The 72,089-nt window shown below is 37.2% G+C and overlaps 1 protein-coding gene across 1 annotated transcript; it reads right to left on the bottom strand.

The window, feature by feature from the left end:
• Nucleotides 1-24,506: 24,506 nt before the first annotated feature.
• Nucleotides 24,507-53,336, bottom strand: pipox (pipecolic acid oxidase). Its single transcript, NM_001326390.1, has 8 exons — nucleotides 53,143-53,336; nucleotides 51,958-52,106; nucleotides 45,993-46,206; nucleotides 41,647-41,829; nucleotides 39,194-39,346; nucleotides 35,509-35,658; nucleotides 30,468-30,543; nucleotides 24,507-25,376 (listed from the first exon to the last, which is right to left on the bottom strand). The coding sequence occupies exons 1-8, from the start codon at nucleotides 53,248-53,250 to the stop codon at nucleotides 25,246-25,248; spliced, it is 1,164 nt and encodes a 387-aa protein (NP_001313319.1). The 5' UTR covers nucleotides 53,251-53,336; the 3' UTR covers nucleotides 24,507-25,245.
• Between the last annotated feature and the right edge of the window lie 18,753 nt (nucleotides 53,337-72,089).

Here is a 72,089-nt window from a genome sequence, read left to right on the forward strand (position 1 = left end):
TTTATTAAACAAAAAACTAAATTAAAAAAACAAGTAATCTGCCTGTGACCTAATATGGCACAGTATAAATGATTGTATTGGACAAATGCAGTAAATGGGCTGTAAAAATATTATATGAATATTTATAGGAATATCATATAAATAGGAAATTATTGTGTTAGAAATCCAGATGGAGTTTTAAAAAAAGAACTTTTATAAGAAAGCAAATGTAATAATAAACAAGAATGTGTAAAAAGGTTACAGTATACAGTACAGTACAATATATAGAGTACAAGGTAGATAACATTTAACACGGTGTTATTATTAATATTACATTCGTTGCTATTTTTGTACAGTTGAATACAAAATTATTAGCTCTTTTTTGATTGTTTTGGTAACACGATAATTACACAATATGAATCATTTATTAAGCATTAGCAAATAGTTCATTCATTATCTGTTAAATATTAACTCCACATTAATATACAGAATGTTATTCAGGAAGTTAGATACAAGTGCTGCATTCTTGACTATTGATTGTGTTTTCATACTTCCATGTCTTTGGACTGTGGGGCAAAAGGGAGCACCCAGAGGAAACCCACGCGAAAGCAGGGAGAACAAACAAACTCCACACAGAAACGTCAACTGACTCAGCCGAGGCTTAAACCAGCGACTTTTTTGCTGTGAGGCGACAGCACTGCCTACTGCCCCACTGCCTATTTTCAGTTTTACACCGAGATAACTTTAATCCTGTTTTAAATCTGCCACTATGCTGACACACAGGCATTTGTAGCTCCGCAATCTTTTGAAAAGAGAACAAACTCATTTGAGTTTAAAGCGACAGTCACCAAAATGTCACATTTTGGATCAAAGCCTAAAAAGGGGCTGATTCGAAGTTTTTTGAACAATTATATGTGTGGTATTTTGAGCTGAAACTTCACATACACATTCAGAGGGACATCTGAGACTTATTATACATCATGTATAAAAGGCCATATTATGTCCCTGAACAACAAAAGAATGAAAGTCCTAAACTAGCTTTGGCAACTGTTTTATTAATAATGCTTGCATTTTTATTAGTTAATTTTTCTGTCCTTTGTAGCGGTGTAAAAACAGCAGCTGTCAGTCTCCTCCCACTTGTGCGCTACAGGCGTGATGAACGTGAAAACTAACTCAAAGAGCCACAGACCCTCCAGCAGACCCCAGGCACTGCTTTATGTGTGTGTTCCAATTATGGCATGCAAACACGTCTCACTGACTGTATTTCACTGCTTTCCGTTTCTAGGTCAAATACTGCCTCTTTTAACAGCAGAACATGTCTTAAAATAGCTCTTTTCCTGTCGTCATCAGACTTTTGGAGGTATGAAGCATGTTTGACCTGGTGCGGTGTGTTATTTATGGTTTTGAGATCTGTTTGAGTTCTGCTTTACACTGTCCTGCTTGTTATTCTCTCAGTGTGTGCAGAAACAATAGCCCCAGATACAAAATGAGCCACGAGAGGATGTTTTTTTTTTCTCCTTAGGCGATGTGTAATGTGTCTTTAAGGCATAGAATGAGACAAAGTGTTGTCCTTTAGACGGAAGCAGCATTGGCAGTGTAGGAATATACCATACACACACACACACACACACACATACATACACAAAGATAAATGTAAAATCATGAACAAGGTTTAAAAAGATGATGGAATAAAACAAAACAAAAAGTCAGTAATTAATGAACAGCAAACTAATTTTATCTACAGTAGTAGAAAGAGTAATATTGTGCGGCAAAATCTTAATGAAAGCAGATTTTCAATTTATTAGTCTAAAGACTGAAACAAATTAAGCATTTTAGAAAATATATATTTTATGTTAGGTGCACTCCTTGAAACTATTTTTTGGCCTGCATCTTGTATTGAATAATATGCTGACACAGCTCTGATAAATGGTAATAAGGAAATAAAACAATAATGATAACCTATGGATAAAAGGTCAATCGAGGCTATGATGACACTATTTTTGCATATTTTCAGTACGATAAACTTTTATATCTAAATGTAAATCTAAATGTAACTCTAAAACTGTTTATTCATTCATTTATTTAAACTTATTTACATTTCCAATTTCAGTCCATTTATCTGCCATGTATCTTTAAAAAGAGACCATTTCATTCATTCATTCATTCATTTTCTTGTCGGCTTAGTCCCTTTATTAATCCGGGGTTGCGACTGCGGAATGAACCGCCAGCTTATTCAGCACGTTTTTTACGCAGCGGATGCCCTTCCAGCCGCAACCCATCTCTGGGAAACATCCTCACACACACATTCACAGTCACACTTATACACTACGGACAATTTAGCCTACCCAATTCACCTGTACCGCATGTCTTTGGACTGTGGGGGAAACCAATAGTATCTGGATGCAGCCTTTATGATGCAAGCTGAGACTGCATCACTCAGCGATGCAATGTCAGACACAATGCACTCAAATGGAGCTAGTGACGTCACTGTGACGGGTAGTGTTAGGGGTGGGGTTAGGTGAGCCCATTAAAAAGCATTGGATGCAGCCCAGATTGCACTGCACCAGGGGCCTCATGTATCAACGCTGCGTACGCACAAAAACTTTGCGTACGCCAGGTTTCACGCTCAGAATCGCTCACGTTTGGATTTACTAACAATGAACTGAACGTGGGAATGTGCGCAGGTTCACGGCAGCTTTCTGGCTGGCGTACGCACATTTTTTGTGCGTGTCTGTTTTATTTCCATTGGCGACTCCTAGAGGCAGTTGTGTTAAATTCTTCTCTACAAAGTGTCTGATCCTTGCAATGGCAGCTGTATGAGACGGGTTCATATAGTAGGTATGTAAGATTTCCATACCATACAGTTGACCAGCTAAACATTAAAGCACAATTTGCAGCGGTCGCCTGTTTTCCCAATGTAATCTGAGCGATCTACCGCACACACATTGCTATAAAGACACTATCTGAAGATGAATTTGTATGCGTGAATCAGAAACATTTCCATTCAATAAATGTGCAAATAAAATATGATGCACAAACTTATTGATGATTCCTACTTGTCTTTCTCTTGATAAATAGTGGGCAAAATCTGATATGTAGCGGGGAAAAAAAAGAAAGAATTCATTAGACGCTGGATTCGAGCCGAGTTTATGCTCGAACATGTCAGTACATGATCACATGCTTCTTATGAGGTGCGCCACTGAGACTGCTAAGGTACTGCAACATTTTTCAGTTATAAATCACACTATTTCTTTTTTAAATGCACTCAGTGCGATGTTCAGACCCAACTGTGTTAACCGTATCAGCTAAACTCTCCCACTCTATTTTTTTCTTTTGTTGTTAATTCCGGAGAACAAACTTGCAAATAACACCGCTTTTCTCCGGTCTACCTCCGAAAGCAGCACCTCCATTTCACATTCTGTTCAAAGTTTCTCTTTTTGCTTGCTTTTGCCTTAGCTTTTTCGTTGGGTTTTTCCATTAGCATAGTCATTAGCATATTCATACGGGGGAGGAGGCAGGGAGGGGTTTTGTGCTCGTGCATGTTGCGCTCAGTTTCACGTTCATTCAGATGTACAAAAGAATATGCGTGAGATTCGGCGTACGCAGTGTTTCATACATCTGATTTTTTTTCTGCGTACGCACATTTACAGCTTTGTGCGTACGCAATGTTTTAGTAAGATTTCCACGCAAGTCTTCGTACATGAGGCCCCAGGTCTGCAGCCAGACCCATCTCGGGGAAACCGGAGCACCCGGAGGAAACCCATGCGAATGCAGGGAGAACATGCAAACTCCACACTGAAACGCCAACTGAGCCGAGGCTCGAACCAGCGACCTTCTTGCTGTGAGGCGACAGCACTACCTACTGCGACACTGTTTTGCCCCAAGAGACCATTTATGACAGTTTAAGTTAGAACGTTGTAGTGAATAATTGTCAAAATTGTATTATAAATTCATGTCATATTTTGCGTTTTTTGATAATTTTATGGTATACTATATATATATATATATATATATATGTATATATATATATATATATATATATATATATATATATATATATATATGTATATATATATATATATATATATATATATATATATATATTTATAATTGAAGTCAAAATTATGAGCCCCCCTGATTTGTTAGCTGCCCTGTTTATTCAGGTTAGGGTAATTAGGCAAGTTATTGTATAATGATGGTTTGTTCTGTAGACTATCGAAAAAATATAGCTTAAAGGAGCTATTAATTTTGACCTAAAAATGTTTTATTAAAAACTGCTTTCATTGTAGCCAAACAAAAACAAATAAGACTTTCTCCAGAAGAAAAAATATTGTTGATGTCAAAGGTCAGAGGAGAATGGCTAGATGGGTTTCAGCTGATAAAAAGGCAACAGTAACTCAAATAACTCGTTACAACCAAGGAATGCAGAAGAGCATCACTGAACACACAATATGTCCAACCTTGAGGCAGATGGGCTACAGCAGCAGAAGTCTCAACCAGGTGCCACTTCTGTCAGCTAAAACCTGTGGCAACAATTCGCACAGGCTCACCAAAATTGGACAATAGAAGATTGAAAAAACGTTGCCTGGTCTGATGAGTCTCAATTTCTGCTGCAACATTCGGATGGTAGGGTCAGAATCTGGCATCAACAACATGAAAGCATGGATCTATATGTCCTTTATGACCACACTGTACCCATCTTCTAATGGCTACTTATAGAAGGATAAACATACCATGTCATAAAGTGCGAATCGTCTCAGACTGGTTTCTCTTGACAATGATTTCAATGTACTCAAATGGCCTCCACAGTCACCAGAACTCAATCCAGTAGAGCACCTTTGGAATGTGTTGGAATGGGAGATTCGCATCATGGATGTGCAGCTGACAAATCTGCAGAAACTGCGTGATGCTATCATGTCGATATGGACTAAAATCTCTGAGGAATATTTCCATTACTTTGTTGAATCTACAACACAAAGGATTAAGGCAATTCTAAAGGCAAAAGAGGCTCCAACCCGGTACAAGGAAGATGTACTTAATAAAGTGGCCGGTGAGTATATATATATACATGAGAAAACAGGGAATTTAGCTTCCAAATCGTAATTTAGAATTGTAAGTTGGTTACTATCCATTTTTCCTTTATAGCATATTATGAATTGGCTACAAGTTTACAGCTCTGTGTTTTCCTCCTCAGAGGCGGCTTTCTCTCAGCAGGATTGAATTGTCTGAATATACGAGGACTGTAATATCCTGTGATAAAAAGAAGTGATGTAATATTCATAGCAGTCCATTATTCCCCTGCTGGGCTGCAGAGGTGGAGGTTCAGGGCGGCTAAAGATGTGACAAGCAGCAGCATTTGATGCCCTCAGTGTTTCTGAAAGCAGACTCATTACACTACCAAATGAAGCTGACACATCCTGTGACCTCACGCCACCCTCATGATGACAGAGGCCTGGAGACGGACACTAACAATGCTGTACTGATGCCCACATACACGCTGAGGATTTTGAGGTATGTGGAATGACAATTTGGGCCTCGTTTACTGTACTGTATTAAACAGGGCTAATTGTAATGAAGGGACAATCACATTAAAGTGCTGAAGGAATTGAAAAGTAATGTGTGAATGAAGAATGTTTTATAGTGTATAAAGGCAGTGTATGAAACCAACACAAATTAGATCACAAACAAGCAGAGCTGAGGATAATGATATAGTGTGTGAAATCTACTAATATTTATAATATTTTGATAAATATTAATTGTAATGTTAATGTAAATCTTACTCAAAGCAGATTTTTGATTTAATAACCTCAACAATAAAACAACTTAAGCATTTGAGAAAAAATGTATTTTGTGTTTACAGTACAAAATAAATTGTATTTTAGCTTTTTTTTTTCAGTACAATTAACATCTAAAATTAAATGTCATTTTTACTAGACATTTCTTTTATTATCAAAAGTATTAATTATTTCATTTATTCTAAAACTATTTATTAATATAAACTTTTCCCATTTCAGTAAAAATACACCATGAATCTTTTTCAAAGCGAGACCAATAATAACAATTGTAGTTTGAAATTTTGGGGGTTAAATTGTCATAATTGTGTTATAAACACCAAAATATAATTTAGTACCATAAAATTATCTAAAAATACAAAATAGGACATTAAAAATAATTATTGAATGAACTAATTAATAACTAGGTCGCAAGCAATCAGAGCTGATGATAAGACATTTTTTTAAGGTAACATGGTGTAGCTAAATATCAACTTCGATATAAACAGCCCTGAGAGTAAGTACTGTAAGTAAGTAAGTTTATATAAATGTATTTAAATTTACGGGTGTTTGCACCACAGTAAAATCCTATTGTTATTTTTTCTCTGAAAAATTATATAAATCCACTGAAAAATGCAGTATAATTTAACTGTTTTTGTCAGTAAATTCAGATTGATGATAACAAAACAAAACAAAAAGGCAAGTTTTAGAAGCTCACAGTTTAAAACTGAAACTGACTTTTCTGAAAAGTTGATGTCATGAATCATGATTGTCCTGGACTCTCACCTCAACATGTAATCAGTGTAAACGTGTGTTGTGAATAACTCATGTGTGTCTATCAATCATGAGCATAAAGATGTCCAATCAGGCTGTCAAGCTCAGACAGTCTGTGAATGTGAAGAAACTCTGCATCATCTTCCTATGGCATTCTGAGCCTTGAAAATGAACATTTTTTTGAAGTCAGAGGCGTTTAGATTAGTCACTGCTATGACATGCTGCAGTTTGATGAGTCCACATGCACTCACTGACCGACCACTGAGGATTTATATTCTGTTTTAACTCGGATTTAAAGTGCAAGTCATAATTCATTTCCAGACATATTTTTATAGCAAATACATTTACATTTGGTCATCTAGCAGATGTTTTTGTCCAAAGCAACTTACAAATGAGGAGGTATTCAGCAATTCAACAAGAACAGGCAATACACACAACAATTGCTATTTTTTTTTAAGTTACTTGTTTGTGCTCAGAGAATTCAGTTTTTGAGTAGGAGGTTTTTTTTAGAGAGTGAGAAAGTGCTTCCATAGCTGGTTTTGGTATTATTCACAAGTGTTCAGGTGTCCTCGGAAGAGATGGATTTGTAGTTTAGTAGCAGTGTTTGGAAGATACCAGAGTACAGTACCTACAGTCTGTGTGGGAATGGGAAGATCATTTCACAAGTGAGGAACATTAAATAAAAAGGTTTTGGAAAGTAACTTATAGCCTCTTTGCGATGGCACCACAAGGCGGTGCTCCCACCCTGATCGAAAGCTCCTTAAGGGGATATAGATCTGGAGCAGGTGGAGGTAAGACGGTGCAGTACCAGTGGCTGTCCTGTAGGCAAGCATCAGTGATTTGAACTTAAATAATAAATGGTAGATATGAATTTGAATTGCAGTGTCATTTATAGTAGATTATGTTTTGAAAATGTATTAATATACAGTTAAAGTCAGAATTATTAGCTGATATTAGCTGAAATTCTTATTTGTTTTATTTTGGCTAGAATAAAAGCAGCTTTTAATTTTTTGAAAGCCAGGTGAAAATTATTAGCCCCTTTAAGCTAATTTCCTCCCCGATAGTCTACAGAACAAACCATCGTTATATAATAACTTGCCTAATTACCCTAACCTACCTAGTTCACCTAATAAGCCGTAATAAATGTCCCTTTAAGCTGTATAGAAGTGTCTTGAAAAATATCTAGTCAAATAATATTTACTGCCATCATGGCAAAGATAAAATAAAACGTTAAACAAAAATTGGGGGAAAAAATAAACAGGGGGGCTAATAATTCTGACTTTAACTGTATAATACAGCTGAACGCCAAGTCTGGTCCAAAAAAATAAAAAGTTAAATCTTGTCTAAGCATTTACAGTATATTCGATCACTGTTGTTCATAGTACATTTTATGATTCACTTCCAAAAATCTTTTCACATAAATGATAAATCCATTATCTGTATTAATTTTAATAGCAGAATTACAGGCTTAATAATGTAATTAATGACTAAATCTTTATTTTCCACTTAATGAGGTATAGATAGTTCTTTACATTTACTTCAAAATATTAAATTTTTTTATTTAAAACATTAAATATCCCGTCACCGAAAAAAGGGGATTACTGTTGAATACAAATAACAAATGAATACAGCAATTTATATTATAAATCATACAAGAATTAATTTGTTTCACTGATTTCACTAGAGTTAACCGTATGGATTACTTGTTTAAATGTTTTGATTGTACTATAGTCTGAAAACAGTAAACAGTGTAGGGTTCAAATTAAAAACGAATATATTACAAGGTTAAGCTTTAACTGAAGAGTAATTTCATCTTACACTTTAAAAATAGCTTTAAAAAACAACTAACAAATGTATTTGCTTTAAGAAAAAAGGTGATTTATGATTAGAATCTACAGTATTATTTTTCCCCAACACTAACAGTAATACATATACAATGGGGGAAATAAGTATTCTACACATCACCATTTTCTCAGAAACATACTTGTAAAAGTGCTGTTGACTTGAAATTTTCACCAGATGTTGATAACAAACAAATAAATTCATATATGCAAAGAAAACCATATTAATTACACATGAAGAAAGGGAGCTGTAGAGTGCAAGCCTAATTAGCAGCTGACATCTCTCAGTAGTTCTTCAGCAACCCTCTGCCTTTTGTCATAGTAATTTAATTAGCAACTTCAGTCCATCATCAACATTAGCAGGATGATGAAAATGAAACCAGAGTGAACATTTTAGCAAGACAAGGATCCAAAACACAGCCAAGGAAACGCTCAAATACTTTCAGAGAAAGAAAATCAAGCTGTAGAATGGCCAAGCCAATCACCTGACTTGAATCCAATAAAGATCAGATTAGATAGACGAGACCTACAGAACCATCAAGATTTTTACACTCCGTTGAAGTCTGTGAGAAAATCACACCAGAACAATTCATGTGACTTCATTCTTCATATGAGAGGTGTCTTTAAGCTGCCATCACCAAAAAATAAATAAATAAAATTATATAAAGTATGAAATACAGTTCAGTACTTTCTCCTTTTGTCATCCATCGTTATTACACATAAAAAAAAATCAGATTCCATAAAATTCCATGCTAATTTTTCTTTAGAAAAAAACATGTCATGTTGAAAACCTTTCCCCCCACTGTATAATTACACAGTTATTTAATTTATATATTTTTTCATCACATATAAACATTCAGTTGACCAAACAACCGCATTTTATTTCCTCCTACATTTATTGCCGACTGTTATTTTTGTAATACTTGCAGCTGAACCCCAAAGGCAAGCTCTTGTCACGAAAAAGAAAAAGAGAGAAGGAAAATAAAATCAAAATCCCCCCAGGACGGATATGCTGGCAGTACACGGCTGTGCTCAGTCATAACCCTGGGATATTGATCTTTACTGCTGCTGCTGTCATCATGGTCTGCGCTGCCATGTTCTCTGATCCCCCTGCTGGAATGAATCCGGGCCCTCTTGACCCTCGCAATGTCTTCCCTCCAAAGCGCTCCTCTGGGGTTTTATACGGGACGGCCTGCATGCGCATCGCTATGATTACCCCAGAGACGCAGCATTTTGTTTGCCGTCGCAGTCTAAAGGAGCGAGTGGTTTTGGTAGACAGCCACTAATTAATGTGCGGTGCTAGATAAACCTTGGGCTTTGACTGGCAGGGGTCGAGGAGGCCTGACCTGCTTTTTATTACAGACTCCTGGACATTAAAAATCACAGAAGGCCAGAAAAAAATAAATCAACGCTCTGAGCTCATGAGACTGGATTTCAAGCTCCACAGCAGGTGCGGGGGCTTAGATTTCAAATGAATGGGGAGTTTTGCGCTGTAAACATCATTTGTTCTGTATTTCAGGTGGTAAATAAAAAACACAAGCATTGTGAGACAAGGTCAGTCTACAAAGAACTGCAAACAGATAGCAGAGAGAAGCATGTGCACTAAAAGAAATGCAGATCTTTTGTCGTCTTCTGTATTTTAACATGAAAATAGTAAGAGGTATACAGTACTATAGTGGGTGTCTGTATATATATATATTATTTATTAATTTATTTTTTTAAATAAAGTTTTATTTATTTATTTAAAATTTTTTATTTAATTTGATTTATTGATTGATTTATAACATTTTATTTGTTTTTATTATTTTTTATTTATTTATATTTATTTAATTTATTTATATTTATTTATATTTAATTTTATATTTTTATATTTCATTTTGTATTCAAATATTTATTTATTTATATTTATTTATTATTATTATTCATTTATTTTAGTTTTTCATATGTTTTATTTATTTTTATTAATTGGTTTATATTCATTCATTTATTTATTTATTTATTTTTATTTGTTTATTGTTGTTTTGTTTGTTTTATTTATTATGTCCTAACATGTATTTTTCAATAGTTGTTCTAGTTATTCAGTTCAATTTTAATTAATACAGTAAGCATATTTATTAATATATTTTACTTTTTTTGTAAAAAAAAAAAAAAAAATTAAAGTTTAATTAAGGCTTATTATTTTAGTTTTAGTTATTTTAAACCAAAAGCATGTCTTGAGCATGAACAATAACAAAGTAAAAAAAACTTCTGTTTTTTCATACAATTCTTTTCATTTACATTTTTGGTATTTTTTGCCTTTATAATGATAGGACAGGACGTGGTAGACTCAAACTTAGGACACCATCAATGCAGTTGGGCGATTACGTTGGTGCGCTGACCACTATATGTCACAAGTTTCGCTCACTCACAGATGATCGAGACTTGGAGATATCAAAAACACACCATTTATTTACAAAACAAAAACAAAAATTTGCCATACAGGAATCACAAGGAGGGTTGACACTTATCCCGGACGAAAGACTGAACAACACACAAGAGTAATAAATACACAAGACATAATGAACTCAATAAAAACAGGGCTGAGACACAGGTGGAAATGCTGAACACTAACACACCATGGGGAAACACATTACAAAACACAACACAGACACACCAGACATGTGACACTATACTAGACATGGACTTATATATTTGGACTTATAAAGACTAGTTGCATTTCTCAATAAATCCGCATTTTTGAACAGATCCATTCAGTAAACGATTCAATGACTCTCATAAAATCAATAATTCCCCAAATCAGGTCAAGTCTTGAGCATATTACCGTTTAAATGAGTTTATTCCTTTATTAGTTAATATTCATGTTCATTTTACCATACATAATCTAATTTTTTACGGGTTTGGTTTTAACTACGTATAATAAAACAGAAAAGCAGTTCGCATTTATTGGGAGTGAAAAAGGTGCCAAACATATAAAGTATTTTTCATAAAGAGAGTAGAAGTGTTAAAAAACTACAGAAAGGATTTATAATTGCAAATTAACCTCGGCTACCATGCATCTGTCGACTCAAAATAATAAAAAGATGAAGCATTCAGAGGCAAAGTGATGCAAAAAACAAGCAAGAGGAAAATACATGCTCCAAATGAAACGTTGTTTTCTGAGAATGTGTTTTGTGTGTGATGCAATGTCAAGATGCGTTGTGAGTCAAGGACAACAGCGGATCTGAGCTCTTAAATGAAACCCTCTGTCTAATCTGACCAGACCTTTCCAGAGGATGCTAAACATCAGTCTTCAGCAGAGAAACACAGGCTTTTCTCACCATGCTGTCAGTCAATGTGTGCGTTTCTTTGTCCTTGTGCTCGTCAGCTCCTTACACTGACACCTTCAAGAAGACCTGTGTTTATGGTATTTCCAGAGAGAGCAAAATTCCAGAGAAAGAGAGTCTTATAAGAATACTTTCAGTCTGGCAGTCTATTTTCAGTGAGCTTCAAAGATGAGTTACAGCTGCCTTCATCATTCTCCTCTTTGCTATGAAATGCTCTTCTGATGGTGGAAGAAAAAATTATTTGACAGTCAAAATTCGGCTTTAACCCTTTGTTGTGGTTATAAGCGAAAAGCAGCCTGTTTGTTAATGCCATTGTGTGAATTGAAACTTGCACCCCAGAATAAGCTACTTGTTCCTGAGAGTGTGTCTGACAGTGCAAATCTTCAGTTTCTGGCACAGACCTCAATGTGTCACTAGGAGCCAGAGGCATTCATTTTGGTAGCCTCAGCCATAACAAACAAAGCAATGCTGTGTTTAATGGACGTCTAAACTTGTCTAAAACAAGGCTAAATACACTCACTGGCCACTTTATTAGGTACGCCTTTGCCTTTAGAACTGCCTTAATCCTTTGTGGCATAGATTCAACAAGGTATTGGAAATTTTCCCCAGAGATTTTGGTTCATATTGACATGATAGCATCACGCAGTTGCTGCACATCAATTGTGCGAATTTCCCGTTCCACCACATCCCAAAGGAGCTCTATTGGATTGAAATCTGGTGACTGCGGAGGCCATTTGAGTACAGTGAACTCATTGTCATGTTCAAGAAACCAGTCTGAGATGATTCGTGCTTTATGACATGGTGCGTTATCCTGCTGGAAGTAGACATCAGTAGATGGGTACACTGTGGTCATAAAGAGACAAACATGGTCAGCAATAATACACAGGTATAGGCTGTGGTGTTGACACAATGCTCAATTGGTATAATGGGCCTAAAGTGTGTCTAAACATTCTCATTGTTATTGCGGATTAAATATAACATAGAAAATTTGGTTTAAATATGCTCTATTGTGTCATTCAAACAACTGTACCGAAACCTATCTACTTGTCGGTTGGTCTTGCGTGTCTGCCATGTTTGTAGTTTGTTAACACTTTTCACCCACATTTGTAGTTCTAATCTAGTCCAACATGTAATGTATTGTGGGCAATTTTAGCGGTTAGATGGACGCTTCTACATTTCGCTTTTTTACTTGAAATAGTAAACCATCCAGGTACCTTTGGCATACTCTTTTCAACACAATGGTTTGGGAAATACTCATTTTATTTTCAAATACTGTTTAGGATGGATGGCGAATTGGGACACAGCACATGCCTACAAGCCTAAATGCATTGAGTTGCAGCCACGTGATTGGCTGATTTTAAATTAGTGTTAACGAGCAGTTGGACAGCAGGGGTACCTAATAAAGTGGCCGGTGAGCGTATGGACATGCAGTGAAAATCCAATAGAAGTCATCAAATACACAGATCAGACAAACTTCACATGTGTAGTCATTCATTTCTCGGTATTTGATGACTAGTCTAGTTTTGGGCTATTCTTTGATGTTTATTAGATTAGACAGACCAAATTTAGCCTTTTTTTTAGCCATGGTCTATGTTTAGCCATGTTTTAAACAAAAAAGAAAATGCTTTCTGTATAACCTTTTGAACTGCAAAGATTTATTTATTATTTTTTTTTTTTACAAAGTAAGACTATTCACAAATATTTTTTTATACACATTTATTCTTACATTTAATCCATTATAACCATTTTATTGCAATGTGCGTCATCATGCTTGCAAACTAAAGAAAAACTAATTTTGCTGATTCACCCTTAAACTAACATCATGCAACAGAGAGATAAATCACGTTTTTTATTATCCTTTTTTTTCCATCAAGGATACTTAATGGTCACTTTAGCAAATACAGCAAGGCCAGAGTTTAAATCTGTTTACATCTTAAAGACAACTAAACAATGGATGAAGGATCTTGCTGACTCATCTGTTATGAAAAGACAGCGATGAATGAGTTTTTAAAGATGATTCTACTATAGTACATCAGCATCTCATATTTTTATAAAGCTGTACATACTTTTGTGCACAAACTGCTTTTTGCCCATCATCTTTTAAGGGGATAGTTCACCCATGGGATTTTTTTCACTGTTTACTCAGTATAGTGGTTCTAAACACTTATGAATTCATGTACATAATTACTAAATAGTAAATAGCAGTGGTTTCAAACATTTTTAAAGAGCCCTTATTATGGGTTATTGAAAATGACCTTCCATGCAGTGTGAAACACGTGTGGTTTATTAATTAAACTAATTTTAAGTGGATCACGTGCTTATGATTATGATTTGCACCAATCAGATGCATACTGACACACTTTAAATTATCAGAGCTTTCTACTCCAGTCATCTTCGTCTTGAAGAATCCCCCCGACCACCTCTACTCCTCCCCTTCTCTGATAAGGCGGCACTGTGGCCCAGTAGGTAGCACTGCAAGAATGCTGCTGGTTTGGCCCTCTCTGAGCCGGTCTGCGTTTCTTTGCAGATCTTGCATGTTCTCCCCGTGTTCGTGTGGGTTTTCCCCAGGTTCTCAGATTTAAAGACATACACCATGAGTAAATTGACTAATTCAAAATAGCATCCTAAGGGAACACTTAGTCAGATATATCTCAGCCGTTCATAAGTGAGGGAGTTCTCGAGGCTCATACCCTCCTCTCGCCCTTCAAACGGGAGGGAGCCCCGGGCTCAAGGATATTCTGGGCTCAGGGCTCTCTCCCTGGACAGGATGCCAAATATGATTTATTATCAATATCATTATTATTTAACAAAATAGTCGACTCAGAGTCCAATAAATTAATCTATTTGGGTTTGGATCTTTTGCCTGAACGCGTCGACGTTGATGCGGTAAATCACCAAATAATGTATGTAGTGCCGGATATGGTAAAACTTGAACATGCTTCAGACACTAGCGGAGCACAGGGTATCACAGGACTTATCATGATACGAAGATGATGTTTACTGACAGATGGAAATTCAGCTGCGGGGAATAAAGGGTTAAAGTTAATTTTCACAACAATAGTCTTTTTTCCTGTAATTTTTCAAATTTTTGATAAAATAACCTATGCTGCAACGCAGAATTCATCAGCCATTTGCTATTAAAGGAAGGAGGAGCAGAGACTATTAGCTATGGCACTTTGGCCCTGTTTACACTGCCAGTTAAATGTGACCCAATTCCGTTTTTTTGCTCATATGTGACACAGATCGGATCTGTTCTATGACCATGTAAACACGAAAGAAACGCATGCATTCAGATATTCAGATATCGCTTTCAGGCCTCCTTCATAAGTGGAAATAAATCACATATAAATCTGGTATGTGAAAATGCAACTATCATGTAAACAGGCAGATCGGATTTATTGAGGCGTTCCGTTTTGTACGTCATTAGACTTGCAACAATGTGGTGCTTCTCCGCAGTTTAATGATGTAGAAGGAAGAGCGTGTGAAGCTGACGCGGTAAACAACAACAACAACAACAGAGGAAACATGGAGGAGGAAAATGGTCAGTCGCCAAAAATTGATCCCACCAGACCTGAGAATGTACCCATAAATTCCTCTGAACAGTGGAGGACATCATATACATGTATATAAACCAGGCACAAGCTGCGATGACGGCCCTTTCCCTCCTCCTCCGCCTCAAAATCATTTTCAAGTTGGGCGAACTACGCATATTTTGCAGAGCTAAAAGCAAGACAATTTCTTCCATCGTGGCTAGTGTGGCACATATGCTAGAACCCGCCTTTACGCATCCGCGACGTCATAAATTGTATAGCAAGTGTAACGTGAATTGGATAAGGGTCACAATTAAAAGAACGTGTACACAGACAGGCAAAAAAAATCTGATATAAGCAAACAAATCAGAATTGGGCATCAAGACCTGACAGTGTAAACGGAGCCTTAATCAGACTTTGACAGGGACTTTGTCAGTAACTGTAACAGTTCATATGGACCAGTTCCTCTTTCTTCCGAATTACATGTAAGTGGGATTAAAATTGTTGCCTCGTTTTGTGTAGTTTGCAAAGATATATTTAATTGTGTGTTATAAGGTGTAATCGGTCCACACATTTTGTAATCATTTATTTATTATAGATCAGTGGTTGTAATGTATCTCTCAGGTTAAATCTGTATCGGGATATTCACATATCGCATTCTAAACCACATTAAAAAACGTGACATACTTCTTCCTTTACCGATTTAAAAGTGTTTCTGAACTTGCAATCTGCCGTTTTTCTTTGCTATGGCCACCATCATCTGTTCCTCACATGTGGTAAATTTTCAAAATTGTTCAACTTTTGCCACTGTGTGAATTAATACTAAATGTGTCTGGTTGTTTTTACTTGGGGTTAGCATTAATATGCTGGTGTTTAACTGCATTACTTTATTGCATTCCTTCACTGGCCTCTTACATACTCTCTTTATAGTATTGGTGGGAGCTTTTCTCTGTCTCACACTGAAGCCAGTTTACCAATCGCAACAGACTGGGTCATCGGACCAGTCAGCGCAGAACGAATCATATGGGCGTTGTTTATGATGATTAGGTAAAAATAAATGCATTTTATAAGACAATGAAGTGTTTTTTGACCTTGCATGCATATCAGTCTGTTGTTGGAGACCCCCAAAACCAAAATAGGACCTTTTATAATGCATAATAGGGTCTGTGTTTGAGTAATTTGTGTTCAAGAGAAGTTTAGGTAATGGTTTTCATTTTAGGGTGAACTAACTCTTTGAGCACCTGATTCTCTCACAAAATAAATAAAACACTTTTTCATCATTTGCTGATCTGTTTGGACTTTTCCAGGAAAAACCTCTCCTTTCGACCGAATCTGCAGAATGGCTCTTCCACGCACAAGTGAGCCTGAAACCGCATTCATTAAAGCTCAGTTCGCCGAAGCCTTTGCCTTCACAACAGCTCTTGTAGCGTCAGGTTAGCTCTCATCACACACCGTAAACATTAGCTCTTGCATGTCTGCAGCCGTTTTAATATGCCCATCAATACACTAATACTATCAATGCACGCTAACTTCTAGCCCGCAGGATGAATAGGCTTCGAGTAACCCGCTGTCACATTGTATAATTTCCTCATTCCCTCTGATGGTGCCGGTGGACGTTTAGAGTAAAAGGCTGCCTGATTAGTGATTAACATGTTTACAGGGGAAAATGGGCCCAGGCAGCGAGTCAACAAATGACGTTGACTTCTCCAAGACAAATAGCTCAGCGGCTGATGTCTTTTTAACAACAAGCCCTGTTTCCCGACAGACCTTTCCCTCCTTTTCTGAGGCGTCGAAGAGGAGTAATGTGCGAAATCATAAAAACTGACAAGTGCGTACTTTAATTTTAATGCCATTGGCCACAGATGAATGCGTTCGCAATCAGACAATATCCGACGATATACTGTTACACACTCGTTGCAGGAGGCTAATAGCTCCCTTGTCAGTGTAGCAGATGCTGGAACATGGCGACTTACTCTTGTGATCAGCGACTCAGGTTATTGATCTGTCATCCTTCTCCCGACGGCTTTGAAGCTTTTTGAAGGTTAAGGAAAATCTCAGCAGGCGTTCAGATAAATGATAATGAAGACAGACAGTAAAAATTTCTATTAATATCACGTTTAATCAGTTTAGTCACTTGAATGTAACATATGCTTGGGGTTGAATACGTCTCATTATAAACAGCAACAACAACTAAAAACAATCATAGGATCCATTTTTAATTCTGACATTTGATGACATAAATTAAGTTTTTTTAAATTAGCAATAGGATATTCCAAACCACAAATATATTTATTGAACAAAACAAGACACATTTCCTTGAATAGAAGATCTACAGTACACTGGAAGACATTTTGTGGAAACAGGAATTTTTTTAATGTTGAAATAACACAAATGGATTAAATTAACTTTAAATTTAGTTCAATTGAACATAAAACAATTAAGTTGTTCCCCCAAAAAAATCTTAAGAATTGTGTTGTTTCAACTCATTTCAAATAAGTAGTTTGAACAGCAAAAGTAATTTGAGTCTAGCCATGTTTCCATCCACCTGTTTTTTTTTTTTTTTTTTTTTTTTTTTTTACACAATTTGGAATATTGGAAACTCCAAGATGTGCATACATTTTTGAAAATGCACATAATAATCTGGGTAGGACTAACCTTTTATGCGATAAGAAAAAAATGTGCATAAACTACGATTGAAACACATTTCAAGAGTTCACACTTAGATATTGCTTGACAGCTGTAAGCAGGTTTGGCATGCTGTCCCGGGAGAGAACCCTGAGCTCGGAGATAGTTGAGCCCAGGGCTCCCGCCAGGTCCATAGAGCATGTGAGGGGAGTACGAGATCAGGTGGTTCTCGAGAGCTCCCCAAATGCATGAAGCTCGGGACAGCAGCCGTGTATTCGAAGAAACTCCCCAAAAGGCTTGAAATGCTATATCCGGCTGCTGGATATAGTTATTTGAAAAAGAAAAGGTAAAGAGGGCTCCTTTGGAGCAAAGGGTGAAACAGGTTCCTGCGGGAACCCGAGCAGAGTTGGCTTGGGCTGTGAATACTCCTGCTGGAGTAGAGACTCGGGGAGACCCCTGCGGGGGTCAGAGCCATAGGGTGGGCGGGAATCCTGCTGGAGTCATTACAAGGGAAGGGGAGTGAAGGACTCCGGCTGGAGAGGGGGGTGAAGAGGGGCAGGGGGGGCGGGGACTCCAAAGGAGTAATTTGCTCGAGGAACACTCCTTGCGGAGATTGAGCTGGGAGGTGGCAGCACTATATATAATTATATATTTATATGAAACATATAGATATATAAATATATAATGGGGTAATCTAGGGCCTTGGGGGGGCGTTTTTACTGACTCTTGCGAGAGTCGAAGCTCTTGACTCTCCTGCGGGAGAGAGAGCTGTATGTGCCATCTCCAGCTGGAGTCGGGAAAAGGAATGGTCGGTGAAGCCCCAGCTGAAGGGGGAAATGGCAGTTGGGCGATGACCCCTGCGGGGGTCCGGTGCTCGGGATTAACTCCGCGGGAGTTAGAGCTTGAGGGTGACAGCACTATATATAAATATATATTTATATGCGTGGGTGCATATATATATACATATATATAAATAAATTTAAAAAATAAAAGATAAGTGTGAGAAATAAACAAAAATAAACATAAATAAAAGCTAGGGCCGGGGAGGGTCGGTGACATGACTCGTGTCACAGCTCGGGGTTGGGTGAGCTATTTAGCTGGCTCCAGTAGGAGTCGGAAAAGATGAGGGGGAGGTGAAGACTTCTTACTGGAGGGTGACGGGCGGTATAGGTGCTCTGGGGGTGTTCCTGCGGGAACAGAGCGTGAGGGTGACAGCACTATATATAAATTCATATTTATATGCGTGGGTGCATATAGATATAAATTTATATAAATAAAATCAAACAGAGATAAAAATAAATAGTGCTATACTATATGTCATTATGGAATGACATAATATAAAAGCTAAGGCCAGGGCAGTGAGATGATTCCTGCGAGAATCGAAGCTCGGGGTAACGCCCCTGCGGGGGCCAGAGCCATGGGGGGGGCGGGGTCCTACAGAAGTTAGAAAAGTTGGGGGGCAGTGAAAACTTCTGTGGCAGCGGCCGGGGGGGGCGGGGGTGACAAGGGGGCCTGGGCAGGGAGAGAACTCCTACTGGAGTTAGGTGAGTGAAAAGGGGGAGAAGGCTGAGTGCAAATCAGCTGGAAGGAAGAAAGGAAGCTAGATGGCTGGGTCATGCCCGCGCCCTTGGGAGACTGGGTAGTTCCTCTGCCCTCGGGAAGCTGGTATGGTTGGGTCGTATTCTCTCCCTGGACTAGGCCCATGCCCTTGGCCGCTGGGATTACTGCGTCTGCTGGTGAGGGTCCTCTGAGCTTCCCTGAGATGGCTGTGGCTGAGTCAGATATAAGATTTGAAGGCGTCGGGAGACTACTTTCCTAGTGTTTGTATGTGTTGTTACGATAGCCCTTGTGTGCTGCTGTGGTGGTGGCTCCAATTCTGAATGAGTGACTGGATTATGAATCTGGTGGGAAGCCTGAATGGTCCTATGACTTTAAGGTGTTATGAAACCAAAAATGTTATTGAACGGAATGTGTGGATGTGTTGCGCAGTGAGAAACTGATGAGGTGTTCCGGGGTAACTTAAAATGTATAAATGAATGCTGACGCAAATTGTGTATGCTGTGGTTATGGGATTATCATCTTAAAAGGAGAGATGGAGTCAGCTGCGGCTCTGCTTCTGATACCAGTTTCTGAAAATAAAGCAAAAGAGAGTCAGCGATTTCCTATGCAACTAGGAACATGTACAGCAGTATTTTTTTTTTTTTTTTTTTTTTCAGAATGTATTGACTATATTGCCCGTTAGAAGCGCATTGGCGGCCCCGATAATATACCCCACGAAGGGGGCAGCATCTGTGTAAAAAGGATATACTGAGGATGAAATTGGATAGCTAATAAATGAATGGCTTCTATTCCAGCGCTTACGGAAGGAAGCATAAGCAGGTCGCATGCTTTAAGCGCTACCTGATGGTTACGAACCTTTATGAATTTCATTTCTGTTAAACCAGGAGTCACCAAATATGGTACCGATGGGCACCAGATAGCTCACGAGGCTCTCGTGTGTTGCTCACAGGCCTGTTCTAAAATAGCTCACCATAACACCACTTACAAGTAAGCTTTCTCTAATATAGAAGTAATCATTTAAAAATGTAAATATTTGCAAAGATAAATAAAATAGTGTTGCACATATTGATATATTAATTACGGGGTATTTCCTACCCTGTTAAATCATTGCTGGTAACTTTGAGAGAATCATAACATGATCAGTGACTACACCTGGATGAATATTATTAATTATTACCAAAAACTTAAATTATAATTATAAGTAAATTGAGCAATTTGTTATTTGAGAAGTGTTTATCCAACTGGTAGCCCTCCACGTTAATCGGTGCCCGAAAGTAGCTCTTAGTTTCAGAGGTTGGTGACTCCCGTGTTAAACGCTAAAGACAACATTTTGAAGAAAGCTGAAAACCTGTAACCATTGACTTTCACAGGAAGGAAATAAATAATAAGGAAGTCAATGCGGCTGTCCGTAGTGCCCAGCCACAATTCATGACACTTCGTATTCTGCCGCGCCGCGGAGCGCTATTTGTATAATTGATTAGTTTATTTGATAAAGTATGAATGCGTGAGTCTGGTGTGCATTAATCTACTATTCTCTGTCGTAAGTGCGTCGCGTCACCGCGCCGTCGGCGCCTCTGGTGCGCGACGCCCTTCAGGCAGAGTTTGTTACGGCCAAGATCGGATTTAGATCATTTCTCTTCTATTCCGGAGATTGCTGCTGCGAGATGAAATAGGTGAGTGACGAAAAGGCATCCCAGCGGGATAATGCGCATGTGTGTTTGATGTTCTAGATGGAGAGCAGTTTATGCTTAGCGTGATATTTTTCTTCCAGAATATAAAAGGGGACTGATTGTCGATTTATTCAAGTAGCTTATTAATGCTTGAAATTCTATCACTCCAAATTGATGCTTAAGAATTCTATAGAAGTGCTTAAGCCGGAGGTTCTTCCGCAATGAGAATGCAAATATTAGAAAACCGGTCACTAGTTTAGCTGGGGGATATTAGGGAGAGAGAAACGGGAACTTGTAGGTGAATTACGTGCAAACACCGTAGTTATTGGCGAAATCCAGCGGATCGTTTTTAAGCATAAATGTGTGGGCTGCTTTTGCATCCGAATGTTAAACGGACTACGAAATGTAATTGTGACCTCCGATTGCCAGAAATCGGGTGGCGGGTGTAATGTTGATTGCAACCGAGCGCTGCAGCCGTCTAGATTAGAGAGATTGCTTGGTTTATAACGTGATAATTTAAGCATATTCATCAGGTAGAATCATGCTGTTAAAGCTGAAAAGGCAGAATTATGAGGAGATGAAAGAGCCGTTATTAGACGTTTTTAGAAACGTTCTAATGTCCATTTCAGTAGGGCTGGTATGGATGTGCTTAACAGGGAATTGCTCTGTGATTTCTGGTGTAGTGTTGGTGTACGGCTAGTGAGGTTGTGGGAAGGGAGCGCCGAGATCGGCTGTGCTTCAGTAGACGAAACCTGGAATGAGAAATTCAGAAAATTAGGTCAGTTACAAACGTAATTCAGTAAAAGCATAAACATATTGACAAAAGTCGACAAGTAATTTCTATTTTATAATAGAAAATAATCAGCAGTAGCTGCGAGCTTGTAAAAATGAGAGGGGGAAAAAGCAATGATACGCAAGGTAGAGGGGCGGGGTGCGTAGGTGGTAAGGATCGCTGAAAGAGGAGGACTGGAGTGTGCACTGGAATCGGGAGCTGCAGGATGGAAGAGGTGAGGTGGGATTCCCAAGAGTTGCTTTATTGTCCGGGAGATAGGTTTTATCCGTGTTTAGAATTATGATTGCTGCAATATGTCCAAATCCAATATTGCTTTTTAATCCTTTCCTTGATTCTCCGGGGAGGCGGAGAGGTTGCGGGTTTAATGTCTGTTTAGGATAGGGGGTGTGGCAGGAGCGTGTTATGTCCTGGGGGTGGCGGTGAAGACGTGGATTCGCAAGTGTTTTGGGTTTAATGCAGCGGCTTTGAATTATGGTCCCGGCGTCTAGGAGTTTGGAGGAGTTCAGTGACAGTCGTTGTTGGATATGAGTGACACATGATGATGCTGGAGAAGGTACGTAGCGGAGCTGGGGATTGCATTGTGATCTGGCTGGAGTGGATAGGCCTACGGCCTCTCGTTGGAGCCTCGGTCTCGAGCTGACTTTCATGCTGGACTGGTTGTTGTTAAGACGGGGCTGGTGTTTCAGGGAGCCCGGAGCTTTCTTTCTTGTATGTAGCTGCGCTGATGCTGTTGTGATCTCAGCCGCCGTCGCTGTTGTTGTTGTTTTTGTCATTTTTTGTAGTTGCTGACGATGGTATTAAAGGTGGTGTGGTATTGTAGTTGAAGAATAGTAGGAGATGTGGAGGATCCGTTTTGTCCGTGAGTAACTTTTGGAGGAGCTAGAGCGGACCTGTCGTTTGTTTCTTCGGAAAACGAAGATAAGGGAGTAATGTCTAGCTAGGCTACTTATAGTGGGTTAGGATAGATCTGATTGGCTAACTAATGAGTGTAGATAGGTGGCCAGCTGCTGTCAATTATATCACGTGCTCCTCTCGAAATTAGTTTAAAAACTTCACTTAGCGAATAATTTCCAGCATGAACATCAAAAAAGTCATGATTATGTTTAAACAGGTCATGTGAAGATAAAACTTTCTGGAAAAACCAGTGGACCACATTTTAAAACATCTGAAATTTTTTAGCAAAAGTCTGTCATCAAAGTGGTTTGGTTTTATTTTCTCCTAGAACTGTTTTGAGCGTCTCACACCTTCAAAAGCCACCATTGAATTTCAGCTTTGTCTTCTGAGACTCAAGTAATATATTATATATAAGACTAATTATTAAATAATTACATGAGAAGTGGCTTCTTATACTTTAACAATTGCAAATTTTTATTTTGTTATTTGGAGCCAGTTGATCAGGAAGTGACAATTTTATTCTTGTTAACTCATTGGATAGAAACCTGGCTTTATTCTCAAATGTTTTTATGCATTATTCCAGTTTTGGTCTTTAGATGGAAACATAGCTCGTATTGTAAGGTGTAGTTATTATATTCATTCATTTTCTTGTCGGCTTAGTCCCTTTATTAATCCAGGGTCGCCACAGCGGAATGAACCGCCAACTTATCCAGCAAGTTTTTACGCAGAGGATGCCCTTCCAGCCGCAACCCATCTCTGGGAAAAATCCACACATACTCTCATACACTACGAACAATTTAGCCTACCTGTACCGCATGTCTTTGGGCTGTAAGGGAAACCATAGCAACCGGAGGAAACCCACGCGAAGGCAGGGAAAACATGCAAACTCCACACAGAAATGCCAACTGAGCCAGGGTTCGAACCAGCGACCTTCTTGCTGTGAGGCAACAGCACTACCTACTGCGCCACTGCCTCGCTAGTTATTATACTATGAATAGAATAATTGACTGTGTCATTGAGAACTTGTGAAATAATCCACACCTCAGGTGATGAATTTGTGCATTATGTAATTATTTAATGGTCTGCTGTCCATAATTATCTCCTCAGCTATTTCTTATTACCATGTATTTTTATATCTGTAGTATTTCCTTAACTGCTTTTAAAATATTCTTGGATAAAGCATGTAAACACAGGCACGCTAGAGAAATTTGTCCTTGTCCTACATCTGTGCTTTTTCTCTCCAAAAGGCTTCAAGACTGAACACATCTTTGTTTAAATGACAGTTTCTGCTACCTTTTAATCACTTTCAGTGATGCATAGGCATGGGACGATAACTGTTTTTAAGGTATATCATGGTTTAAAAAGTCAAGGTTTTAAAACCGGCAAACTTTTCTGTAATACCGTACCTAACGTATGTGTAAGATTTTTTATTTACATTTTTTTGTTGTTTTTTAGGACAGCAGTATCTCCAGCAAAAAACATATCCAAAGATACCGCTTTAAATTGTAAAGAAATCAGTGCTTTTGAAACTAATGAAGACAGCTGAAATCTATGATTCATTTGAATTATTTAGCCATGTTTACTGCTCTAAAATATTTAAATGTTTCAAAAAATAAAATGTACTGTTTTCAAGAGGGAAATAAGTTTTCGTTTTTAACTCAGACATTTAAAAAGAATATATTTTAGAGCAGTAATCACAATACCGTGATATTTTTGTCCAAGGTTATCATACCGCCAGAATCTATGTGTTTTTGCAATAATGTTTTTTTTTATTGAAGAAATGCTTGCGAAACAGTGGCCCCTTTTAGTGTCGAGATCTTGTGGACAAACCAAGTAGCACAGAAAAAATGAAAAGTGCATGTGACAGTAATAATTTTGTAGCAATTACAATAAAACACAACTTGTCCCTTTTTTAGATGTTCAGCTACATCTTATTTAATCATATTTGGCAGTACAGTATGTCATATTTCAGTTTTGAATAGTTGGCCAAAGGTTTTAGCCTAAGAAATTGGTCCTAGTGGTCTAAAAAAACAAACCGTAATGCACATTGAAAAATGAGTATGATATTTGTGTAAACGAATATTGGTTCAAAAAATAACAATATGCACTGAAAACAAAATAAAATTAGTCTGATCTAGAGCGTAATTGGAATCAATTTAAAAAGCAGACTGTTGCCTAGACACACACTTAGGACATACAGGTTGTGATCTCTGTGTCTATAAAACCGATTGTACTTTTGATTTTTTTTACATTATCATTATTATTTTGCTAAAAATCAGCTTCTTATCCTGCAAACAAAACGCAGCCAGAAAGAATGTGTTTGTTCTCATGTTAAACTGAAACACATTCATACTTTATTAGAAAAAAAAGATATCATCCTCTCAGTGTGTTAGAAGAATATGTTTAGCACCGTTACCATTCACTCATGAACATTCTGTTATCTAGTCAAATGAAATGTAGATCTGTCATTTGTAGGGTCTTGAACTCAAAGCGAAGATTTGGATTGTGACTGGAAGCGTTGAATTCGGAAAGGTGAGAGGTCATGTGAGGGAACCTGCCCCATGGCCAGCTGAGAGAGCACCTTTCCAATGATGGGGCTAAACTTGAAGCCGTGGCCTGCAGAGTGTGAGAGAGAAAAAACACATTTACTGGTAGGTGAATCATCACAGTTTACATTCATTCAGTCCACTGGGATAAAGAAGAGCAGCTCATGGGAATGTACAACAGCCCTCTATAAATAGCCTTTATCTGTCGTCCACTGTCTGACTCAGAAAGCCTTTGAATGAAATAGTGTGAAGAGAAGAAAAAACCCAAATCATGCTGGCACCATCACACCTGCTGTCACAGAATATTTATCTTTTATGAAAGAGTTTGGTAAAATGCTAAATGAGGAATATTTGTTGCCCTTATTGAAGAGAGTGTCAAATATTTATTATATGCCTGGATTATGTGACCAAATAAATTAACATTGTTATATGGTATACTGTAGGTATTAATTACATTATTAATTAACTATTAACAGGGTCTTATTTATTATACATTTAGACTTAATATGAACATACTTGGTTTAAAGATAAATGTAAGAATAATAAATATAAATGTATGAATATTTGAACAGGAAGCCTATTTAAATGTACATTTTTGGAAAGCACACAATGACATTTCGAGAGTATGAAAATATAACTTCATACTGATTATTATTTATTTTTAGAAACAAATTGCTTAATTTTTAAATAACTGCTACCAAACATTAGAAAATTTAAAATAAATTTACCTTACAGGGCATTCTGTAAAAAAAAAAAAAAAAATTCTCTGTATTTTTTGGGTTGTTTTTCAGGGCGATTGTCTGAGTATTCTTAAATCTGTAGTACAGATTGTAATTTCTGTGGGGAATTGCCTAAATCTGCCAATGTGCTGAAAGAAATCTACCTAAAGTAATTATTATAGCCCATTGAAAGGTTTTTGTTGTTGTTTTAAGTACTGTAGAAACACGTTTTAGTTCTGTCTCTCAAAAAACTAAACCTAGTTTCTTAAATATGCATTCCAAGTCAGCACGTCTTGATTCAAGAATGTTCATTCATTCATTCATTCATTCATTTTCTTTTTGGCTTAGTCCCTTTATTAATTAGGGGTCACCACAACAGAATGAACCACCAACTTTATTCATTCATTCATTTTCTTTTTGGCTTAGTCTCTTTATTAATTAGGAGTCGCCACAGCAGAATGAACCACTAACTTCATTCATTAATTTTCTTTTTGGCTTAGTCCCTTTATTAATCTGGGGTCGCCACAGCGAAATTAACCGCCAACCTTTCCAGCATATGTTTTGGCAGCGGATGCCGTTCCAGGTATAACCCATCAATGGGAAATGCCCATACACTCTCATTCACACACATACACTACGGACAATTTAGCTCACCGAATTCACCTGTAGCTCATGTCTTCAGACTGTAGGGGATCCGGAGCACCCAGAGGAAACCCATGCAAACACGGGGAGAACATGCAAATTCCAAACAGAAATGCCAACTGACCCAGTTTTATTTTCTCCTAGAACTGTCTTGAGCGTCTCACACCTTCAAAAGCCACTATTGCATTTCAGCTTTGTCTTCTGAGACTCAAGTAATATATTATATATAAGACTAATTATTAAATAATTACATGAGAAGTGGCTTCTTATACTTTAACAATTGCAAATTTTTATTTTGTTATTTGGAGCCAGTTGATCAGGAAGTGACGATTTTATTCTTGTTAACTCATTGGATAGAAACCTGGCTTTATTCTCAAATGTTTTTATGCATTATTCCAGTTTTGGTCTTTAGATGGAAACATAGCTTGTATTGTAAGGTGTAGTTATTATATTCATTCATTTTCTTGTCGGCTTAGTACCTTTATTAATCCAGGGTTGACACAGCAGAATGAACCGCCAACTTATCCAGCAAGTTTTTACGCAGCGGATGCCCTTCCAGCCGCAACCCATCTCTGGGAAAAATCCACACATACTCTCATACACTACGAACAATTTAGCCTACCCAATTTAGCCTACCTGTACCGCATGTCTTTGGACTGTAGGGGAAACCATAGCAACCGGAGGAAACCCACGCGAAGGCAGGGAAAACATGCAAACTCCACACAGAAATGCCAACTGAGCCGAGGCTCGAACCAGCGACCTTCTTGCTGTGAGGTGCCAGCAATACCCACTATGCCACTGCGGCGCCTCAAGGATGTTTAGTTAATTGAATTAGAAAAAAATATATTTTTTGCAATGCCACATTTAATTCCATGGCTTAATGAATTCAACACTTTCTCACTTGATTTCTCAAGGCCTTTGCAAGAGAGAACAAATTGTTCTCTTAAGTGATTTTCTCTTTAATGAATCAGTTGATTGGGTTCACAAACTAGTCATGAATCAAACTGACCCAATTCTCACATTCAACTCACTGACTAGTCACAAAGATTAACATCCCACTGAAAGTGAATAATGCTTTAATTTCACTGTTTTCTTCACAAGATTGATTTTTTGGATTATAAAATAGTCTTTCAGAACACTATTATGGTATGTTTAGTTCTTTAAAAGTGATGGGTATTCATTCTGTTTTGCCTGTATGCGTTGTAAAATAATACTAAACATTAATAATAATACTGTATGCTAAACAATGCCTGGCATTTTACGAATCACAAAGGGCCACAGATTCAGCTAAAACTACTTTAGTGTTCTATTGAAAACTATCGCCAACATCTACTGGTGACAATAACTAAGTATTTGTTTACTAAGCTAAAGTATATAAGTATTTAAGCTTTATCAGGGTTTTTTATTTTAGGAAATCTTTAATTTTACTTCACCGCATTCCAAAACTAAATATTCTACTTTATACTCCACTCTATTTCCTGAGTCATAAGATGTCATAAGATTAATCATAAGTTGCTTAGTGCTTAACCTGTTAAATCGGGTCACAATTGCACTGAACAATACATTTATGAATTGGATTGACATCTGTGAATGAGTTATTCATTTATTCAAATGATCTGTTCAGAGTTAGTCTCCAAAAAATTATTTACCGATTCAAATAATCAATTCAGACTGCATCTCTTCAGATTGAATCTCTAGAAAATGATTCACTGATTCAAATCTGTTTAAAGTTTGTCTCCAATAAATGATTTACTGATTCAAAAGACCTGTTCAGAGTGAATCTTCAGTAAACAATTTATTGAGTTTGCAAACTAATCGTAACAACCCAGGCTCATTCTGAAAACATACCGCTATATACTTCTCTTTTTGTATAGCATCAAATATGTCCAAGAAGGTATCTTTTTTTTTTTTTTTTTGCAGTTTTTGTTTTCTCGAATCCACCAGAGGCACTTTTTGAGATCTCAAATTACTCTTGAAAGTGCCATTCATGCCTGCTGTTCTTGCATAAATACACCAGAGGTTGCTGTCGACTGACTGACTGACTAACCGATCGACTGGCCCACCCTCCTCCTTCCCTAAACCCAACCAATAGTGTTTTCAAAAGCACCAATTGACCTGCCCACCCAATTCTCTAAACCCATCCGACAGTTTTAAAAAGCAATCCAGAAAAAGAAAAGCCCTCGCCTGATTTTTACCACGTTTTCAGATTTTACCACATTCTCAGCCTGTTATTTACTTGTTTATTTTATTTTTTGGCCACTGTTTTTGTCTTACGTGCTTTCTGGAACCGAACTTTACTGGACTCAAACCTTGTTGGTCAACTCCTCTCTCCGTCCACAGATGTACATGGTGAGCTACTGGGCAAACTGGTAACAGCACGAAAGCCATCCATATGGAATTAAGGTCAACTGGTTAACGCGAAAAGGAATGTCATCATACCGCCCTGTAGCGTTTGTTTTAAAAATGAAATGCAGCCATACGTACTTCTGGCTGCATAATTTGTGATCTCCATAAATGTATATAGGGCTACGTATTCAGAATGAGCGTGTGTTGAATTTTAATGGTGTTCAAATTTTCTCACAATAAGCATTCATCAGTAAGTGCTTTTGAATTTGAAAACTTTATAGTTCTATTAGAGTAATGTTTCACTAGGGTGTCCTTAATTTCACTTCAGTGCCTAATTTGCCACTGCCAACATACTTAGATGGACTGGAAATCAGTACAATTTAATTTGTTCGTGAACTGTCCCTTTAAGAGCGAGATAAAACAGAGCAATGCAATTTGTTTAAAATGCACTCCATTCTTTTCCGCTCTCAGCTCTCTGCATATTGTGTGGCCGTTTGAAGTCTGCAAGACTGGTCTGTAAGTGAATTCGGCTCTGACCGGCAGACGTGTGCACGGAGGGTCCTCTGTTCTTCCTTAAACCCCACTGATGTGTCTGGGTATCCATGGCAACCAGAGGGCCTTGAGCTCAGTGCCTGGTTTCAGAAAAATTCCAAGCGGAAAGAGGGGCAAGTTCCCACTCGAGCGCCACGGTTTGTGTGTTTGCCCCTGAAACCAATTCAATTCTCACCCTTCAGTTTTTCCCAAGCCGCAAATACAACAGCTGCGCCGAGGGCAGGAGAGCAGCGGGGAGGCGAAACGCTGTCATTATGGCAGACAATAAAATGAGAAGAGGCAGAGAGAGGTTAATAGTGAGCATTCCTCTGCTCCTATCAGAGTTGTAATGTATTATTAAGGCAGAAAAATATATGTCATAAATCATTAGCGTGCGTCGTGCCAGAGCAATGGGACAGTGGCGGTACAGTCAGGCAGCCACACAATGCGTCCTGTGACACCTCCAGAGCAGTTCCTTTAACCGAGACAATGCATTACAAGATGAATAGCTGCACCGTGCTGCCACAATAGCGCTTGGCTCTTCTGTGTATCTTTTCCTAACCCAAACGCCAGTCTTTGCACCCCGTGCTGCTAACCAGCGCTTCTCTGAAGTGATTACCAGCGGAATTTAATTAGCCCCATAATTAGTCTAAGAAGGGGGTGATGGGAACAGATGGAACAAATGCCAGGTGAGCCCTTTGGCCCCCTGAGAGCCGGGTTCGGGAGTATGCGGGAGCTTGGGGAACTAGCAAACGCCTTTAATTAGACGATAAAAGACGCCCGCATTGGGGGCTTCGCTTCCTGTCCATCACCTGCGGCCTGTTCTATTCCCTCATTAAAAAAGTAAAGAAACCTCTTCGAGTGGACGTCAGCGCGTGTGGTTGTGTTTTACAGAGATTGAGTTCATTAGTGACCGTGCTGACCTGAGAATCCAGCGCCAATGATGATGTTGCCATAGGACGGGTGGGAATCAAGGACGAAGTGGTGGTCTGGTGTGACCTGCAAACAACAAAGCAAGGGAATGTTAAACATCAAGACTCAAGACTGTAATTATTTCTGCAAATATTTGACCTTTTCAGACGAATGAGTGCTGTTTGAAGTGAATTAAAAATGTTTAAAAGCTGCTTAAAAGATAAGGCACAACATGCTTGTAATTGCTGTTGAACAGGAACGACAAACATTTGTGTTAAAGTCTTATCAGTCTACCTGTGCTTCTCAACCACATTCCTGGAGGACCCCCAACATTGCATGTCTCCTTTAGTTGTGGTCACACTGGGCTTTTTATTGTCTATAGACTTTCATTCATATGCAAGCAAATGTGACAGACCGGAAACGCAAGTTCATGTGACAAGTTTTGCAGTTCACAGCATTGCAAAGTTCAAGCTTAGTGATCTCTTATCTGCGAAATCGCACTTTGTGACTGCGTGAGACCAATCAAAAATCAAAGCATGATCTCTCTGAACAGAAATTTAAAATATGAATCAATCACTAGCTTTTTAAAATGTCTAATTATCTTGTTTAATCCTGCCCCTTTTTGCCACGCCATATGGCAGAATTTTTCATGCTCAAACAATAGTGTGACGGCGGCATTTGTCTGTTACATCCATTACAGGTCTTTAAGTTTCTGCTAAAGAGCTGATGATCTTAATCAGGTGTGTATTGATTAAAAGACAAGAAAAATGTACAGTGTTGGTGGTCCTCAGGAACGTGGTTAAGAAAAACTAGTATATACAGTACTGCACACTTTGTTTTTTCCTGAAGGAATTGAATCCTGTTCTATTTCAAATTGAAGTATTTAGGTATTCCTAAAGAATGCTTCTCAGATTTCACAAAAATAGAAAAAGCACAATTGCTTTGAAAATTGATAATAACTGGACATTTCTTAAGCATCATATCAGCATATTAGAATAATTTCTGAAGGATTGCATGAAAATGAAGACCACAGTAATACATTATATTTTAAAATTAATTATTAATATATATTGAAATAGAAAAACATTGGGTAACATTTTAAAATAATGGTCATTAGTTAATGTATTTACCAACATGAACAAACAAGTAATATTACGTTTATTACAGTATTTATTTATCTGCTTTAACATTATTTACTGTTAAGTCAAATAACATTAGTGTAACTGACGGGTTGGGGATCCACATGCAGTTTTACTTACAAAGAATAGTCGTGCAGGCAATGGTCAAACATAGAAGCAAAGAGTAGCATACAGGTTATCCAATATCGTAGTCAAAAAAAAAAAAAAACAGGGGAGTGGTCTCCTGAGGCTTCTTCTAGTCTAGAGAGAGACTAAATGGAAAATGCTTCGTAATGTTGCAGGGTATGAACCAACAAGACTCAGCAATGTATGTGAGTGTGTGTGTGTGTGTGTGCTGTTTATATGGTCAATGTAATTACTCTTGAAAAGCTCCCAGCTGTGTGTTTGTGTGTTTAATCAGTGGAGAACCGGAACAGGTGTGTGTGGTGCCTAAAGGGAGTTGTAGTTCATATGATGGCAGAATTGTAGTCTGAATGAAAGTGAATGCTCTAAAGCGGTCTATAAGGGTTAGATCGCTGGTGATCGTGACAGTTCAAGTTAACTCATTAAATTCATTAATGTCATCAAGCACAACTTTAGATTTTAATAAGACATTAGTTAATTTTTCTTAATGATTAATATATGCTTTACACAATTATTCATACTTGGTTAATGTTAGTAAGTACATTAACTAACATTAAGTAATAGACCATTGTTTTAAAGTGTTAGCAAACATTGAAATCATGTCACAGTATGCTGAAAGCAGCACTTATTGAGCTGAAGGCACTTTAAGGCCTTTATGTAAATGTGAAAAAGGTGTTTGTTATTATTTAGTAATGCCACAGCCACTTAAATTGTTGATAGAAAATAGTTTTCAGCCATTTCATGTAATTTGCCAAAGAAATACAGCATTGTTATGACAGTTATAGCCTCACCTATAGGCTGACTTGCTTATTGAGGCATAAAACGTTTTCTAATTTCTCATTAGGACCAAGAGTCAAACATGCACATCACGTTTCGTTCTGATTGGCCTCTTTTAACTTTGTCTATTAGGTGCACAAACTTCATTGGATAATTGCAAGCATGCTGTTTTTAAGATACTCCAGTGCTCTCAAGGACATTAGTGACACTTTGGACAAAAACATTACATACCAAGTTTCAAGTCAGTTAGACTATATCTGTAACCATTTCATATGGTTCCACTCAGTTATTTGTTTATTTTATGCTTTAACTCAGAACTTTATCTCTGTGTACTTACTGGCATTCTGTGGGTCTCCTGACAGGTCAGTCAAGGCCAGTTTATAAAGGATTCAGATTGTGATGCATCATCATCATCATCACTGTGCTTTTTCATGATTGATGTGATTGCATCTTGCATTTGTATTATTTTTTCATCTTGACCATCTGGACAAACTTTGACGATGCAGAAGTTCACACAGCAACTGAAAACCTGCTCTGACTTTTTATGATGTACTGATGTGTTAAATGAAAGACTAATGCCAAGTTCAGACTGCAGGATTTTAGCCCCGATTTTGACTCGCCGACAAATGCCTGAAATCACAGGCAAATCTGTGCTCGTGCATGTAAGTGACAGAATGAACTATCAAAGACGCGATCTGAGAGAATCGCCGGTGTGTCGCCGATGCCTGTGACATATTTTTCTTGGAGCTGTCGGCGATTCAAATCATGCGGTGTGAAATGAGTTTTGACTGAAAATAACATTGGCGATCACCTATAGCCAATGAGAGTGCAGCATCCACTTGTGTGTGTGTGTGTGTGTATCTCCCGGCCAGCGACCTAACAGCAACCTAACTTTCCCATGTGGTCCCCCATCCAGGAACTGACCCGACTCAGCCCTGCTTAACTTCAGTAAGTAACCAGTCTTAGGCTGCAGGGCGATATTGCTGTGGCACAGAAAGCTTGCCTTTTACTTAGGACTATTTGTCAAAGATGTGGGTAAAAGGTAATAATGTTGTAATGTTCAATTTCCTGCACAACCTGATATTTTATAAGATCTGAATCAATCATCAGGTGAAACAGGTAATAATTTTCTTTTTGCCTGTATATGTTTTTTCCTTCACTTCAGCACGGCTTGGTTTGCATTTTCACTGTAGTACTGCTTAAAGGTTCAAGAAGCCCTTGAGTACTTATTACCACATTTGTGTGTGTTAAGCGTCAATTAAGACGATATTAGCACCTGTCAGCTTTAATTAAGGGGAAAACTGGATAATTTTGTCTGCTAATTTCATATTCTGGGTTGAAAAAACATTTTTGGGGTGGAGAGCTGTTCGAGAATTGAAGAATAACGGACTTTGTCTTTTATAAGTTGAGTTTGTTACCATTCAGACACATTGTCTATCCATGCTGCTGTGTTCACCTATGTTTTAAATTATCTGGAAAAGAGACATGCTTCACTGCTACTGCACTGTTATTGAGGAGGAGAGAAGTCCTCATTTATAGTGTTTATATAAGTGTGTATGGGTGTTTCCCAGTGATAGGTTGCAGCTGGAGGGACATTCGCTGTGTAAAATATATGCTGGATAAGTTGGTGGTTCATTCTGCTATGGCAATCCCTAATGAATAAAGAGACTATGCCAAAAAGAAAATGAATGAACGAATGAATGAATAAACATGATTATCTTTATAATAATATAACAAATTGTGTTTATATATTTATATAAATATAAATATATTTCTTTTAAGTTTATTATTGTAAACTATAAAATTATGCGTCTACTCAAGGTTTGTGTCTCATTTTGCGAGCCAAATGACAGTTGTTCACTCCAATCTTATACCCCTGCTCTGGCAGCCATGTCCACTCTTTCCTCTTCTCACAGCACTCTACGCCCATCATAAAGCATTTTTTAATGAAAAAATTCAGAGGTAAATTTGAATTGCAAGTGGGGGGTTTTATGGCCTTTTAAAGTGGGTGGGATTATCACTATAGTTGCGATAAAGTTTAAAGTTGCAATATAGTTGTGATTCTTTTGGACTAATCAGAGATCAACAGTTTATACACAATGTTTTGGTAGCTGCAAGGTACTAGGTATGAAACAAAGTGAAAAAAACAAAAACAAAAGTGAACCCTACCAAACCAAACAGCACTGTACCATGCAGTGGAGTATAGATTTGCATTTTTTCTCTTTCAAATGGCCACACTTCCAGCAAATTTTTTTTTAAATGTTAAAAAGTCAAAGGGACTAAGCCGACAAGAAAATTAATGAATGAATGATTGAATGTATGTTAAAAAGTCAGCTACATCCTAAATGATCCGAGGGTAAATAAATTAACATCAAATCTTTACTTTAGTGTGAACTATCCCTATAAAGAAAGACAAGATTTCACTTAGGAAACATAAATGAACCAAGTTTATTAAGTTATTTATGTTTATATAAGAACTTTACCTGTCAAAGTTAATAGTAATTAGTTACTAGTTAATTAGTTAAAGTTATTCATACTAATAGTAGAATTAATAAAGTTATCGTAACTAATAACCATGACTTTTTTCTGATTTTAATTGCAATAATGTGCAGCTTTTTGTAAAGCTGCTTTGAAACAATAATTACAGTGAAAGCCCTGTACAAATAAACTTGAATTGTCTTGAATAGAGTGAATTAAGCATTCCACATCATGGTCACGTCTGGTTAGCACAAAATTCAGATTTATTTGAAAGAAATAGCTATAATCGCTCTCCACCGTATCAGATCGTGCCTGTTTAAGACACAATGCAATTCCAAGCATCTGCAACAATAAAATCAATTCAAAAACTCAAGCTGAACCAAAATCAATTCCAACTCAATTCCAGCAAGCGTTCAATCAAATGACATGTCAGAATAAAATATGACTCATGCATTTAAATACCCTCCTCCTCTTCTTCTCAAGTTTGCTCTGGGACACAAAGTGGCACCTGAGGATGGGCCATAAAGCCACTCACCGTATACATGCAGCTCTCCACCACAGCAGGTGCTGGCACCAGCCCAGGGAGACAGCGGGTGACGTAGCGCGCTAGAATATCGATGTCCCCTCTATCCGTCTGTTTATCCCGCTCATCCGGGTCGGTCTCACTGCCCATGTGGTAACACACCTGCTCAGACACATGCATGCACACTATGATCCATAAAAACAATCTGACCCATGATACATTTCAGATCTGTGATCCACCACTTGGCATGCTTGGAGGAGCAGCAGATATATATATGCAGAAGCCAGGCTCCGGCGACTGGAGCAGACATAATGCATCTAACATGACACAGCCATCTGTGCTCTCCCATTCAGCCTTGCTAAGTGTGATGAGACTGAAGGCTCCTGCTGGGCTCTGCCGTGTGCTGAAACCCAGCCATTAGTACTGGGAGAACACAGACCAGAGGAGAGTGCTGTTTCTTTGCTTCTGTGAAAGCATCAAGGACCGTGTTTTCATTTGGAAAGATATAGTTTGCGCTCGCATCTGATGCACTCCAGCTTTGAAAGCTCTGCGAGTGGGGATGCGAGTGCTGTATTGCTGCATAAGGGAGTTGTGGAGTAATTAACAGAAGGATGAAAACTGCCACGTTGAAGCTCTGTGGCTTTTTTATAAGATGTGGGCAGGCAATTGCATTAATGCAGTGGTGTGTGGTACATATTGATATGGTGGTTTAGCTCGTGTTGTCATGGAGAAGTGCTTTTTTAACAGGAAAATAAAGTAAGAGTAGAAAAGCAGACTAAAGTTGGGGGTTAAAGTGAGATTTTTAACTTTTTTAAGCTAAATATGGTGTGGATGGGTCTTTCTTGTGTTGTGAATTATATTCCAAAGCTACTTATCCCTAACATCAAGCAAGTAAACACACAGAAGATGTAGTTAGCTGGCAGTTTTCATTTCACTTAATTTTGTTGAAATTTAAGTTGCTTGTGTAACTGTGTTACTGGCAGCCTGATCTCACGAGAAAACGTAAGTATTTTATGTTTTGCCAGTTTAGTGGCTAATTCGTACAAATTCGTATGAGTTCAGTCGTACGAAATTGTACGATTGTAAAAAGGGAGAGTGGCACCTAACCCCACCCCTAAACCCAACCATTATTGGGGGATTAGCAAGTCGTACTAAATTGTATGAATTAGATCGTACAAATTCATACAAATTAGCCACTAAATCAAAAAGTTACGAATTGCCATGAGATTGTGTTGTTACTACAGGTTAGGATATAAAATTACGTTATAAAAGGACCATTTTAGGTAAAGAAAATGTTATATTATGTAAAAGTCAAGTGCTATTTGGGGGTTTCCGCCTGGATTTTGCTTACTAAAATATAAAAGCTTCCCAAATCCACATGCAGAGATGTGAATGCACAAGTTGGGTATCGTTTTAAAGAAACCCCTTTGAATGTTCATAAAACACTATTTAAAGTGAATAAAATAATTGTATATGTTGCCTGTATTATAATAAACCCCTCCAAAAAACAGGTGCTTTATTATTATTTTTACATAATAATTATTTAAATAATTACAAATATTTAACTCAAATTTCAAAGTGTATCTTGTATGTGCTGTGTGATCTAGATTGCTGTAATTAATTTTGTTGGTTCCTGCACATGTCAGTAATCATAGAAAAAAAAAAAAGTCTCTATCAAAATCTATGCAAAAGTTATTCTATTCCAACTGATGAGAGAACGGAACCACTTATGGGGGTATTGGGCCAGTACGGACCTTTAAAAATTTAAAGCCCGCCGAAGGATGTCACTGACCAGCTACCAGGTCCTAGTTTTGGAGGTTAATAACAAATTTACACACCTTCATTAGTACTCAGTGAGTATTAAAAAACAACAGCAGCAACAACAAATAACTTAAGGTTTAGCAAGTATGTACAGTCAACATTTGAAGTGGATCAAAAAGATTTTATTTATTTTTTATAATCATTCAAAGACCAGAATGGGCATTGTTCAATCGTTTAAGGACAACTTTGTTTCAGTATGGATTCAGTGCTTTCCACAGGTTTGAAATATACTTGGGTGGTAGCCGGATTGAAACACACCATTTACCCACATTACATAAATAGTAAACTATTTATGACAAACAAAACTTTAATTTTTATTATAAAAATTTAATTTTTAACAATCATTTTTATTGATTAGGACACTTTTTTTTTTTTAACAGTATTTCTTTTTAATTAGTAAAGAAATATAAAATACTGTTGAAATAAAAAGAATGTTTTTTTTTTCTCTTTGATACTATTTAGGAGCCATGTGCATCCACTGACAGGTAAAACCTGCTTCTCTCTCTCTTTCAAGATCTAAGCAAACTCAAATGGCAAAGAATTTTAGATTTGTATATAAAATAGCCCATGTAATATATTAACATCATCAAATTAATAAAATAATCAGCAAAAGAGAAATAAATGACAAAAAAGAGAATAAAAACAGACAATTTCTCTAAAAATGATTTTAATTACAAAATTAAAACCTATAGATTATTTAAATTAGGCAAATGCGTTAATTAACCTTTACTAATGATATATTTTGCAGCCAATTTAGTCCAGTTATTTTGTCCTCTTCGAATATATAGTAAAGTTTTTCTCAGTTGTTTGAATTAAAAATATGAATTATTTAATGTTGCACTCGCTCTCTCTGTGTGTGTGCAGTCAGTGCAGTTAAAAAGGTCATGAAAAAATGCATACAAGCTTTTGAAAGCAAAAGCAAAATCAAAAGTTGAATCACGGACATTTTAGGAGATTTGGAAACACCGGCAAGATGAATTTTTCAAGTGCCAAATAGGTGCGTTTCTGTGGGAATGCAGAGCAAGTGAGACTGTCTGTGGGAGTGTTGACAAGCACACAGAATGAAACGGGTAAACGAGAGAACATTTTCCACTACTGTAATCAATCACGGATGTTTGGTTGTATTGTATATTGGGCAGATCCCGTAAAAAATAATTAAAAAAAAGTGTAAAATGATCTTAACAATAGTAAAAAAAAAAAGTGCCACTAAATAAATCTGAGCAGCTGTTAATATACCAAGGCGGCCTGCCCAAGTAAAGTCTATGTGTGGGAAGCACTGGAAATTGATTCACATCAAATGTTGACTACTGTATTGTATGTCTTGTTTTCAAGCCTAAATGTCAAAACTTTCTTAAATCAAGTGATAACGTGAAAAATGAAATGATCAAAATAGCAAGAACAGAAGAAATGTTTGACAAAAGGCTCAGATTAATTCAATCAAAATGTAATTTTCATATTACATTGACAGTCATTGGCTCTTTTAAACGTAACCTCAGCTGTGTGCTATGTTTTTTAGAAGTCAACACCTCATTTCATGTTTGCATTTCGAGGTAATGTGTCTTGATGCAAGGGTGCTTAAATATTTGAAACAGAAAAACTAAATATTGTCATGAATTCATGATTTTTTTTTTGTCATGCACTATTGTTAAATTGTGCAAGGGAGGCATATAATTTTTTAAAAGACCCTTTCGAGATCTGCAGAAACTTAATCCAGCTTAATTTCAGTTAACTGTTTTTAGCAGTTTTCAACACAACACTGATAGTATCTGGAATGATCTGAGTCGGGCCTGATCTCGAGCACCAAGTTTGCTAACCACTACACCGTGGCTACAATCAGAATCGGCTCTTTCTAAATAGTAATGCCCCAGTCACTCACTTTCATTAGTCCTGGATATTCATTGGATGGAAGGCCATAAATGTCATATTCCCCCTCTTTCGGCTCCATCTGTATAAAGCATGGAAAGCTCTGGTCGACACTGTAGGTTCCTGGGATCTTCTCCTTCCAGTAGCAAACGTTAATCTTTACAACCTGCACAGAAAGAAATCGAGTCCACATCTCCAACAGCAAATGATCCAAATTGCTGATCAAAAACAGCATAGAATGCTGATTAAAATGAATATAAACATTGATATTGAACTCACATCAGGGCAAATGTAATAAGAAGTAAGAAACAGGTTGCTCAGAATAGTCCAGCCTGTCTTCGCATTCAGGGACCATAAAAATTCACCAGTGCACAAATTCATTGCTCATATATTGTCGTGTTCACCCAAGCGCAGACTTTCAAGTCCGTGCTATCCTGAAAAATGCAATTCCAATTCTAGGTCCAATTCAGAGTTTAACTAACACAGAATACTTTTTCCATCACTTCTCTGGTGGCGTGTGACACATAAGAGATCTGTGTGTGGACTGGAGACTCTGTTTATAGGATAGGGAGGCGAGGATGGCCTGCTTTCTGTACATTCACAAATAACTCAAAATTCATTCTGCCCAGGGGTGTAATCCAGATCAATCTGTGTGGTGTGTGTGTGTGTGTGTGTGTGTGTGTGTTTCACAGGCCAAGGCTGATAGTCAATATGCCTTATGTATTCCCAGTGTTTTAATATTTCAGGAGCTGTTTTCCAAACCTAGACATTTCACATTGATATATTGTTCAGTGATGACTTTGGAAAAAAAAAAATAGGTGAGTTTTTGGATGGTTAGAGGGAAGAAAGAAAGAAAGAAAGAAGTAAAGAAAGAAAGAAAGAATTGGATTGATAGATTTATGAAAAATTTGTAAAAATAAGGAAAGACGAAAGGAAGAGATGGATGAAAAGTGAGTAGAAAGAAATAAAAAAGGAAATTAAGAGATGCATAGGTGATAAATGAGAAGAAAAAAGAAAAGAAAGATAGAAATAAGTTGCAGTAGATGAACTATTGGATGTATTTGAGTGAATGAATGAATGAATGAATGAATGAATGAATGAATGAATGAATGAATGAATGAATGAATGAAAAGAAAAAAAAAACATGGATGGCTACTACAGATAAATATTTGAAATATTGTGATTAGGCGAACAAGAAAAAGAAAACCAGAAAGTCAAAAAAGGAGGAAAAAGGACGAATAAACCAAATAAAAAAAGAAAATAGATAAGGAAATGACAAAGAAATGTGTTTACTAAATGATAAAAGAGAAAACAATTAGGTGGAAAGAAAAAAGAAAAGAATGAAAAAGAATTTAATCAATGGATTGATGAAAAAATTGTAGAGAGAAAGGAAAGAAGGAAGAGATGGATAAATGAAAAGTGAGAAGAAAGAAAGAAAATAATGAATGAATGAATTTGTAGTAGATTAACTGTTGGATGTATGTAAGTTAAAATGAATGAATGATAAGAAAAAAATGGAAGGCTACTGTTAATTAAACATTCAAAATATTGTGATTAGGTGAACAAGAAAAAGAAAACCAGAAAAAGTCAAAAAAAGAGGGGAAAATGAAAATGAAATGATGAACCAAATAAACAAGAAAATAGACAAGGAAGTGACAAAGAAATGTGCATAAAGATGGATAAATGGGAAAACAATAGGACAAAATGGGATAAAAAGAAAGAAAGAAAGAAAGAAAGAAAGAAAGAAAGAAAGAAAGAAAGAAAGAAAGAAAGAAAGAAAGAAAGAAAGAAAAAGATTGATGAAAATTGAAAAGACAAAAAAAAGAATTGGATTGATGGATTGATGAAAAATGAGTAGAAAAAAGGGAAGAAGAAGGGAAAGTTGGATAAATGAAAAGTAAATAGAAAGAAAGTAATGGATGGATAGATGAATAGTGAGAAAAACGAAAGAACGTAAAGCATGGATGGACAAAAATGAATCAAAAAGAAAGAAAGTAATGGATGGATGGATGAAAATTGAATAAAAAAGTAATGGATGGAGGGACAAATTAAAAGTGAGTAGAAAGAAAGAAAAAGAAAGAAAAAGATAGTAATGGATAGATAAAAATAGAGTAATAAAAAAAAGAAAGAAAGATTGATGGATAGATGAAAAGTGAGTAGAAAGAAAGAAAGAAAGAAAGAAAGAATTGAATCTATGGATGGATAGATGAAAAGTGAGTTGAAAGAATCAAAGAAAGATTTTGGATGGATAGATGGATAAAGTGAGTAGGAAAAAATGAAAAAAGAAAGAAATGGATGGATAAAAAGTGAGTAGAAAAAAGAAAGAAGTAAAAACGATGAAGGAATGAGGATGAGTAGCTGAATGAATAAATGTATGAATGAATGATGGACTGGTTGACCGACCGTCAGTGTGTGTGTGTCTGTGTGTTTGTGTGTATAGTATGTGTGTGTGTGAGAGATAGTGACCTTGAGCGGCAGCTGCAGTCCAGCGTGTGCGAGTAGTGTGTTTGCCCAGGGTCCTGCTGTGATCACCACACTCTTCCCTCTGTACACAGCAGAGCCGGTGCTCACAGTCACCACTGCACCAGGAGAAACACCAGTCACTGTCTGCCCGTCCTTCAGCACTCCACCACTGCACTGAAACAGCCTCTGAACAACACACACACATTCAAAACATCTCATCCTAATAAGAGCACCCTGCTTAAAATTTAACAGCGCCTGAGTTTGACGTGTCAGTGGGGATCAGTTAAAACTGGAAAAAGCTGGTCAGATTCGGGCAACACATAATGAAAGAGTTTCCTTAGTCAGAGCCAACAGGGAGCTTATCACTGCACTCTGTAGCTGCTGTAGGCTGAGCTTATTGAATCCGGAGAGGCAGTGTGTATAAAAGTGCACCGCCATATTCCCTGGATAGGGTGTAAGGAGCCTTTAACAAGCTAGTTTGCAGCTTTATCTTATCTCGTAGAGCTTTAAAAAGCACGGTGAAGGCGACACTGAAATACTGTTGTGTACAAAAAGAACTTTGCTCAATGCCGTTGTGACACTAAAGTTTACATGCCTGACATAGCAAGGCATTTATTAAATTCCTGAATTGATTGAACTGAATAGAATTAAAGGGTTAGTTTAAGCAAAAATTAAATAAAATCTGTTATTCATTACTCACCCTCATATACAATTTTCTGACATATTTGTTCGTTTTCGAACACAAATTAAAATGTTTTAGATCAAATCCAAGAGCTCCCTCTTCATCCATTTAGACATTTAGGGCTCTATTTTAAGGATCTAGGCACAAAGTCTAAAGAGCATGACGCAAACGACTTAAAGGTGTGTCCAAACTTTTACAAGGACAGAAAATACGCTCTGCCCTGGCACGTGGTCTAACAAGGTTGTGCTTATTCTCTTAATGAGTTATGGCTGTGTTTTGAGCATAACATGCATTAAACCAATCAGAGTCTCACCTCACATTCCTTTTAAGAGTCAGTTGCGTTGCGCCATGGCACATTTGCTATTTAGATGGCAGATTCTGTAAGTAAAAACTGAACGCTTCACTAGCAAGAAAACAGTAAAACCGACCATCTGCAGCACAAGAATAAAGAAACGATCGTCCTCCATTCTGGCTCTTTACTTTCTCTTTATTTTACTTTTACTCTTTACTTTACTCCTTTACTTTTGTGGATAAGGAAACACTGCTGTACGCACTCCACTGAAGACATCCATTGACTTACAGATTTAATTTAGTTTGTTAAGCACAAAGTTTGTTTCAAAACTATTTCTAAATTTAGTTTTAATTTTCAGCAAACAAATGAACAATAATAACGAAGTATGATAAAAAAATTGAATTATATCCAAACACACATCCAATTGTTATGCCCCATATGGTAATGCATACATCTCCAAAACCCGACAGGTGGACAAACCTAAACCAGTTTTTATTAAAACAAATATAAATATTCTTATAATAAATAATACTACTACTAATAATAACATTATACAAATGCAAATTGTCATGAATCAACTGAAAAAAGTCAAATGATACTTTTTTTGTAACATTTTAATCCTTAATTCTTTTTTTTCCATATGTAAAGATATTTGTGTATCGCTGTACATCCTGTGTGTATTAAGCAATGTGTTAGTGTTTGGACCGTAGGTGCATAACTAACGCGCTCTGTGCTGGAATTTTGGTCTACTGTATGTCAGTTCCTCAAAATAACAACGTGCAAACAATGCTTTTTAGACTTGAACACCCATGAGTCCACAAAGTGGTGCAAATGGATGCTTTTTAAACAACGTGGTGCACAACATGAAAATTAGGGCTGTGCTGATCTAAAAATAGAAACAAATCACTTCAAACACATCTTGTGCCTTATTGTGCCGGGTGTATGATGGTCTAGAAAAGAAACCCAAAATATTTTCAAAACATTCCATGTGACTTGAACTACAGTGATTCAACTGTAATCATATATAGCTCCAAGAACACTTTTGTGGACTTAAAACAAACAACAACTGGGTTCACCTTCAATTGCCAACCTCACTTTCATCAAGTTGGACATGTTCCTGGATTAACATCTATGTTGATCCTGGACAACATTTCAATCAGAATTAAGAAATACGTTTACAGTTTATGTTAAGTTTAATCTTACAATTAGGTTTATGCAGTTTTACATGATTGTTATCCAACTATTATTCCTTTGGAAATAATTTACAGTTATGGTTTAGGGGTAGGAAAAAGGTGTGAATTACTTTTAATAAAAAAATGATGTTCCAGGATCAACATGACGTGCCACCTTCAGTATATCGCCCGCGTCAGATCATGGTGCACATTTACTACAGGCAATACGACACTTGAGTGTTTGCTGTAAATCTAATGACAATGTGACATACTGCCTGTAGTAAACACACACACACACACACACACACACTGACATGGTAGATTTGGTATTGGAAATTTTTTTTTAAAAATTGTTAAAAGTCAAAATCGCTGTCTATAAAGGATGAGAGAGCTCTCGGATTTCATCCAAAATATCTTAATTTTGGTTCTGAAGATGTACAAAGAACTCATAGGTTTAAAACGACATGGTGAGTAAATAATAACAGTATTTTCATTTTTTGTGAACTAATCCTAAAGAAAATAAAATGTAAAATAATTCACATATTTGGCATAAAAAAAGTCTCAATTCAAATGTCTGCTTTTGAAATGATATCCAAAAGTCCTGAGAGAAAATACATTTTAGTAGTTCTATGAGAATGTAAAGTAATACAGATGAAGTCGGTCCAAAGCTGGGTTTTGGAACTGTTGCAAATACATTCATTTCGCATACATAATTAGATGAGCATCTGATAGCTCTAAGCTGCCAGACTAAATATAAGATTGATGTGCAACAGACTCCCAGAGCTTTTTTTAATATATGATAAATATTTAAATAAAATGATTCACTGAAACACGCTTCCTCTTAAAAATAAGTAATCAATAAGATCCATGAGAAATATTATTAACATTTAAAAGAAATGTTTTCTCTTTTACACCTTTTGTTACATTTTAAGGTTGATGTGCATCACTTTGACAAAACCTCAGAATTATAATCATAAATCTTCTAATAAATTTGTTCACTAAAGTGAGAAATCCTTTTTAAATTTAACATTGCTGTTCAATAGTCAGATTTTTGAAGGATAGAATATAGAAAGATTTTTGATTTTTACATTTTTTATGTGCACTAAAGGCTGCATTTATTTGATCTAAATACATTCATTTATTCATTGTCTTTTCGGCTTAGTCCCTTTATTAATCTGGGGTCACCACAGCACAATGAACCGCCAACTTATCCAGCTTATGTTTCAGCATATGCAGCGGATGCCCTTCCAGTTGCAACCCATCTCTCTGGGAAACATCCATACACACTCATCATTCACACTCATACACTATGGACAATTCAGCCTAACCAATTCACCTTTACCACATGTCTTTGGGTTGTGGGGGAAAGCAGAGCACCTGGAGGAACCAACGCGAACATGGGGAGAACATGCAAACTCCACACAGAAATGCCAACTGACCCAGCCGGGGCTTGAACAAGCAACCTTTTTGCTGTGAGGTGACAGCATACTGCGCCACCATGTCACCGGATTTATACATATTACATTTAATTCTGTATTGACAAATCTGAATTAGTAGCAGCCAATGTTATGATAAATTATTTGTCAAAATTTGTTTTGCTGAATATTTCTAAATTTCTAAAATCATTTTCTTAAACTTTTTTAAAAAAATATTATTCAATGAAAATAAATTCCAAAGCATCATCAACCTTAAAAGTAAAAATTAACCCAAAAATTCAACAAAAAATTAACCAAAAACTATTTACACATGCTTAAGTGTTTTTTTTTCCTGCTGAACCTAAAAGAAGATATTCTGAAGGAGGCTGCAAACCAGTAACCACTCGCTTGACAACCAGACTACCATAGTAAGAAAAACAAATACTATTGAAGTCAATGGTTTCCATGTTTCTTCAAAGGATCTACCTTTGTTCAGCAGAGAAAGGAAACTCAAACAGGATTGTGACAAATTAAGTTTAAGTAAATTATGACTAGGCATGGGACGATAACTGTTTTCAAGGTATACCATGGTTTGGAAAGGTCAAGATTTCGAAACCACCAAAATTTTCAGCAATACCATGCCTCATCTTATACCAGCCCATGCCTAATGATGACAGCATTCATTGTCTGTTTTGTATGAACTATCCCTTTCAACTCCTTTCAATAAAAAAGTAAAGAATCAAACTAACCTTAAATGTTTTACACATCAATGTATAAAATCAGCTAACCTGCACAGCTTGGAGGGATCTTTCGGCATATAGCACCCCTGCGAAGGTGTCAATCAGCGCCCCATTCCCTTCAGAGAGATTGACATTGGAAATATGCTCATTAAACTCCTGCTTCTCCAGAAACACTGTAGGAATCTTGTGCCTCTGCATCGTGTCCTTCAGCTTTGAGAAGCCCTCTGATTTCTCTGGCCCCATAACCAGTAGACCAGTGCGCCTGTGGAGGAAAATCACAAGAAGACTCAGATCACCATGTTAAAGCGCTTTTGCTTTGAGGCATGTGTAAATTGTGCAAACTGCCATCTTCATGAGAGGAGTTATGGCGCTGTGGACGAGAGGTTGGGAACACAAGCTTTAATTCACACATATATGATAGATGGTCATGCTGTTTTCTGTGGCTACTGTTTTTCAAGGCCTACCTCATCTGCCAGCCATCATGATGCATGGGGAGCACCAGTTCACAGCTCCAAGTCATTCATCAGATTTTTATGACTGAATCCCTACTGTGTGCTTGATTCAGGACGCCGAAAAAAGGACTTCATGTCAGATTTGTCAACGCTCTTGTCTCTGATACCAACAGAACTGATCACATCACGATCCTGGCTTAGGTAAATTAGCGTAAATTTGTGATTTAAGGCAAGAGGATGAATATCAAATCGGGTAAATTGGAATAAGAATTGGAAACATTTACAAATGATGTAATGTTTAAATATGAAAGTAAGGTGTTATTTAAATATGTTCTAATTTAAATGTTTTTCAGGCACAAAAATCTGAACACTGGATGAAATAGGTTCAACATTTTGCATTTCCACAATAGAGCCAAAGGATTTACAGAGGGGATTTCAGGAATCGGCGAAGCAGTGGCGCAGTAGGTAGTGCTGTTGCCTCACAGCAAGAAGGTCGCTGGGTCGCTGGTTCGAGCCTCAGCTCAGTTGGCATTTCTGTGTGGAGTTTGCATGTTCTCCCTGCGTTCACGTGGGTTTCCTCCGGGTGCTCCAGTTTCCCCCACAGTCCAAAGACATGCAGTACAGGTAAATTGGGTAAATAAAAAAAAAAAAGGCTAAATTGTCCGTAGTGTATAAGTGTGTGTGTGTGTGTGTGTGTGTGTGTGTGTGTGTTTCCCAGAGATGGGTTGTGGCTGGAAGGGCATCTGCTGTGAAAAAAATCTTGCTGGATAAGTTGGCGGTTCATTCCGCTGTGGTGACCCTGGATTAATAAAAGGACTAAGCCAACAAGAAAATGAATGAATTCAGGAATCTTGTTTTATTAAGATTTCTTTTTTTTTGTAGGATAAAATGTACTGTATATAACCAGGCAAATTATGTATGAACGAATGTAAAAACAGAACTGAATACAAATTGTAAAGTCTGATAAGTGCTTTTAAAGTGGAGATTTATTTTATTTTGTTAATTTGTGCCTTGTTTTCTCTTCAAGTAAACGCCCTTTAAAATATGTATTACAACACCCTATGAAAGTCTACCAGTCAGAAACTAGCCAGTTTATTGATTGGTTTGATAAAAATAAGTTAAAAATTAATACTAAGAAAACAGAAGAGATGGTATTTGACCCAAAGTGTATAGGTGACCATCATCAAGTGGTTGTACATGACCATGTTAGAAGTAGAAGATTGGCAACCTATCTGTTCAAAGTAAATCTAAGATGACGCATCACTTAAAGAAAGGATGGAAAATTGTTGGGCACGATGAATATTTTAATCCTCAAGTTTTCTATGAGAATTGTGACCTCAATCAGGTGGAAAGGATTCTGAACGATCCAACTCATTACTAGTTTCCACATTATGAACTGCTTCCCTCTGGTAGGAGAAGGAGTCCCAAAGTGTAGGTTGAACCGTTATAAGAAATCTTTTGTACCTTTTTCAGTGGGTTTATTTATCTTAATTAGCATTATACATTTTGTAACTTTTGTATTTTTGTATTGTTTGTTTTGCTTGTTTTAATGGAATGTCTGCAGCAAAAAGGTGACGCCCATAACAAATTTCCTGTCAAGGACAATAAAGCTTACCACTACTACTACTACTACTACTACTACTACTTCTACTACTATTACTAAAGAGCTTGAAAACTCAAAAATGTATATAGAAAAACAAAGTCTTGTCTAAAGTGACTGTTCACCCCCCCCCCCCCCCTCCCAAAAAAAAAAACTGTCAACATTTGCACTCTACTTGTTTCAAACCTGTATGAGTTTCTATATTGTTATATACAAAATGCATTGTTTTATTAAATTTGGACACCTAATCACTGACATTCATAAAGTGCTAATTTTGTTCCCATCATAATTAATCTTGGTGTATGATGCATGACGCATAGGGGGATGGTGGTGATGGTGGAGTTTTGGTGACGTATGGTTGCGCAAAGTTAAGAACGAGGGTGGAGGGGCAGTGGGGGGTTTGGGGGGCAGTGGGGCACGTGAAGGGTGAAATGGGTGATATTAGAATATTTTGTATCGAATTTTTTATATAATCTAGAATGAACTTGTTTATAGTATTCTAGAAGTTGGTATAACTAAATGTGTACAATGTTTTAATTAATTTACACATATTTTAGTCAACTTATGAAATTTAGTCAACTAAAACTAGACTGAAACTAAAATGATTCAAAGACTAAAATATGACTAAAACTAAAATGGAACTTTAGTCAAAAAACTGACTATAAGTAAATCAAAATTTGCTGTCAAAATTAACACTATTACTCTTTTTTGTGTTCAGTAAAAAAGAAAAAAGAAAAAAAAGGAAATCAAGGTTTGGAACAACTTGAGAGTGAGTAAATGCTGTACATTTTATTTTTGCATGAATTGTCCTTTAATACTGAACAAATCATTTTACACAATCAAAATGGGCTTATTTTAAACTCAGGGGTCCTGTCTAATCCAGTTATGAATGTCTACTTTGTCCTTCATTGAACACTGTAACTAAAGCTAAATGTATCATTCATCCACTTGTCACAGCTTTATTGTGGATAGTGACCTTTTTGGCAGCTCTCTGGATAAAATAACAGTTGGTGATTCAAGCTTCTGGCATCCCATCTGATGTAAAAAGAATATTAAATCAATAAAAAGAGCCAGAACTGCCACTACTGTATAACAACATCAGGTTTGATCTTCACCTTAATTAATGCAATCTCTCTAAATAAAATCTATAATATTATTATGTTTGGAAGCTCCCTTGGCAAAGTAGGGTTTTGGACAATATGCAGATTCAAATGTGATTTAGTTTGGAAGAATTTGCACTAACAGCATAAGCTATGGCAATTTATTAAATGAAAAGGCAAAATTACTGGGATTATGCAGCATAAAGCATCCTTGTCCTGTGGTGTAATCAGTGCATTGGAAAATACCTTTAAATCATATTTCATAATATTCAGAAAACACATTCAAAGGTTATGTAAGGTTTTACTTTAAAGCAATTAGTATTTTTGTTCAGCACAGTGTATTTAAAATGCTCATTGAAAGTGAAATATTTGTAACAACTTTCGATTAAAAAAATTAAATAAAGTATGACAAAATATTTTCCCTATTCTGGGTTGCAGCTGAAAAGGCATCCGCTGTGTGCTGGATAAGTTAGTAATTCATTCCATTGTGTTGACCCCTGGAGGAAAAGGGGACTAAGCCAAAGGAAAATGAATGACAAAATATTTTCAAAACTGATAATAAGAAAATATATAATTATTATTATAATTATTATTAATGTATCTAAAGCACATTGCAATGATTTTTGAAGAACTTGCTGCTTTTACTTTATTTTGTCCATTAAATAAATTTAGCATTAGTAAGCTTTGACTTCCCTGATTTTTAGACTGGTCACATATATTTAATAATCTGATCATGGTTATTTGATTTAATAGAGCTACATGTGTAAAGGTAAAAATAATCACTTAACTCTTTGATGATCATATTCATACTGTAATATGTCAAAGTCCTTAAAGTTTCGCAAACAGAAGAATAATAAAAAACACTGCTGTAAAAGATCATGTCAAGTCAAAGGTCGTGATATGTTATGTATTATTATATTACATTTAGGTTTACAGGACTCTAGTGCAAAAACAACAATGATAAATCTGAAGAATGTTAAATATTGTAAATTTTTTTAAAGCATTTCACAAGTAAAGTTTTATCCATTAAAATAAGAGTTTGGGGACCTAGCATTTTTAGGAATAGAAAGATTCATTCATTCATTTACTTTTCGGCTTAGTCCCTTTATTAATCTGGGGTCGCCACAGCGGAATGAACTGCCAACTTATTCAGCAGATGCCCCTTCCAGCTGCAACCTATCACTGGGAAACACCCATACACACTCATTCACACACATACACTACGGACAATTTAGCTTACTCAATTCATCTATACTGCAGTAGGTAGTGCTGTCGCCTCACAGCAAGAAGGTCACTGGTTCGCGCTTGGCTGGGTTAGTTGGTGTTTCTGTGTGGAGTTTGCATGTTCTCCCTGCGTTTCCTCCGGGTGCTCCGGTTTCCCCCACGTGACGCCCGAAATAGAGAGCTAATACTTTCAAATTAGTTATTGCAAAAGAAAAGGGCAATGCAAAAATTTCAACTAAACTGTATATATTTTTTAATGTTTTTCTTGATTTTTTCCCCTGTTTATTACATTTTTATTCCATATTTTTCCCCACCAAATTAAACTGGGTGTGCTAATTTTTGGACTGTGATCTCACCTTTTTTTGTAGTTCCAGTTTTGCTTTTGATATAGATCAATATAATATATATTAAATTAATATGAACATAATATTACAGAAAATAGTCATTTAAAAGAGAGAGCTGTGAGAGGTTAGCTCATTTCTGCAGAGCACTGTATAAATCAACATATATCATAATTTTTTAATTATTCAAATTTTTAAAAATATTTTTGTCATCAAATTTTCACCACAAAATTATGGTTATGATTAGGGTTGGGGTGGTGCAGTATAGTGCTGTTGCCTCACAGCAAGAAGGTTGCTGGTTCATGTTCTCCCTGTAATCACTTGGGTTTCCTTCGGGTGCTCCGGTTTCCCCCCCGAGTCCGAAGACATGCGGTACAGGAGAATTGGGTAAGCTAAATTGTCCGTAGTGTATGAGTGTGAATGAGTGTGTATGGATGTTTCCCAGAGATGGGTTGCAGCTGGAAGGGCATCCGCTGTGTAAATCATGTGCTGGATAAATTGGTGGTTCATTCCGCTGTGGCGACCCAGGATTAATAAAGGACTAAGCTAAAAAGAAAATGAATGAATAAATAAATGAATAATTTAGGAGTGGCTGATTTGAATGCAATCAAAAAGAAAATAAACACTTAACTGATATCTGCAAGCCTTTCTTAGAGTTTGTCAAAAAACGCACTTTTAATGTGCAATGAAGGTTTAGTTTATGTCTATGGCTTTTGTGACCAGTTCATCAAACTTTGCAAAACTACCACAAAAAACAAACAACAACAACAAAAAAACAAAAACAAAAAAAACAGACCTTCTCATGCCAAATGCCAAACCAATAATTAAAATTGAATATTTGAATTAGAATATTTGTTTGGAACATTTGAGTATTTGGCATCTCAATAGTGCTTATTTTTGTATAAGAGGAAGAAAAGAAAAGCACAAATCCAGGATTTTTAAAGAGATTTTTCTCTGGTCGGCCAGCAGCGTGTGAGAGATGCTCAAGGGCACAGATGTCCTCTCATCAGGACTCATCCGTCAGAGAGCCGAGATGGATGACGGCGAGACAAAGAGCAAGGCGACTGATTCTGCATCAAGGCTGAGTGGGCTTGATCCACTTGTGATCCATTACACCTCTCAGACACTGTAAAAACAAGTGCGCCCCGCGGTCCCTGGATGATGCTCGGGGACTAGAATGAAAATGCTCTTTTAAAGTTATGGCGAGGGCTGTGACAGTCTGCCAGGGTTGATGTACAGCGTCTGCGTGTTGCACTGCCGAGAGAAAATTTCATCATTCTTTCTTTGGACGCTCACCTGTACAGCTCGACACCTGCTTCTTTCTCCAGCTCAGCCCACAGCTCGTAGCTTTCCTGCATCATTTGTGTGTAGAAATCTTCTTCGTAGGCTTTACGGATTATCCTGGTCTGGCCATGAGAACTCCCTCTGGAGTGAGGCAAGACAAACTGCGGACAAAGGGGAATTCAGAGATCCCACTTTACATGCGTTGCTTTTATTTTGATGAAATAAACAAAAACTCTATCAGTCATGGAAGAACAGATTTTTGTCTCATTAAACTGTATCTGACCTGTTTCACTGCATGTTGTAATCTGCATTTAACTGCAAGTCACAAATAAACAAATTTAGATTTTTAGTTAATCTTCAAGATGAGGATTCTGTCTTAATTACATAAAACAATCAGAGATTTTGTTTTATGCAATGATCATCTAAATGCGCTTAAGACCAGACACTTTTTTTTCCATGCACTTGCAAGTTTTGAGATTTTAGGGATTTGAAAACTTTTTACAAAGTATTTTTCCACTCGTAAGATACACTAGAAAGTGTTTCTTTTGTCACGATTGTAACAATTTGTGTTCATATATTTCAAATACAATGCATTTTTAATATTTTCTCCTGTTTTCTCCTCCACCCACTTCAGCCAAAGACTGTGATATGTTCATATACTGTATGTCTGATTATATACATTTTATACCAAAAAATAAATGCTTTTTTGTTGTTAGTTATATAGTAGCTATTTTATTTTTTTGCTGTTCAGAATAAGACTTTGGAGTGATAAAAAGAGAGTCTATAATTTTTTTTTTATTCTAATAAATCAGGGTTGTCCTGGAGGGCCGGTGTTCTGCATAATTTAGCTCCAATTTCTTCAACACACCTGCCTTAAAGTTTCTACTATACCTAGAAAGAGCTTGCTTAGCTGGTACAGGTTTAATTGGGATTGGAACTAAAATATGCAGGACATTGATCCTCCAGGGCTGAGTTTGACCACCCCTGGTCTAAATGAACGAATGAATGAATGAAACAAACAAGAATTTTGAACACGACATTCACAAGACTTTACACATGAACATGACATTAAATAATGCCTCATTATCATAAGACATTTTAGAAGACCTGTAATGCAATGTCAACAGGGGACGTATACTCCATTCCCCTTACACGTGTCTTGCTTTCAATACAGTAAAAAATCTGACGGTAACCGACCTGCTCCAGCAGCAGAGTTTTCTGCTTGTTTTTGGCCAGCTGATAGGCAGTGCAGGACCCTTGGATCCCTGCGCCGATGACGATGCAGTCAAACACTTTAGACGACATTTCCAGCTTTAATACTTTCTCCCGAGATTCTTCTGACACACAAACAAGACGAAGTTGTCGTGACCTACTTTTCAGTTCAAAGTTCTCCGGTTTCACTTATGTAACCGGTCAGCTGAAAAAACGACCAGCCTTCTGAATTTACATACTGCAACAATTTAAGTGAATGGGAGGTTCTGCTACTTCATTCATTCATTTGACACCGCAGAACAAGTGAACATGCTGAATTCACATAGCCTACCAAATACTCCTCTGTTTTCTCAAAATGGCATGGTAAATAGCTAGTTCACTCGCAGAGGTGCTCAAAAAATGAATGAAAATGTTTGCAAAAAGCTTTGAAAATAACAATTTTAATACATACAAACTATAATCATTCTTTGCATTTTTTATTTTATTTTCTGCAAATAATTGTATATAGGTTTGAAATGGCACAATCGTTTGGGTTATTAACACTGCCACTTGGTGGCGTTATGTCAAATAAATGTATACTTTAGCCTACTATACTAGGCTACTAAACTCTATTTTAATAGGGACACTTTACTAATCTTTTTCAGTTTGGAGACATCTTGTGTTTTCATAATTGCTACCCAATACCAAACTTTATAGCTAACTGTAATAACAATATTTCCCCTAAATGCTCATTTTGTAGTCAATATAATGAAACACTAAATCGTTTTTTTGGGAGTGTGCACTTACTGTAAAGTGTTTTAGGTTGACTTTTCCAATTTCATAAAACAAAAAAAATCTTATTCCCAAACTGTTAAATTCCCCCTTTCTCATTGTAAATGTAGGCTATAATTTATAGCGTTTTTGGCTAAATTTTACATCCATAAATGTAAATTTTCAAAGGAACACCCTTTTTATTTTCAGGGCTTTGATTTATATGTGAACGCCCTTAAACTGTCACAATTATTGCATATAAAACTCTTTCTTGGTGTAAATCATTTAAACTTGTTTAATTTTGATGTAATTTTATTTATGTAGCCCTTTTTGTTTCTTTGTTCATATAGTAATATAGTATCTTTGTAAATGTTCTTTCTTGCATAACAAAAAAGACACCTTGAATTGATTGAAGAGACTCAACGGTGGCTCGGTAATATTGTTGGCAAAGCAGCAGAAACAAACGTACATTGCGTCTAAAATATAACTTATTATTAATTTGTTCAACTACAGTATATCTTCTGCACGTGCTATTCAAGATAAAAACACCACCTTCGTGATATATGGGACAACGTCAACGCACACTCGATGATCATTTTTGATTCTGCAAAATTGGTGAGGCGACTTGTGATCGGTCTTTTTGAATCAGTTCAACCGATTCATTAAAAAGAACAAGAAAAGTCAAGAACGAAGCACAGCTTGAAAAATAATGTCGTCGTCAGTTAAGTTTCTCTCGTGGACATCCGGAAAACCTAAGCTAAGCTTATTGTCGAGTTTGCCTGAAAGGTAAGCTACATATGACGTAATATACACTGATTTGATGGTTTACGTGGCCATTCTACATTTTTAAATGTTTGTTGTGACAAACTGATCTCATTATTAATTTAATTATCTAGAGTTTACTTAGCAACGTAAGTGTTTTAGGCCTGTTGGTGTAACATTATATTCAAAGTATAAATAATGTTAGCTTCAACAGAGTCAGGTTAAAGAAGGAAATTTGATTAAAAAGGTCAGGTGATATGTACAAACACTTAACTCGTCACTCTTGCAGTTCAGTTAGATTGTTTTGCATGATGGTGAATATTAATGGACATGAGCAGAAAAATATGAGATCAGGCCGGCAAAAAGAAAGAGTGCTGTGTCTGGCAGGGTTGTGGCTGTGCTTCAAAGTGTGTAACATGGTACTGTGGAGTCATTCGTAGTCCGAGCAGATGGATCCTGCTGATGGTCAGGTCTGGAGAGGGTCAGATGGTCCTGCACCCCGCTGCTGAGTCCTGTCATGGACAGATGTAGTCTGATCTTCCCCACAGACATGCTGGAAAAGTGCTTTTTGTGTTTCGTATGCAAATAGGTTCACTCAAGGTATAGCACATTGATAGGGATTATTTGTGGGATTCTAGAAATGGGCTAGTTCATATGGCAGGTTCTGGAGGAGCAAATGATTCTTACAATGATTGAGGGAATTGTTCATTTAAAACTTAAAACTTAAATAAGTCATTCAATAAGTACAATAAGTGACATTTTCATTCGGCTTAGTTCCTTTATTCATCAGGGGTCACCACAGCAGAATGAACTGCCAACTTATCCAGCATATGTTTTACATAGTGGATGCAACCCAGTACTGGGAAATATCCATACACACTCATTCACACACACACACACTCATACACTACATTAGATTATTCAATTCACCTATAGCGCATTTCTTTGGACTGTGGGGGAAACTGGAGCACCCGGAGGAAACCCACATGAACATAAGGAGAACATGTAAACTTCACACAGAAATGCCAAATGACACAGCTGGGGCACGAACCAGCAACCTTCTTGCTCTGAGGCGATCGTGCTAACCATTGAGCCACCGTGTCACCTATGTGGCAATTTCTAACATCATATACAATTTGATTTCACTAAATGCAAACTTTTCTGTTCAGTGGGTAGCACAACCACCTTACAGCAAGAAGGTCACTGGTTTGAGCCCCGGGTGCGTCAGTTGGCATTTCTGTGTGGAGTTTGCACGTTTGCGTGGGTTTCCTCCTGGTGCTCCGGTTTCCCCCACAGTCCAAAGACATGTAGTATAGGTGAATTTGGGTTAGCTAAAATTGTCAATAATGTATGCGTGTGAATGGAAGTGTTTGGGTGTTTCACAGTAATGGGTTCCAGCTGGAAGGGCATTCGCTGAGTAAAACATATGCTGGATAGGTTGGTGGTTCATTTCGCTGTGGTGACCTAAGATTAATAAAAGGGCTAAGTCGAAAAGAAAATGATTGAATGAATGAAAATCAAAACTCATGGGACATGTTTGAGCTGAAACGGAGGGCACGTTTGTTGTAATGTTTAGGTTTTTGCACAGACGGATAGTAATAGTAATAAAAATTAGTAATAGTGATGGGGTATTGAATTTAGCAACAACCATCACTTCAAGCTACCAGTTTAAAACGACTGCAGTGTTAAACATTCCAATAAATCCATATATTTTTTTAATGTTTTTATTTGTTTCTTTTTAGCTCTTATATCAAAATAAATCTTTTTGTTTTTACAAAACATTCATGTGCACGTTAAAATATTTGTATATGAAAGAACAAGAGTCAGATCCTAAATGATGAGTAGAATATAGATTGAGCTCATATACACTGCCAGAGTTCTATGTAGGATTGACATTTCATTGATTCACGTGCTGTTGAAGGTTTGACGTTTATGTTAGCAACATGTTCATGTGCATATGTAACCCAGGTCAGTCCTACACCACCCAACCCGCTTCAAGCTGGGATCAAACTGGTGACCTTCCGTGTGGAAGTGGGTTGCTTTAACTAGGGGGTTAAAGACCATGGCCTCTAGCGGCTGTCACTAGTGCACCTTTTAGAGGTCAGAGGAGTGAGGTTTACCTGCACAGCACTTCACTATCTGGTACACTCTGCTACACTCACCCCCCTATCTCCCATTCAGGTCATGGCACCAATGTAACCCCGCAGGTCCTACACCACCCAACCTGCTCCGAGCTAGAACCGAAATGGTCGGTTGGTCTAACAAGGAGGCCTCTGTTACACAGACAATTCCTATGTTACTTGTAATTTCAGCATCTTATTTCAGAATTGCACCCCCTACCACATAACAGGGAAACATGGATTGGAAGAAAATCCCGTGGAAAATTGTTCATTTGTAGAAATCAAAAAATCATAGCCTGAACGTATTTCCAATATGCGGCACATTGTGTCCACATACCAGGTAAAATGAACCTTAGATTCTGAAAGAGACTGATTCAAAAGCCAGTGTTTTTCCATGGCAATACACCAACACCTGATTAATGCATATAATCTGATCTGGTTTGTTTCCAAATATTAGAGATATTTATTCAGCCTTCCTAATTAGGATTGGCCGACTCGTGGCAGCAGGACGTGCATCTGACAGTGAGCTATTGTGTTGTGACGGCGTTTCGACTTGATCAAGACACCCCCTCAGTCTCATTCATCTTCAGCTGATTCTGTTCACTCTCCAGCTTCTGAAGGATGGCTCCAACATCCCAATTAACCCCTCTCTTCCCCCTCAGCTTGTTAGGCTGGATTTGTGCTCCATCAGACCGGTGCTCTCGCCGAGATGTATCAGCCTTCCGAGACATATCTGGAAGCTTATTGATTTTGGCATATCATTTTATGAGTGGGAGTTGGGCGGCTGTAAATGGTGAACAGGCTGTTTCATTGTTTGAGCTGCTAAGCTGCTGTATAATTACATCGGTGACCGTAAAGCCCGCTGACTGAGCCCACAGCTGGGCGAAAACTCAGCTAGTGAAATAAGATGGTGCTCTTTATGAGCCAAGGCCTTGCTGGGACCTCAGCCTTGCCATCTGTAAGCAGTGAAAGTTTATTTCCTGAAGGGTCTTTGGTGGTATGGGCACGTACAGTTTCCTCGTGACATGATGTATGACAGACCTCTTAAGCATTTTAAGGGTTTACTGCCTGGCTGTACAGCCGTGTTTAAACTGCAGTGTCAGGACAATTTCATGAACATCACCATGTCTCAACATCAATAACTATTTGAGTGGAGAAAACGATGCTGCAAAGATTTTACTGCCTGTGGGATAAAAGTGCTGTCACACCACTTCTTGCGATGCGGACTCATCAGGGAATTGCTATATTTTCTTACCTCCATGGGAAGGTAAAAGCAAATTCCGTGCAGGGACAGGAAAACATTTGTTGACCAAAATGAAACAGTACTGTAAGGATGTTATTCAGAAACAGCCAGTATTTTTAGGCACTTTTTCCTGTTTACCTTTTTGATGGCCTTGGTTCTAAATGTTTTCCTTGTTGAGAATTCTTTGTTATAAGCCATAAAATGAGTCACAACAGATAGCACACAAATTCTGAATACAGTTCTCTAAATGTGCAAAATGACATCAAACAGGCCCATAGCCAGCCTGATGAAAGGGGTGGTTATTTTTTCTTTAAAAGTAGACCTTTTTGCAATTATATGCCTTATTTTATATTTAATTATGAGATTTAAATACATTTTAAGCACTGTTTTTAGCTGAATTAGCTTGTTGGATGGTCATCATAACCGCACTTTTTAATGTACCAAAAATATTTACTAAAGCTTAGGGCTGTGCGATTTGGGGAAAATATCTAATTGTGATTTTTTTTTTTGGACAGATATTGCAACTGTGATTGTGATTAACAATTTAATTTTGTAGTCAAGCTTTAGCTCCATAATCTGTAAGATGTGGCAACAATTCTGTGACAGCTCTAAAAAATTACCTGTTTTTTCTTGGTGTCTGTGACTTTGAAACCAAAATATTCCCATATTATATATATAGATCTATCTATCTATCTATCTATCTATCTATCTATCTGTCTGTCTGTCGGTCGGTCGGTCGGTCGGTCGGTCCGTCCGTCCGTCCGTCCGTCCGTCCGTCCATATATAAAACAAGCTTATTGCCATTTTTTGGGCAAATTATAAATAAAAAACTGGCCAGCACATTTAACTGTCCTCAGTCTACTAATAGTCTAATAGTCTAAAACTAATAGTCCTCATTTCATTACTTGAGTCATTACATACAAAAATGTTGAACTAGTTGTCAAAATCTGTCGAGCAAATTTTATAAAACAAATTTAAATCTTTATTTTCCTGAACATGTCTTTAAAATTTAACAATTTGATAAATGCTTTACAGACCTGTGTATGTTGTAGGCTCAGTTCCAATATGTACTGCAATATTGTTTACAGTTGTGCACAGCTCTACCTAAAGGGAGTTTATGTTTGTTGTAAATAAGAGTGTGTTTATTCTTTTGCACAATGCTGTGAATAAATTAGAATTGCAAAGAGCAAATGCAGTAAAAATGTGAAACATACATATTCAGTGTCTTGTACTCAGAAACCTCACTAGATGCAGTGATGTCTAACTTTACGTTTTCAAATGACTGTGCAAATAGTATATAGTGCTGTCTTGAGCATTTTCAGGAAGTGTCACCAAAATCAGACTTTTTTTGCATTGAAAAAAATGTACAGAGTAAACTGCCGTAATGAAAACATGACTAAGCCATTTGACTATCTTGTTCATAAACAATGGTGTCAGGACTTTTCATTTTGATGATACTAGCCCCTTTCACACAGTGATACCGGTAAATATCTGGAAAATTTCTGGAACGACTTTACCGGTATATTCAAAAAAGCGCTATTCACACAGGCGAGGACGTTACGGAAATTTTCCGGAAAAGAGCATTCACACATCCATTTCAAAATACCGGTAAATTCTGACATCATTCACCACAAATGAGCTTTAAATGGCTGCGCTTGTATTTGTAAACATTTGACTAAATTACAAACTCTGTGCATGATCAATATTGTGAACAACTTTCGCAAGATCACTTTTGCATGTCGAGATGTTCATAATATGTGCGTGTGCAGGCGCATGCACACGCAATGTTTGACATGCACACGCAAAGCTTGAAGGTAAACAAACAACGGCTTATCATAAGCATGTCATCGATGATTATTTACACAGTTGGCATTAAGAAGAACATATAAACGTGATCGGACTAACTTCTAGCAGCTAAATGTGTCTGGAAAAATATTGAAAGGCTTTTATTCTCATAAACGGCGCGGACGTAAATGCTAAAGCAGATGTCTCACGTCAGCACGTTCTAGACGTGCACGCGCTTATTACGGCAATCTTCCATCTGCATTCACACAGTGCAGCATTCCGGCAAATTGCCGGTAATGTTACAACTTCTCTTTCCGGAAAATAGCCAGAACGAATTTACCGGTATTTTCAAAAAGGACCTGTTCACACATACAACCTTTCCGGAAAAGTATGTGTGAAAGGGGCTACTGACACTTTGATTGACATGAATACTTGCTTTGAGGAATGAGCTCTCCATTTTGAGCATGTGACGCACTTTTGCAGGTTATAAGCTAGGTTTTGCAGTTTATACTAATTGTTTTGAGAAATGCATTAACTGTTGTGCAAAAATGCACTGGTGTTGTGAGAAACGCACCAAAGCAACTGAGAAAAGCTGTAAGCAATGTGTTAAATTATTCATTAATTAAAATAAATTAAAAGTTTATTACTCATTCAAATGATCAAAAAATTATATTTAATAAAAAAATTATGAGAAATAATGATGAGAAATGGATAAACGTTGGTCCATGATGAGATGGATTGGAAAGCAGAAATCCGAATCCGAATGGTTGCATCATGCTCTGCCTAATCTCATATTGATCTTGAGTACTCTATACTGCGATCACTTATTCTCCGAAAAGTCTTTAGGTTTTTTGATTCTTTTAAGACAAAGTTTTGCAGTTCTTTCCAGAAAAAAATAGGGCCTGAGTGCTGCAGCTTCTGCTTGGCAACCAACTACATTCTGTGATATTGGTTTAAATAATATGGGGTAAAACTTTATCGCAACCCTTTGACTCATACAATCACAGCCGTGTGATCAGTCTAGCGTACAATAACACTGGTGTTGTTAAAATATATGGTCCATAATTAATCAGCTGCTAAATTCAAATCTGCCCTCGCGCAATAGCTGGCATTAAGCCAGAAAAAAATGAGTGCAGCTCTTGTCAAAGAGCAAAACCTATCATTGCTTTCAATTAAATGTTTGGTTATGTAGAATACATACCTGTATGAATACACAGATTTACTAGTAACATAAAAAAGTGCTTATAAAATGTTTATAAAATGTGCTTATGTCTATAGGGTAGCCGCTTTGTTTACTAGATATACACTGTTTATTATAAGATTTACTCTATACTTATCCCCGTTAAACAGCCACATACTTTCATGTAAATCCAGCTGCTTTAATCTCCATTGCAGATCTCCATTGGAGTCCACAAAATTGTTATCAATGTCTAAGAGTTGTACTACATAGGAGCTATATACATGATTTATTGCAAATAAACTATAATCAAAATAATTTTTATGAATCTAGAAATATGACATTCTGATTCATATATAAACACTCGCCGGCCACTTTATTAGGTACACCTTACTAGTACCGGGTTGGACCCGCTTTTGCTTTCAGATCTGCCTTAATACTTCGTGGCATAGATTCAACAAGGTACTGGAAATATTCTTCATAGATTTTGTTCCATATTGACATGATAGCATCACACAGTTGCTGCAGATTTGTTGGCTACACAATCTCCCGTTTCACCACATCCCAAAGGTGCTCTATTTGTGATTGTGGAGGCCGTTTGAGTACAGTTAACTATATATGTGTATATATATTTTATAATAGTTATTAGTCACCTTTATATACAAGTACAATTTATATTCAAACAACTGCAGCAAACTAGGTGTTCTATATAATTTAATTGTTTTAATAATTACATCTCATTTTATGAATAGTTTCAGTTCATCTTTTATTTCTCTCTATAAATACATAAATGCATAATTCTAGCAAACTTCTTCTGTAAGATCATAATTAATAATAAAAAGTGAACAAAAACAAGTTATTAAATGTCTTATTTTAATTTTAAAGCATCAACTAATTAAATGTAAATGATAAGCGATAGATTAGTAGAAAAATACAACAATTGACTTTTGAAATGAGGAAATGGTAAAATCTAACCTGATTTATATATACTTATATATTTAAATATATATCTTTGGGGACGATGTCTGTGGGGCTAAACACGTCATAACTATTCAAATTTAACATGCTAAGTTTTCATTTTATAATGCTGTCTTATTGCTTATCACAAGCAGAATCCCTGAAAACAAACAGTGTATCTCTGACCAATGTGTGGAGAGTTTACTCTCACCTGACTTGTTTTCAAAGTTTTTGGTCGCTTTAGAAACTTTGCCATCTGAAAGCAAACCCCACCAAGAGCAAAAAACAACAATAGCTATGTTTCCATTCAAAAATGCAATTAACTTTATGCGCAAAACTGGAACATCACATAAAAGACATGCGAATAAAGCAGTGTTAACATCCAATGAGTCAAAGAGAACAAATTTGTCACTTCCTGATTATGTGGCGCCAAATATCAACAGTAAAAACAGAATTTGCTGCAGGAAGAAAAGCTGTGCGACTCTTTTCTTCATTTAATAAATTACTTGCACCCCAGAAGGCAATCCTAACAAGCAGCTTGTTGGCGTTTGAAGGTGTGTTAGACGCGGAGACACTCTTGATTCTGGACTTTGGAGGTCATTAATAATATAATAACACTAATACTGAAATGGTTAAGGTTTTTTAGAATGACCAAAACAACATTTCAGATGTTTTACAATATGTTTAGCCTGCTGGTTTGTCCATTCACACACATTTTTATCACCACATAATCTCTTATCAAAAAATCACATGACCTTTTTTAAATGAACATATTAGAATTTGTTCGGTAAAAGTGTTAATGCGCATCTATTCTTATCAAACTAAATTTTTATCGTACTCAATTATGCACATTTTTATGTGCATTTTCCAAATTTATGCGTGTCTTGGCATTTCCATCAACCAGTTTTATGCGCATTATATCTCCAAAATACGCTTAAAAATGTGGATGGAAACAAAGCGGATGTAACAATTTTGTTTCTGTTTTGGAAAGCAAAGGATAAGCACCCTAAAATTACTATCTTAAATTTTTACAAGAAAATTTACAATTCATGTTTTTTTTTTCCACCAAATCACATTGCTCTACAATGTAGCTTTGCAAATAGCACAATCAATATAATAATTATTTTCAAATAAATTTGTTTCTCTAGACATAGACAATCTCCATGATTATTTCAAAAAGAAACAAACACTTATGCTTCAACAAAAGAATAAACATCCTCGTAGCTCACAGTAGGTCTGTCTTCAAATATTTGTAGGTTACCATTAAAAATCAATAAAGAAAATGAATGGAATTTTATCTTTTGGACCCTACTGCACTCTATAAATTGCAAAAAATGACATTTTCCCCAGTATTTTTAGGACATTGACTTACCGACTTTATGGCCTGAGCCTATTGTTACTGTTTGAGTGTGGAGAAATGACTCAGCCCGGGTCTGCTCGTTTTTTATTCATAATTTTATTTATTAATGCTTTTTTTTTTACTCCCAAAGTGTTTAAAAAAAACCTAGTGAAAGAAGTAGCAATCTTGCAATGGAAAGGTCATGCTTCAGAATAACAACAGGCATTGGCAAGCTGCAGCACACTGTAACTAACGCACTGTGCTATTTACTTGGCATTTACTTGCAGCGATTTATTCCACGCCATGTTTAAATATCAAGTCTCCCTGGTTAATATTCATGGTCTTCCACACCTACAGTATGGGATGGTGCCCAGTCTTGTCTAATGAATAACTTAAGACAAGCATAAATAATGCATTTGGAGTGGCTGCATTATCGTGGGTGCTTCAGGTTTTCCAGGTCTTCTTTGAAGAATAAACCGAATTGAATTTTAGACTTTTTGTGTGGTAGATGGTAGTCACGAGAGGTAATGTTTTTTTTTTTTCTTCCTCTCCGAACTCTTGCTGCCATTTGTAATTGGCTTCCCCGCTGTTAACGCTGAGCTAATGACTTCATTTGACTGTGTGCTGTGTATGAATTGGTGTAGGATTAAACAATTTAATCTCTTCGTGGTCTCACTGGTGCCAATTTAAATGGCTGTGCTGTTGCGAGTAAATGTTGTGCCGGTGCTCACCCAGGGAGAACGGGATTAACTTGAACCTTAACTGAAGAATTTGCTCTCATTTTATGTGTACATATTGAGGGCGATATAAACAAATATATAGACAGAGAGGTGTGTAAATATATTAAATACTTGAGATCCAGAAAGATGTTTGTTGTTTTAAAAATGGGTGTTATGGCCAAAATGTTATCACAAACAATATTTCTTATCTGTTAAAGGGATAGTTCACCCCAAAATGACTATTCTGTCATCATTTGCTCACCATTTACTTGTTCCAAGACTTTCTTCTAGTGAAGACAGGGTAGACAGGGAAGACAACTTTCACAGTGTGTTTTTTTTCTGCTATGGAAGTCAATGGTTACAGGTTTTCAGTTTTCTTCAAAATCTATTCTTATATAACAAAATATATAACATATATAACCGAATAGGGAAACTCGTAAAGGTTTGGAATTACTTGACAATAAATAAATAGTGGATGAATTTTCATTTTTGGGTGAACTTTGCGTTTAGTATTGATAATTATCAAAACATATCAAATCTTTATTTCAAGTTTAAAGGCAGATTTTTTGCTCCTAAGTGAAAGCTGTACAAACCGGGCACTAATTTCTGATGTATTTTTTTGTTAGAGCATGACAATCATGTTCAGATGAACATTTAAAAAAAATCTGATGTACAATGTTTATTGTAATATATAGGGATGCTGGACAATGGAAATGAGGTTCCACATGCAGTTTTTTAAAGAGAGAATGGTCAGACAGGCAATGGTCAAACAAGTCCAAGGACAGAATCATAAGGACAATCCAGAAGTATAAACAGAAGCAAGTGAATGGTCAAAACATTATTGAAAAAACAAGGCAAGGGGTCAAAAACCCGGCATGACAAGAAAACGCTTTAGAATAATAAGACCTAACCCATAAAAGTGTGTGTGTGTGTGTGTGTGTGTGTGTGTGTGTGTGTGTGTGTGTGTGTGTGCGCGCGCGCTGTGTTTATAGTCCAGGTAATAATTGAACATTTGTTTCAGCTGTATGTGTGAGAGTGTCTGGATCGCTGTCAGCTGTAGCGGGAGCTGATTTGCGCAAAGCACCTGGTAGTTGTAGTTTATCTGGTGGCATGTGTTCATCATCGCTGGTGATTGTGACAGTTTATACTGATAAATATTTATAAAAATTATAATAACCAAGCTTAAAATATTTCCCCCAAATATTTTTGCGGCTGGAAGGGCATCGGCTGCGTAAAAATGTGCTGGATAAGTTGGCGGTTCATTCTGCTGTGGCGACCCCGGATTAATAAAGGGACTAAGCCGAAAAGAAATTGAATAAATGAATGAAGCTTAAAATATTTTGGCGTCCTTTTATCTTAACACAATTTCTTTACAGAAAAATAAATATTTAATTGTTCCTACATGTTTATATAAAAATATTTTGTTCCATGACTTTAAGCGCAAGATGCAGATGTTAATTTAGTTAGTTTCACATAATATCATTTGTAAATTGTGTGTATTGTCTATTGGCCTGTATATGGCATTTAGATCATCACATCCACAATGATAGGTAAAATCCTGCATCATGTAACACCTCATTATTATGAAAATATGGTTTCCAAGATCGTTATATATATACATAGTATATCCAAAACATAATAAATCTAAGCAGATTGTTTATGGTGAAGTGCATTTCCTGTTAGTCAGTGCCATTGAGAATGTCATTTTGGAACATAAACATTACCTCAAAAACATGTAATTATTTTATCTATTTGTTTTTATTTATTTATTTATTTATTTATTTATTTATTTATTTATTTATTTATTTATTTATTTAATTATTTGTTTGTTTTTTTTATTTTGTTTTGTTTTGTTTTAGTTTTTAAATCTACCTAGCATTCCATTTATTTCCTACTTTATTTGATTAGTAAGTTGTGGACCACTATGCATATACTTGCTGGGAAAGATTATTCTTGATTAATCACACCCAAAATAAAATTTTGTTTTGACATAATATATATATATATATATATATAATGTGTATATATATGTATAAATATATATATATATATATATATATATATATATATATATATATATATATATATATATATATATATATATATATTTATATATATTTATATATATATATTTATATATATGTGTGTGTGTGTGTGTGTGTGTGTGTGTGTGTGTGTATATATATATATATATGTTACATGCCTGGGGGTGTTGCTCTGTTGTTCCCTCCTCCCCTCTCTGTTTCTATTTGCTGTCTCCTATACTTCTAAAATCTAGGTGTTCCGATTGGTTGGCAGAGTTCTCCCGAGTGGACCAATCAGAAGAGTATGGGTGTTATTTAAACGCTCCAGTGATGACTCAGCCCAGATGAGAGGGGGATCCATGTTGCTTGTTGCTGCTGTGTTTTTGTAACTTTTGGTACCTATCTTGTGCTCGGGTTCGCTTTAAAGAGTTTTTGTGATTTAAAAATACCTAGAGGGAAGTGAAGGGAAGTATGTCACGTGACTTACATTTTACACACACGTAGTAGATTTTTTTTGTTATTCCACTAGGTAAGAGGCGGGTGCTACCATATGTATGTTTGTTCCAGTCAGTGCAGTTGAGTAAGGGGCGTGTGACGCTGAAGATGTTTTTTTTCTTATTTACATATTTCTCTTTAGTTATTTAGAGGTGGGGGAGGGATTAGTTAGCGGGTGTTTAATTTGTTATTTTCTTTGATTTGGCACCGCTTATTCTCCTTCCCTCCATCAGGTATTTTTGTTTACTTTTTGCATTTGCATTTTGTTTTATTGTACATATTTGTAAATATACTTTGGGTGATTTAAATATTCACTTCTTTATCTTTATTGTAATAAAGCGAACCAGTTTTTTTGCAACGTCGTTGTCTGTGTTGATTCATAGCAGTTAACATCTCAGAGGAATTCTTAAAATATTGGGTTGTCATAATTATGTTAAGCCCTTTTTCATCCTCCGAGCCACACGGGGCGTAACATAATTTGGGGGCTCGTCCGGGATTCTTCCTTTTGTGTAGAGGAGGCCCGGATACTTTTGATAGCCTGTATTTTTCCCTGGGAGTAGCTGCTGTGACCCAACACAAACTTTGTAGAAATATTGATGATAGGTGAGTGTTACAAGTTTGATATTCCTGTGTAGTTGGTTGTTAACGTTAAGCTCGCAATGTCTTCATTGGTGCTTCAATTTATTGAGAATCCATCATTGGATCTCCTCGATAAAATTCGTAAAAACGATTTGTTACTATTAGCTGATCACTTCCAAGTCTCTGTTAATCGGCAATTGTTAAAACGTGAGATTAAAGCTGCTGTTTTGAATGGATTGGCAGAACAAAATATTTTCAGTGTGCCTGAAGCGGTTAGAGAAGCAGATCAAATTAGTGAACCTAATTTAGACGAAGGCGCTGATTTAAACAGTGTGGTGGAAGGGCATGTTGACGTGGATGTGGAGGCAAAAGCTAAAACAGGTCTTCCCCCCTTTGAAGCATTTTCTCCGGTGTCACCGGGTGCTAAAGTGGATGCGCAGTTGAAGCTTCGTCTTGCTCGGCTTCGCATTGAAGCGGAGGAAAGAGCTCAAGTCCGACGTGCTGAATTTGATCTGCGGCTCGAGATCCGACGGCTCGAAATTCAGTCTGAGAAAGAGGTACAGATGAAACGATTAGAGTTAGAGGAGAGAAAGCTTTCATCTGTCTCTACTGGCCTGCCTGCTTCTGACTCGACTGGTAAACCAACAGCACCATGTGTTTCGACTAACTCTACATTTGATGTAAGTAAAAACATTTCATTAGTGCCATTATTTAGAGAAATGGAAGTGGACAGTTATTTTTGTGTGTTTGAGAGAATTGCTGCTTCGTTGAGCTGGCCAAAAGAAGTGTGGACATTGCTGTTGCAATGCAGATTAGTTGGGAAAGCTATGGAAGTGTTTTCCACACTGTCTTTGGAAGACAGTTTGAAATATGAGACTGTGAAGGCATCTATTTTGCGTGCATATGAGTTAGTGCCTGAAGCCTACCGGCAGAAATTTAGAAACCACAGGAAGAGCAGTAATCAGACTTATGTGGAATTTGCACGGGAAAAGGGAGTGTTATTTGATAAGTGGTGTGCTTCAAGTCAGGCAGAGGATTTTTCTACGTTGCGTGAGTTAATGCTCCTTGAAGATTTTAAGAAATGTGTGCCAGAGCGAACTGTGTTGTATTTGAATGAGCAGAAAGTTACAACTTTGGCCTCTGCTGCTGTGTTAGCAGATGAGTTTGCTCTGACACACAAAGGGGTGTTCAGTTCTGCTCATGGGGATAAAAGTAGTTCTGCTGTTTCTTTACGGCCTGCACCTCAGTTAAAACCAAAAGTAGAGCAGCCCAGAGAAAAGCGTGAATGCTTTTATTGCCGAAAAATTGGTCATTTAATTGCCGATTGTGGCCTGTTGAAAAAGAAACAACTAAATTCTAACAGTCCACAGCCTATTGGGTTGATTAAAACAATGCCAATTGCTGTTGACTCTGCTTATGAGCCATTCTTATCTGATGGGTTTGTATCTTTCAGTGACCAACCAGGTGATCGAGTTGGAGTCCACGTGTTGAGGGACACGGGAGCAGCCCGCTCATTTATACGTGGGGATGTATTATCATTCTCTGATGACTCCTACACTGGTTCCAGTATTTTAGTGCAAGGTATCAGTATGGAAGTTGTGAAGGTGCCATTACATCGAGTGTATTTACAAACTGATTTGATCACTGGATTTGTTGATGTAGGTGTGCGACCTGCTTTGCCTGTGCCTGGTGTTGATGTGATTTTAGGTAACGATCTGGCTGGTGGTAACGTGATACCGGTGTTGGAAGTATTGGACAGGCCTGTTATAACTTCTGTTTCAGAACAGTTCACTCAAGAGTATCCTGAAGCATTTCCGGCATGTGTTTTAACTCGTGCTCAAACGAGGAAGATGGGGACAGACTTTACACTTGATGATACATTTATGTGCACAGATGACAACATTATCAATGCAGCAAACCACCGTAGTGAGGAAACAGGAACTGGAAAGGTTAGTAGTTTACCTCTACCTTCATTTCCCATTACCCGTGATAAGCTAATTGAAGCCCAGCAGCGTGATGCCACTTTAGAAAAGTGTTTTGAGGCAGTGAATAATAGGAAAGGAAGTACACTGTATTTTCTGGAGGATAGTTTATTGATGCGTAAGTGGAAGCCAAGGGGTTCAGATAGTGAAGAATGTGCTGCTGTTTGTCAAATAGTAGTTCCTGTTGAGTATCGTGCATCTATTCTTTCCCTGGCCCATGATCATGCCATGTCTGGACACTTAGGTGTTACAAAAACCTATAACCGTGTTCTACATCATTTCTTCTGGCCTGGTCTAAAACGAGAGGTAGCTGCTTATTGCCGTACATGTTCTGTCTGTCAAGTCATGGGGAAACCTAATCAGGTAATCCCTCCTGCGCCATTAGTTCCCATTCCTGCTATTGGTGAACCTTTTGAACACGTCATTGTGGACTGTGTTGGGCCACTTCCAAAAACAAAATCTGGAAATGAGTTTTTGCTCACGGTAATGTGTGTAGCTACTCGCTACCCTGAAGCAATACCGCTGAGGAAAATAACATCTAAGGCAGTGGTTAAGGCTTTGGTCAAGTTTTTTTCCACCTTTGGTTTGCCCAAAATTATACAAACTGACCAAGGAACTAACTTTATGTCTAAGTTGTTTACGCAAACGTTTAGTTCCTTAGGTATTCAACATCGTGTTTCTAGCCCGTACCATCCTGAGAGTCAAGGTGTGCTAGAAAGATTTCATCAGACACTTAAATGTATGCTGAAGAAATACTGTTGGGATACAGGAAATGAGTGGGACGAGGGAGTACCCTTTGTTTTGTTTGCTATTCGGGAGATTCCACAAGAGTCTCTACGATTTAGTCCCGCTGAATTGGTCTTTGGTCATAGTGTTCGAGGCCCATTGAAGGTTCTAAAAGAACAAATGCTTGGGCTGAACAATCACCTGAGTTCAAAGGAGAATGTTCTTGATTATGTGGCCCGTTTTCGTGAACGTGTGCAGGAAGCTTGTGCTCAAGCTAAAGATGCTCTTTCAAAAGCTCAAATACGAATGAAGCATCACTTTGATAAGGCATCTGTCTCACGATCCTTTTCTGTAGGGGATAATGTTCTTGTCTTGTTACCAATTCCAGGGTCTGCATTGTCTGCACGTTTTGCTGGTCCGTATGAAGTGCTGGGTAAGAGAGGTGAGACTGATTACATCATTAAGACACCAGATCGGAAAAGACAAAAACGCATTTGCCACATTAACATGCTTAAAGCCTATCATTCTAGGAAGGAAGCGCCATCTCCCTGTTCAAAAGTGAACACAGAGCCTGCAGTGTCTGCCGTTGCGGTGAACTGCGAGACTGTGTTGCCTTTTTCTCAGAATGATGAGCTTGAGATTGATGAAGTTAAAGTGCAAGTTGATCCAATGCCTTTTGCTCGTTTAAGTAATTCTGAGATTCTAACTGACCTTCCTAAGTTTCTGAGTCATCTGGAAAAAGATCAGATAACAGAATTAGTCACACTCATTCAGAATTTTCCTCAGATCTTTGGTGACATACCAAAATAAACTAGTGTAGTTTATCACGATATCGATGTTGGTAATGCCACCCCTATAAAACAACATCCTTATCGTTTGAATAATGTTAAGAGAACTGCCATGAGACAGGAAGTGGACTATTTGTTGAGTGAGGGTTTTGCAAAACCCAGTGCTAGTCCTTGGAGTTCTCCTTGTGTTCTTGTACCAAAAGCTGATGGAACTTTTAGATTTTGTACAGATTATCGTAAAGTTAATTCTGTAACTGTACCTGATTGTTTTCCACTTTCAAGGATGGATGACTGCATTGATAATGTGGGGTCTGCTGTTTTTGTTACCAAGCTAGATATGCTTAAAGGCTATTATCAAGTGCCGTTGACATCAAGAGCTTCAGACATTTCAGCTTTTGTGACACCTGATGCCTTTCTGCAGTATAATGTTATGGCTTTTGGCCTGCGAAATGCCCCAGCAACATTTCAAAGGTTGGTTAACATGGTGCTAGCTGATGTATCTAACTGCGAGGCATATCTGGATGATTTAGTTATTTATACATCAACTTGGCCAGAGCATTTGTCTGTGTTGACTAAAGTTTTTCAGCGACTCTCTAATGCATCCTTGACTTTAAACTTGTCAAAGTGTGAATTTGGTAAAGCTACAGTAAACTACTTGGGTAAAAAGGTAGGAAAAGGTGAGGTTCGCCCTGTAGAGGCAAAAGTGGCTGCCATTCAAGAATTTCCAGCACCTAGTACTCGACGCGAGTTAAGGAGGTTCTTGGGTATGTCAGGGTATTACAGAAGTTTCTGTAGGAACTTTTCATCTGTGGCTAAACCACTGACTGATCTCCTTAGCCCGTCAAAAAGTTTTGTTTGGACCGCAGAAAGTCAGGCTGCTTTTGAAACGATCAAACAGCTACTGTGTAGTTCACCAGTGTTGGCCGCTCCTAACTTTACTCTTCCTTTCAAGTTGGAGGTGGATGCCAGCGCAGTCGGGGCAGGAGCTGTGTTGTTGCAGGAAGATGGAGAAGGGATTGACCATCCAATTTGTTTTTTCTCTAGGAAATTTAATAAGCACCAGTGTAACTATTCGACCATTGAGAAGGAGGCTTTGGCGTTGTTGTTGGCGTTGCAACATTTTGAGGTGTATGTTGGGTGTGCCACCTATCCAGTCATCATATACACAGACCACAATCCTCTCACCTTCTTGTGTCGAATGTATAACCAGAATCAAAGGCTGATGCGGTGGGCTTTAGTAGTCCAAAACTACAATATTGAGATTCGGCACAAGAAAGGAGTGGACAATGTGGTCGCTGATGCACTTTCAAGAGTGTAACTAACTCATTCTTTTGCTTGTACAAACATTATTATTGAGAGTATAATGTTTGATTTTAAGTGGTGGGGTGTTACATGCCTGGGGGTGTTGCTCTGTTGTTCCCTCCTCCCCTCTCTGTTTCTATTTGCTGTCTCCTATACTTCTAAAATCTAGGTGTTCCGATTGGTT

The sequence above is a fragment of the Danio rerio genome, chromosome 15 (genome assembly GCF_049306965.1).
Source record: "Danio rerio strain Tuebingen ecotype United States chromosome 15, GRCz12tu, whole genome shotgun sequence".
Lineage (NCBI taxonomy): Eukaryota > Metazoa > Chordata > Actinopteri > Cypriniformes > Danionidae > Danio > Danio rerio.

Bases quoted from the DNA above. Each gene is read 5' to 3' on its own strand.
- pipox (NM_001326390.1), bottom strand. From the start codon at position 53,250: ATGTCGTCTAAAGTGTTTGACTGCATCGTCATCGGCGCAGGGATCCAA. The intron at 41,830-45,992 runs GTTAGCTGATTT...TGTGTTGTTCAG, and splicing joins GATCCCTCCAAGCTGTGCAG to AGGCTGTTTCAGTGCAGTGG. The intron at 25,377-30,467 runs GTCAGCACGGTC...CACACTCTGCAG, and splicing joins CATTGGCGCTGGATTCTCAG to GCCACGGCTTCAAGTTTAGC.